Here is a 72089-nt window from a genome sequence, read left to right on the forward strand (position 1 = left end):
AAATTAGGGCTGTTGATTAATCGCAGTTAACTCACACGATTAACTAAAAAAATTAATGCAATTAAAAAAATTAATTGCGGTTTTAATCACAAATTCCAGTTGAAATTTATTAAATATTTTTGGATGTTTTTCTACATTTTCAAATATATTGATTTCAATTACAACACAGAATACAAAGTGTACACTTTATATTATTTTTATTACAAATATTTGCACTGTAAAAATGATAAAAGAAATAGTATTTTTCAATTAACCGCATACAAGTACTGTAGTGCAATCTCTTTATCGTGAAAGTGCAACTTAAAAATGTAGATTTTTTGTTGTTACATAACTGCACTCAAAAACAAAACAATGTCAAACTTTAGCACCTACAAGCCCACACAGTCCTACTTTTTGTTCAGCCAATGACTAAGACAAACAAGTTTGTTTACATTTAGTGGGAGGTAATGCTGCCCACTTCTTATTTACAATGTCACCTGAAAGTGAGAACAGACTTTTGCATGGCACTTTTGTAGCCGGCATTGCAAGGTATTTATGTGCCAGATATGCTAAACATTCGTATGCCTCTTCATGCTTCGGCCACCATTCCAGAGGACATGCTTCCATACTGATGACGCTTGTTAAAAAAATAATGCATTAATTAAATTTGTGACTAAACTCCTTGGGGGAGAACTGTATGTCTCCTGCTTGGTTTTACCTGTATTCTACCATATATTTCATGTAATAGCAGTCTTGGATGATGACCCAGCATATGTTGTTTGTTTTAAGAAAAAACAGTTACTCACCTTCTCGTAACTGTTGTTCTTTGAGATGTGTTGTTCATGTCCATTCCAATCAGGTGTGTGCGCGATGGCTGGAAGATTTTTCCCTTAGCAGCATCCATCGGGTCGGCCTGGGTACTCCTGGAGTCGCGCCTTCATGGCACCTAATATATAGCCCTGCCAACCCACCACCCCTTCAGTTCCTTCTTGCCGGCTACTCTGACAGAGGGGAGGAGGGTGGGTATTGGAATGGACATGAACAACACATCTTGAAGAACAACAGTTACGAGAAGATGAGTAACCGTTTTTTCTTCTTCGAGTGCTTGTTCATGTCGATTCCAATCAGATGATTCCCAAGCAAAATTAGGAGGTGAGGTCGGAGCTGTCCACTGACTGGAGTACTGCTCTACCAAAGGCCGCATCATCTCTGGCCTGCCTAGTAATTGCATAGTGTGTGGCCAAAGTGTGTATTGAAGACCACGTCGCCGCCCTGCAGATTTCCTGTGTGGGGACTTGAGCCAGGAAAGCTGTTAATGAAGCTTGCGCCCTTGTAGAGTGCACCGTTATTGGGGGCACTGGTATTCCTGCTAGATCGTAGCACTCGGTAATGCAGGCCACAATCCATGATGAAATGCGCTATGTCGAAACAGGCTAGCCCTTCATCCTGTCCGCTACTGCGACAAAGAGCTGTACCGACTTCCTAAATAGTTTAGTCCTTTCAATGTAAAAGGCCAGTTGAGAGTGTGGAGCTTCTGCTCCCTGCTACTCGCATGAGGCTTGGGGTAGAAAACCGTGAGGAAAAGTCTTTGATCAGCCAGTTGTTGAGGTATGAGAACACCTGTACCTGACGTCTCTGCAGAAAGGCGGCGATGACTGCCATGCACTTGGTGAAGACTCAAGGTGCTGCTGACAGGCCAAAAGGGAGGACAGTAAATTGGTAATGGGAACCATTGACCACAAACCTGAGGAACTTTTTGTGGTTGTGCGCAATTGCTATGTGAAAATACGTGACCTTCAAGTTGAGGGCAGCATACCAGTCTGCTGGATCCCGTGAAGGGATAATGGAAGTCAGGGAAACCATGCAGAACCTGAGTTTCCTCATAAACTTGTTGAGGTCACACAGGTCCAGGATAAGCCTGAGGCCGCCTTTGGAGTATCCCTCTACCGTGTGAAGCATCCAGCAGTCTGAAGTTATATGGGGTCATGCATGGTAGAAAGGGGATAGTCGGGAGGAAAAGGTAAGGAGGGGTGAATCCAGTCTCTGGTTTGGTGCGCCGTCCTTGACCACACCTTCAAAAGGCCGGTTTAGGGCCAGAGGGTGGTTTGGGCTGGCATTGATTAGCAGAGGGATGTTGCCTTCTCCTACTGCTCTGGTTCCTCCTCCTAGAATTGTCGCGGCGGTTCTGCTACTGGAATCTTTGATGAGGTTGGGGGGAAGTGTCTCCGCTGTGTGGCGGGGATATGCAAGCCCAACGATCTCAGGGTGGCTTGGGAATTTTTTAGTCCATAGAGCCATTTGTCCATCTTCTCTGAAAACAGAGTCTCACCCTCAAACAGGAGGTCCTGAATTGTTTGTTGGACCTCATAGGGTAACCCTGAGACTTGCAATCAGGCCCCCTGCTGCATAGTCACTCCTGTCACCATGACTCTTGTAGCAGCGTCTGCAGGGTCTAAAGCTGCCTGCAATGAAGCGCAGGAGACCAATTTCCCTCCTTCTACCAAGGGGGTGAATTCTGACTGAGACGGGACGAGCTCCGTGAACTTTGCCATTGAAGCACAAGAGTACCTGCTCACAATGGCCTGCTGGTTAGCAATACGGAGTTGCAAACCGCCAGTGGAGTAGACCTTTCTACGCACGAGGTCCAGCCATTTAGCATTCCTATTCTTTGGGGAAGGACCTTGGAAACCTTGTCTCTCCCACTGGTTAGCTGCATCGACCACTAGCGAGTCTGGAGGCGGATGGGAGTAGAGATGCTCAAAGCCTCTGGAGGGGACGAAATACCGGTGCTCATTGCATTTGGCAGTGGGTGGCAGGGATGCCAGTGTCTGCCACAGGGTCTTAGTGGTGTCCACCACCATTTTTATGAAAGCCCCGAGGGTGCTAGGATGTCCACCATGGGATCTGTGTTCTCTACCACCTCCTCGGCCTTGATGCCCAGACCTTGGGCAGCCCTGCAGAGCAACTGCTGTAGGACTCTGTTATCCTCTAATGCAGGAGTATAGTCATCCCTGCCAATGCTTTGTCCAGCTACAAGGAGGAGGAAGCGTGTGCTGATAGTGGAAACTCCTTACTGTCTGCCCCAGAGAGGTCACGTGACTCCTGGGGCAGCGTTGGAGGAGGTTTGTTAGCGCATCTGGTGCTGGGCCCGTAGGTGTCGTAGCAAACGTCGGGCGTCAGCATCAGTCACACCAGAGGCAGCTGCATCAGTACGCTCACAGGAGCCGCCAGAGTTGGGGGGCCCTGTGCTGACATTGGCACCGGGGCCATAGGTGCCTGTATCAAGGTCGACATTGACAATCGTGCAGGCATGGGAGACGAGTGCATCGACGTCGTGAAGGCTGGTGCTGAAGTTGGAACCAAGCACAGTGCCGGAGTCGATGATGGGGGCCGGAGGCAAAGGCATTGGAACTGTAGGCGCCGGGGGCAGATTCACAGCAGAAGGTTGCATGGAAGTGGCAGAAGCGATTGAAGACGTGACTGAGCGTGGGTCCTGGGTTCCTCCCTGGCCCTGGTGATAAGCCCAGGGAGTCCAGAAGGGTCACTGAGGCGGATTCTGCCACTGCGGATGCCATGCCTGATGCTCCCTTCTGTCTCTGCCTGACCTTGCTCTACGGCTTCTGCTCCTACTCAAGTGATAGGAGTCGGGCTCTGACTCAGAGGTCTCAGACACTGAAGACCACGGAGGAGCCGATCCTTGGTGCCTTGAATGTCGAGAGCTCGGGGAGCGGGAAGGCTCTCTGTTGGAGCGCGTAGGTGCCAATGGACAAGGCGAAGGGGAGCGCCTCGACTTCATAGCCAGCTTTCCCTTAGAGTGCACTGGAGGACGGGGCTCTGTTGGCGCTGAGGGTTCCTCCCTGGCAGGCAAGAATGGTGCTGTCAGGTGGAGGAGATCTCTGGCAGCCTAGTACGCTTCCGGCGTGGACGGGAGCTGGAGCTGTGGTGTAGGCACCAGTGATTGAGGTGGGGCCAGACTCGACTGCCTCATCTGGACAGGAGTCGACACAGCTCTGGCAGGAGACACCGAGGAGTGGTCCACCTGGGGTCACATGTCTCGAGGCTTAGCCAGAGGAGAACGGTCATCTGGCTTTTTCTTCTTTTGAGGCACCGGCGAGTGGGAGCCGTGCCTACTATCAGATGGACCCCGTGAGGAGCCGTGGTGGTGCCGAGTGTCTCTCGAGGAGTCCTTCCTTGGCGCCGGGTGCTCCGCGTCGAGGACGCCACCATAGGTGTCAGGTCTCTCGAGCCCGGGTTGGAGTGGGGGTGTAAGGCTGCCTCCATGAGGATCACCTTCAGCTGCTGTTCCCTTTCTTTAAGTGTTCTTGGGTGGAACTTGTGGCAGATCTTACAACAATCTTTCTGATGGGTTTCCCCCAGGCACCAAAGACACGACGAGTGTGGGTCATTCTTTGGCATGCGCTTGGCGCAAGCCACGCAGTTCTTAAAGCCCAGGAACCAAGGCATGCCATGGCGCCGGGGCCAGAGTGTGGGGGAAAACCTCCCAACTACTAAACTATTAACTGGAGTACTACTAGGAACTAACTAACTATATACATGGAATAGAAAACTTGCTGAGCAGGAGCCAAGGGAAGTTCCAGCCACCGTCACTGGTGGTAAGAAGGAACTGAAGGGGTGGCGGGTCGGCAGGGCTATATATTAGGCGCCATGAGGGTGCGACTCCAGGGGGCGCCCAGGCCGACCCAACGGATGCTGCTAGGGGAAAAATCTTCCAGCCATCGTGCACGTGCGCACGCTCACACCTGATTGGAATCAACATGAACAAACACTCAAAGAAGAACACTTTCACTGCAGATTTGACAGAACACAAAGAAGGTACCAATGTGAGATTTTTAAAGATAGCCACAGCACTGGACCCAAGGCTTAAGAATCTGAAGTGCCTTCCAAAATCTGAGAGGGACAAGGTGTGGAGCATGCTTTCAGAAGTCTTAAAAAAGCAACACTCCGATGTGGAAACTACAGAACCCGAACCACCAAAAAAGAAAATCAACCTTCTGCTGGTGGCATCTGACTCAGATAATGAAAATTAACGTGTCAGTGGTCCGCACTGCTTTGGATTGTTATCGAGCAGAACCTGTCATCAGCATGGACGCATGTCCTCTGGAATTGTGGTTGAAGGATGAAGGGATATATGAATCTTTAGCGCATCTGGCACACAAATACCTTGTGACACTGGCTACAACAGTGCCATTTGAACGCCTGTTCTCACTTTCAGGTGACATTGTAAATAACAAGCTGGGAGCATTATCTCCTTGGCTTGAGGTAGCATGGTCTAGTGGCTAAAGCACTGCACCACAGTTTGGAAACCTTGGTTCTATTCCTGGCTCTGCTATTGTTTTGGGGGGAGGGATAGCTCAGTGGCTTGAGCATTGGCCTGCTAAACCCAGGGTTATGAGTTCAATCCTTGAGGGGGCCATTTAGGGATCTGAGGTAAAAATCTGTCTGGGGATTGGTCCTGCTTTGAGCAGGGGGTTGGACTAGATGACCTCCTGAGGTCCCTTCCAATTCTATGAAATTTGTTTGTCTGAGCAATTGGCTGAAGAAGAAGTAGGACTGATTGGACTTGTAGGCTCTAAAATTTTACATTGTTTTATTTTTGAATGCAGGTTTTTTTTGTACATAATTCTACATTTGTAAGTTCAACTTTCATAATAAAGAGATTGCACTACAGTACTTGTATTAGGTGAATTGAAAAATACTATTTCTTTTGTTTTTTACAACACAAATATTTCTAATAAAAATAAATATAAAGTGAGCAGTGTATTCTGTTGTAGTTGAAATAAATATTTGAAAATGTAGAAAACATCAAAAATATTTAAATGAATGGTATTATATTATTTACAGTGTGATTAATCATGATTTTTTTAATTGTGCAATTCATATCAATTATTTTTTGTAATTGCTTGACAGCCTAGTAAAATACAGGAGTCCTGTATTCATATTAAGCAGGAACAGGTTAAAAAAAAAAGGCAGGAAGAAATAGATTCCCTTCAGATGGTCACCACTCCCAAAGAAACTGTGATTGTGCTCATGTCCAAGAAGCAGCAGCACCATCAGAACGCAACAAAAAATAAGTTTGTCTCACATGGTGAAGTCCTCGCTCCATTGAAGTCAATGGACGTTTTACTTCCCCCGGTATTCTCAGGCAGGTCAGAAACAGTAGCTGAAATCTCACACTAAAGCCTGTTTTTATATGATGACCACTCTGACTTCAAAAAGCTGAATGGCTTGTATCAGAACAGTCAGAGGTGTATCAAAAAAAAATTATTTTAACAAATAATTAATGTACAGTCCCTGCAATCATTTTATTTCAGCAAATACGTAACACACGTGTGCCAGTTGTTCCTATTTTTCCCCAAGCAAAACAGATACTATTTCTCATTCTAATAATCCTCATTAGCCCTGATTTAGCATTTCAAAGTAATTTACATTGCAAACATTAATTAGTCCTCAGATAACCCAGTGTTGCTATGGTCTTTTTACAGCTAGGGCAACTAAGGCCATGTCTACACTAGCACTTATGTCGGCAAAACTTTTGTCACTAAGGAGTGTGAAAAAAAACACCCCTGAGTGACATAAATGTTGCCAGCATAAGTGCTGGTATGAAGAGCGCTATGTCAGCGGGAGATACTCTCCCATCGCCATTGCTATCGCTGCTCATGGAGCTGGTTTTATTATGCTGACAGGGGAGCTCTCTTCTGACAGCATAGAGCGGCTACATGAGCACTCTTACAGCAGCACAGGTGTATCGGTACAGCTGTGCAGTTGTAAGCTTGTAAGTGTGGACATGGCCTAAGACAGAGAGGTTAAATGACTTACCTCAGGCCGAACACCAAGCCAGAACTAGAATACACGAGTTAAAAGGCCCAGTCTTATTTTCCCTCCTTAAATATTCCCCCTCAATACTAACTCCCCTATGTAGCTTCTTAAGTGTCCCTATTTGCCCTCTTGCTATGAAGCCCTGTTAGATGCAAGTGCACTTTGGGTGCAGAAGAGTGACAGTTGCTCACTTTACTATAGTCAGATACATCTACATCCTGATCAGTTTACAGAAGAGACATTCTGTTTGTTTCTGATGACAAACAACAGCTTAGTATACAGAAGGGCAGATTTTCTTTCAAACTAAGCTATAGATTTAGGAACAAACCTGATTCTTAATTCCTGTTGACTAGAGCACCTAGAAAAGTTTCAGATTTTCTCAATTTAAAAAAAAAGGGGGGGGGGCTTTTCTGAAATATTTGCTCAAAAAGTTTTCCTGTTTTTCAACGAACTGCTTGTAGCAGCTGCCAGAGTCTGGGCATACTCACCCACATCAGATAATAAGGGGATTAACTTATTGTGACCCTCACCCATGGCAGAGGACTGGAACAAAGACAGTCTCTTTTCAGTACTCCCTAGTGTGTCAAGTTATTACACACTAAGGCCATGGGGTTTTGTTTTATTTTAAATTCTGAACATTTTTCAAATCAGGTTCGTTGGTACAGGTTCCATCTGGTGTGTCTTTAATAAATACAAATATCACCTACCTCTTACATCATAATTCCTTTCATCCATAGATTTCTATGCACTTCAGAGAGGTGGTATGTTTCATTATCCCTGTTTTAGAGAGAAAAACTGAGGCACTGAGAGGGAAAGCAACTTGCCCAAGGTCACCTGACAGGCCAGTGGCAGGGCCAAAATATGGCTTCACCAGGTTCTATAGAATTACATTGACAGTAACTAAAGTATCTGTTTTTACAAGGAAAAGATGACAGAAAAAGACCATTTAAAAAAAGAGGCTAAAATATTCCTAAAATAAACTTTTCTTCATTCATATTCATTTGCAATATAGAATCTGTGTAGGACAATGTAATTTGATATAAAAGATTTTATTGGACTCCTTTTAGGATGGCTCATACAACTCATTTATCACTTTGCCACTCATGAGCTGTTTAACCATTTCAACTCATGGTAATAAAACTTTTATATCTAGCATGTATTCTCATGTAAACATTTACTAACTACAAATGTGTAACTATCTAAAGTATTCCATAGTGGTCACCTTTAAAACGTCAACTTCTACCAAGAATTGACAGCTGAATATTTAAGATATTGACATTTAAGACAATATTACAGCATGTCAGATATACTCTTTAATGGAAGCTATTGTAACTAAGCAGGTTTCCTTCTTAAAAGCAATCCTGCTATTAACAGTAGAGTACAATTTCATGACACACTGATGAAGACTTGATCTGGCAGATTTACCGTGCTGCCAAGATTCACATATTCATCTGTTGTATTTACCAAACAGTAGCAATATACCAGATTCACCTATTGTGTCTGCCACTGTCGCAGACTTAGGGCCTGATTCAAAGCCCATAGAAGTCAGTGGAATGGCCCCCATTGACTTGAATGGGCATTGGATCAGGCCCTCAAATGGAAGAATCTCAGGCCGTAGCTGGAGTTACACTGGGCTAAATTTATCCCCAGCACAATTCCAGTGATGTCAGTGGAGTTACACCAGGATGAATTTGCCCATCTGTTGCATCTGCCCTGAACTTTAAGATAGCTGAAACCTGAACTGAGTGAAAGGCAGCATCAGTGCCTGGTGAGCCAAAAAAGGAGTCACTCCTTGAACAAACATTTGGGAACTGTGCAAAGCTGGGCAGTTGCTCGTTGCTTAATAAAACCATTCCAATGGTGGAAATAGGGTGGGCATTCAATAGAGATTTGCATTGCTTCTACTAGGACTGCACCTGACTTCTGGACAAATATGTCCAGATGTTTTCTGCACCATGGCCCCTTAAAGCTAAATCTGGGGTGCAAACATTTCATTAAAACGGAGAGCTTGTTGACATTTTGGAGAGCGTTTTGCTTATTCATTTACCACTTGGACAGCAGCCTCTTGTTCCAAGAATTGCTCAAGAGCCTCTTCAGTCACTATTTCAGGTGGAGGAACTGCTGCCACCCCAGAGGGTGGAGCCTTTTTGCAACTCAGGCCTGAAAAAGGATTGAACCAGCTCAGGGAGAAATCGCCACCAAAAGCCAGTTTCATCCCTTCCCAGCTTGTGACTTTTTCCCAAGTAGGTGTCTGATTCTTAAGGCGCTCGATACCCTGTAGACAAAAAAGAAGAGATTTTTATAATTTATTACTGGCAATTATGCAGCTCATGCATATCTATACATCTATATCCATACTACTGATTGTGTTGCAATCTCCATTTAAGGCAGGGCAAAATGTTTTATTTTTTATATTTTACTGATTGAATTCAGTTTCCAAGTTTGGCGCGCGCACACAAATTTTCAGAGAACAATAATTTTCTATGCAATGCTTTCAGTAAAAGATTCTTAATTTTTTGAGCACTCTCCCATCAGCATGGAGCGGCTACACAGGCGACTTTAGAGTGGCGCAGCTGCAGCAGTACAGCTGTACCGCTGCAAGCTCTCTAGTGTAGACATAGCCTTAAACTGTGAGTTCTTTAGGCCACAAACTGTCTTTTTGTTGTGTGTTTGTTTAGTGCCTATCACAACAGGGCTCTGGTCCATAAATGGGCAGCCTAGGCTTACTGAAACAAATAATAAATCTAGAGTAAGAACTTCCCCCATCCTTAATTAAAGATATTGGGTCTTTATTAAAGATCTTTTCTCAGAACTCTGCTAAAGTTAAATAGGAACAGAGTCTGACTAAGGCCTGGTCTACACTACAATTTTAGGTCGAATTTAGCAGCGTTACCTCAATTTAACCCTGCACTCGTCCACACGACGAAGCCCTTTTTTTCCAACTTAAAGGGCTCTTAAAATCAATTTCTTTACTCCACCTCCGACGAGGGGATTAGCGCTGAAATCAGCCTTGCCAGGTCGAATTTGGGGCAGTGTGGATGCAATTCAATGGTATTGGCCTCTGGGAGCTATCCCAGGGTGCTCCATTGTGACCGCTCTGGACTGCGCTGTCAACTCAGATGCACTCGCCAGGTAGACAGGAAAAGTCCCGCGAACTTTTGAATTTCATTTCCTGTTTGGCCAGTGTGGCGAGCTGATCAGCATAGGTGACCATGCAGAGCTCATCAGCAGAGGTGACCATGGAGTCCCAGAATTGCAAAAGAGCTCCAGCATGGACTGAACAGGAGGTATGGGATCTGATTGCTGTATGGGGAGACGAATCTGTGCTAGCTGAACTCCGTTCCAGTAAACAAAATGCCAAAACATTTGAAAAAATCTCCAAGGGCATGAAGGACAGAGGCTATAACAGGGACTCGCAGCAGTTCCGCGTGAAAATTAAGGAGCTCAAGCAAGCCTACCAAAAAACCAGAGAGGCAAACAGCCCCAAACATGCCGCTTCTATGATGAGTTGCATGCCATTCTAGGGGGTGCAGCCACCAGTACCCCAGCCCTGTGCTTTGACTCTGTCAATGGAGTAGGACGCAACACGGAAGCGGGTTTTGGGCACGAGGAAGATGAGGAGGAGGAGGTTGAAGATAGCTCACAGCAAGGAAGCGGAGAAACCAGTTTCCCCAACAGTCAGGATCTGTTTCTCACCCTGGACCTGGAGCCAGTAACCCCCGAACACACCCAAGCCATGGTCCCGGACCCTGCAGGCGGAGAAGGGACTTCTGGTGAGTGTGCCTTTGTAAATATTATATATGGTTTAAAAGCAAGCGTGTTTAATGATTAATTTGCCCTGGCATTCGCGTCCAGTACAGCTACCGGAAAAGTCAGTTGACGTGTCTGGGGATGGAGCGGAAATCCTCCAGTGACATCTCCATAAAGCTCTCCTGGATGTACTCCTAAAGCCTTTGCAAAAGGTTTCTGGGGAGGGCAGCCATATTCTGTCCTCCATGGTAGGACAATTTACCACGCCAGGCCAGTAGCACATAGTCGGGAATCATTGCAGAACAAAGCATTGCAGAGTATGGTCCCGGTGTTTGCTGGCATTCAAACAACATCTGTTCTTTATCGCGCTGTGTTATCCTCAGGAGAGTGATATCATTCATGGTCACCTGGTTGAAATAGGGTGGTTTTATTAAGCGGACATTCAAAGGTGCCCGTTCCTGCTGGGCTGTTTGCCTGTGGCTAAACAGAAATGTTCTCCGCTGTTAGCCACGCGGTGGCGGGAGGGGTGAAGCCATCAAAATGCGACCTTGTAATGAAAGCACGAGCTATGTAATGTTAACAGCAAGGTTTACTGTGAAAGAGTATATCCATTGTTCTATAAAATGTATCTTTTTACCTACCATTCTCCCTTTTTTTTCCTCCAATAGTTGCATATGTTTCTCCTTCCCAGAGGCTAGCGAAGATTAGAAGGCGAAAAAAACACACTCAGGATGAAATGTTCTCTGAGCTCATGCTGTCCTCCCACACTGACAGGGCACAGCAGAATGCGTGGAGGCAGACAATGTCAGAGTGCAGGAAAGCACAATATGAACGTGAGGAGAGGTGGCGGGCTGAAGAGAGTAAGTGGCGGGCTGAAGATGATAGGTGGCGTCAGCTTGCTGACAGAAGGCAGGAGTCAATGCTCAGGCTGCTGGAGCATCAAACTCATATGCTCCAGCGTATGGTTGAGCTGCAGGAAAGGCAGCAGGAGCACAGACCCCCGCTACAGCCCCTGTGTAACCAACCGCCCTCCTCCCCAAGTTCCATAGCCTTCTCACCCAGATGCCCAAGTACGCAGTGGTGGGGCCTCTGGCCCCCCAGCCACTCTACCCCAGATGAAGCAACAGAAGGCTGGCATTCAATAAGTTATAAAGTTTAAGTTTTCAAGTGCAGTGTGGCCTTGTCCTTCCCTCCCCCCCCCACCCCATCCAATGCTTCCCTCCTCCCCAACCCTCCCAGGCTACCTTGGCAGTTATCCCCCTAATTGTGTGATGAATTAATAAAGAATGCATGAATGTGAAGCAAAAATGACTTTATTGCCTCTGCAAGCGGTGACTGAAGTTGGGAGGGGAGGGTGGTTAGCTTACAGGGAAGTAGAGTGAACCAAGGGAGAAGGGGGTTCATTAAGGAGAAACAAACAGAACTTTCACACTGTAGCCTGGCCAGTCATGAAACTGGTTTTCAAAACTTCTCTGATATGCACCGCACCCTCCTGTACTCTTCTAATCGCCCTGGTGTCTGGCTGCGTGTATTCAGCAGCCAGGCAATTTGCCTCAACCTCCCATCCCACCATAAACGTCTCCCCCTTACTCTCACAGATATTGTGGAACGCACAGCAAGCAGTAATAACAATGGAAATATTGGTTTTGCTGAGGTCTATCCGAGTCAGTAAACTGCGCCAGCACACTTTTAAATGTCCAAAGGCACCTTCTACCACCATTCTGCACTTGCTCAGCCTATAGTTGAACAGCTCCTGACTACTGTCCAGGCTGCCTGTGTATGGCTTCATAAGCCATGGCATTAAGGGGTAGGCTGGGTCCCCAAGGATAACTGTGTGCATTTCAACATCCCCAACGGTTATTTTCTGGTCTGGGAAGAAAGTCCCTTTGTGCAGCATTTGAAACAGACCGGAGTTCCTGAAGATGTGAGCATCATGTATCTTTCCCGGCCATCCCATGTTGATGTTGGTGAAACATCCCTTGTGATCCACCAGTGCTTGCAGCACCATTGAAAAGTACCCCTTTCGGGGTTTGGTGTTCCAGTGCCAAGATAGAGATATGGGTACCGTCTATTGACCCACCACAGTTAAGGAATCCCATTGCAGCAAAGCCATCCACTATGACCTGCACATTTCCCAAAGTCACTACCCTTGATAGCAGCAGCTCAGTGATTGCGTTGGCTACTTGGATCACAGCAGCCCCCACAGTAGATTTGCCCACTCCAAATTGATGCCCGACTGACCGGTAGCTGTCTGGCGTTGCAAGCTTCCACAGGGCTATCGCCACTTGCTTCTCAACTGTGAGGGCTGCTCTCATCTTGGTATTCTGGCGCTTCAGGGCAGGGGAAAGCAAGTCACAAAGTTCCATGAAAGTGCCCTTACACATGTGAACGTTTTGCAGCCACTGGAAATTGTCCCAGACCTGCAACACTATGCGGTCCCACCAGTCTGTGCTTGTTTCCCGGGCCCAGAATCAGCATTCCACGGCATGAGCCTGCCCCATTAACACCATGATGTGCACATTGCCGGGGCCCGTACTTTGTGAGAAGTCTATGTCCATGTCTATGTCCTCATCACTCTCGTCACCACACTGCCGTCGGCTCCTTGCCTGGTTTCACTTTTGCAGGTTCTGGTTCTGCATATACTGCAGGATAATGCTTGTGCATGGTGTTTACAGTGCTCATAATTGCCACCATGATCTGAGTGGGCTCCATGTTTCCAGTGCTATGGCGTCTGGGCTGAAAAAAGGCACAAAATGATTGTCTGCCATTGCTCTGACGGAGGGAGGGGCGACTGATGACATGGCTTACAGGGAATTAAAATCAACAAAGGAGGTGGCTTTGCATCAAGGAGAAACACAAACAACTGTCACACAGAATAGCCCCCTCAAGGATTGAACTCAAAACCCTGGGTTTAGCAGGCCGTTGATTTCACAGAGGGGAGCAAATGAATACAAAACAAATCTGGTCTATTTCTTGTTTTGATCCACTCCATCTATCTTATACATCTTAGGCTAGCAGCAGCTGGTGCAGTATGACTACTAGCCATCGTCATCTCCTGGGTGCTCGCCAGAAGACGGTGCAGTATGACTGGGGAATGATCTGGCTGAGTCACTCCCATGTCTGCCCAGGAGCCCCTGACCAACCTCACCGAGGTCGGCTAAAAGAGCACTCAGGAGTACGACGTCCTCTTGCTTAACGTTATTTTGATCTTATGTCCCTGCTCAATTACAGAACATGCTCCATTTAAAGTTGTGCAATGCTTCGCTATAATGTCGTTTGGCTGCCTTTGTCCACAGCTGGCAGCCCCCATCAGCTCCCCTACGCCGCCCCACAGCACCTCCCGCCTGCTGGCAGACCCCACAGATCAGCGCCTTCCCCCTCCTCCCCCCGCCTCCTGCCCATGGCAATGAGCTGGCTTGCGGCGTTCAGGAGGGACGGGGAAGGAGCGAGAACTCGGTGTACAGGCTCCCCCTCTCTCACGAACTCCACAAACCACCTGATTGCGGCCGGCAGGAGGCAGGGGAGAGGTGCGCCATGTCCTTGCTCCTCCTGCCCCCTGAATGTTGCAAGCCAGCTGATTGCCAAGGGCAGGAGGGATGGGGGAGGAGCGAGGACGCAGCACACCTCCCCCCCTCCCTTCGGCAATCAGCTGGCTTGTGGTGTGCGGGAGGGAGGGAGAGTCTGCACCCCAAGTCCTCGCTCCTGCCTCCTGCACACTGCAAGCCAGCTGATTGCCATGGGCAGGAGGCAGGGGAGAGAGGAGGGAGGAGCGAGGATGCAGCATGCGGAGTAAAGGGGGGGAAGAAGAGGTGGGTTAAGGGTGGGGGCTTGGGGGAAAGGGTGGCCCCTGGGTTGAGCCCCCCGCCCCTGGTGCTTCAGAGTAGGGGAAGCTGCTGCTACTGCTGCACAGTGTGCTTCTCCTAGCCTACAGCACCTTCAGCCTCCTCGCCTGCCTCATTGTCTCCAGTGCCAGTGGGCTGTGCCGTTGTGGGGTAAGGCTGGGGCACCTCCCAATCATAGTACTGTACTGTGTGGCAAAAAAAAATTCCCCAGAACTTAACCCCCCCCAATTTACTTTCATTCTTATGGGGAAATTGGATTAGCTTAACATCGTTTCACTTAAAAGTCAGATTTTTTAGGAACATAACTACAATGTTAAGTGAGGAGTTACTGTATAGGTTTTCAGATAGTAGCAGTTGTAGTTTCAAAATAGAGATTTGGTATAGGCAGGCAGAAGAGAAAGAGCACCATGCAATTCTGTGCATTAAACTGGAACCTTTTGCAGAGTTCATTTAGAGTTTTCCATTGGTTGACACAAGTCCATAAACCAGAATTTTAAAAGAGACTTTTAAGAATGCCCATGGCCTAAACAGCTTGCAGAAGGGATGAGGAAATATACGGCTTTGACAACATATTATACATTCTAACAGGAAGCCCTTGCAAACATAGGCACCATTACTATTATTGCTGCTTGGTGAGTATGGTGCTCAGCTTCTGTTCTTCTGTCAAGCAATACTGGAGGAGACAGGCAATATTAACACAGAATAGCAATGCCTTTCTAGCCCAATTTAAAACTATTGTTCATGTCCCTGTGAGAAACTAAGCAAGTCTGCTTCAGAGTTCTGCAATTGCACTCTTGGGGTGGTGAGTTGAAGCACTTTTCAGTTTAAAGCACAGAAGCAGGTTTAGGTTCTCTGCAGTTTGCTAACAAACCCAGAAGCTATCTGCAGAGTTAGAACCAAACCATTCCTATCCTCACTGCTGTTTATAGCATTTATTTTTAAGAACTAGTGCAAGTGTGTGTAACAGGAAGGGAAGAGATGGGAAACCAAGCTCTTTTTCTACTGCTTAAACTGATTCCCAAACAGCAGAGCCTATAGGCCTGATTCACCATTGTGTTAATTCCTTTTTCACAGTTTCTATGGTGAACTGGAGTAACAGCCCTATAACTTTTCGGTAGCATTTTTCATTTTAGATCCCATGCATTATCTAGTAATTTAGGCTGTCGTACAGTACACAAGGTCAACATGGGGTTGTGCTAATTAGAGTGCAGTTAATCAGATGATCATATTGTGCAGTGCCCAGCAATCCACTTAACATGTGCATTCAAGACATGGAGATCACTGACTATTAAAACTCTGTGTCCCGGTCTAATATGGTGTCACCTGTGCTGCTGTCAGGATGTCTAAAGCAATGGTTCCCAAACTTGTTCCGCCACTTGTGCGGAGAAAGCCCCGACAGGCCGCGTCGCTTCCAGCAACTCCCATTGGCCTGGAGTAGTGAACCGCGGCCACTGGGAGCCGCGATCGGCTGAACCTGTGGACTTGGCAGATACACAAACCGGCCCGGCCTGCCAGGGGCTTTTCCTGCACAAGTGACAGAACAAGTTTGGGAACCACTGGTCTAAAGAGATGGTCTAGAGAGGGGATGGTTGAAGAAGGAAATGTGCCTAGGATGCATTAAAAAAAGACTCTAGAAAGAAGAGAAATAGTGATACAAAACTAGGAAAAAACAGCACCTTACACAAAGCTTAGTTAAGTATCAGAGGGGTAGCCGTGTTAGTCTGGTTCTGTAGAAGCAGCAAAGAGTCCTGTGGCACCTTATAGACTAACAGACGTTTTGCAGCATGAGCTTCATCTGAAGAAGTGGGTATTCACCCACGAAAGCTCATGCTGCAAAACGTCTGTTAGTCTATAAGGTGCCACAGGACTCTTTGCTGCTTCTACAAAGCTTAGTTAGTAATATTCCAAATTAATTGATTCATGAGTACTCATTTAAAGTTAGTTCTCAAATGAAAACTCAGGAAATGCTGCTTACAATTTGAATGCATGAGAAAGGAAGGAGAATTTCAAAAATAAAGTCAAGTAACGAATCACTTCTGGGAATTAAAAAAAAAGACTTACTTTGAAACAACTTGGTATGTCTGCCTCTCACACATTCAAATACTGGGCTGCATCTCCTATCGGGTAAACTGCATTAAACTGTACCTCCTGCTAGGAAGTATCAGTAAAATGACAGACCACTAGTCACTGTCAGATGTACACAGTTCTGGAAATAGAGAAAACCATGGGTATTCCTCAAAGCTGTTTTGAAATTTCACTTAAAAGAAAAGTGTACTATATTAGAAAAAATATACAATTATTATATGTAATTACAACAGTTATCCTCAAAATAACCATTGTCTGACAACATTTGGATTTGTGAGAAAAAAAGTTTACCAAATTTAAGACCAATAAAATGTTCTGGCATTTTAGCTGCTCATGTAAACAACCCTGTGGCATGTAAATATTTCTATAAATGCATGAGAAAGGCAGAAATGAATTCAAACTGGAACTTGCCAGTCAGAGAAATGTTAAAAGAAACTAATATAGCAAAAATAAGTTTTTTAATTTTCAGTTTTAATAATCTGGATTAACATAGTTGATTGTGTTTTTAAAATGTTACAGGGCCAGAGTCTTAGCAGGTGTAAATCAGCTTAGCTCCATGCTCCCACTGGCGAAGCCAATTTATACCAGCTGAGGATCTGGCCCATTATTTTTAACCTGACAGCATCACTAATTAAATCTCCTATCATACCACAAATTAGAATTAAAGTAAACATATTCTGGGGTTTTCAAACACACATAGGACAATGGCTTTCCCAGTAGAGATGGATCATAAAGAAAAATTAAAAAAAGTCTTTCTGCTCCTGCAACTGTCCCTTACAAGAACTTTGTGCATGCTAAAGGCATCTTTCTTCCACCGATGTCTCCTATTGAAGCATACAATGAGATCATATAATCCTGTGTGCATTCCTATAGCAACTAACTGAGATGATATGAACACACTACTGTGGATTTACTCCTCAGCAAGCAAGAGGAAAATATGGGGACTGATTACCCTCTGGATGCAGTCAATGATAGCAATTTAACCACCTAAAAGTAGTTAAATAGCTAACAGTGCATTACTGATTAACTAATTTTTAAACTTTAAAACTGAGCACCAAAGTTACTTAACCTTCATGCTTCTCCCAGCTTGGCTGCAGATGAAAATTTAAAGAGGCATTACAAACTGTGCATACATTTAGAGTAAGAAAGGAGCAGAAACAGTTTTTGGAAAAGTTTTATTGCATTTGTTTTCCATATGGAAGCATTGACAGAATTGAAAAGATGCAGCATTCACATTACTTTCAAAGTGAGACAGATCCACTAGCCTTTTCCTCCCCGTATTTCCCTCCCTCCTCCCCCATGGCTTTGATTCAGTCTAATAGGTCATTTTCCAAAATAAAAGTGTTTTCAAAAAATGAAAAGGTTACACTGGAATCCATGGCTACAGCTTATTTACATTTTTTCCTTTGTTTATGATTGATTGATGAGTCCCACTGGCACTATGCTAACTGCCCCTTTTCAAAATGATTCAGAATATAATAAAATTCCTGCCCAGATACAAAAACATTAGTTTCAGTCACATAAGATTTAGTTTTACCTGAATTTGTTTTTGATGGAATGCCCTCTGTCCCTCCCTCTGTCCACCATTTACTGCACATAGTTTACTATCCACACAATCATGACAGTAGGCATGCATACTCCTTAACACTGACATTTCCCAATTTAAAATATTTATATGTATAAACATAAGAGATTTACAAAGTTATAAAGATGGGTAGTCCTAAGAACAGAAAATTAATCGATCCGGTAGACCCTACACAAACCATCAGTGCTAAGCTTTTATGGCAAGTTGTCATGTTCTACATGTTCACTTCAACAGCTTATTTATCGAAGACAGACATACACAAACAAGATGATCCTAAGAGTTTTAAAATGAAATTTCTTTTTTCCTCTAAGTGTAAGGCATTTAATTGAGAAAGTCTTCCACCAAAACTGCCGTATTTTCCCTAGAGGGGCAACATTTCCTGCTTACAAGGGAGGGAGCAGTCAAAAACATGCCAGAAAGATGGAATCAATTTTGTCTCTGGAAACAAAAAAGGTGGTATTGGCAACATTTGTTTTAAATACTTTAACTGCATGTGACCACATTATTAATTGGCTCTTGCACAGCATCACAACCTCATCTTCCACCTTTCAGTGTTCAGTAAGCAAAGTGTCTATTTCCCAGCTAACATCCTCTTTTATGAGAGAAACTCACTGCCCAGTCAGAGCCATTAGGAGGTCCAAAGATGTCTGTGTAGGAAGATAGCACTGCTGGCACTTACACAGATACCCTCACAGTCTAGAGACAGCATTACAGTCGGTTAGCAGAGACAGGCACAACAGAGAAAGAGGGTCTCCCTCACATTAACTATGCCATACAGAAAGCAGATAGAAACAAAGGCCAGTAAAGTTAACAAGTTAAAAAAAAAATAGAAAAAAGAAGACACTTCAGCCACCAGAGACATAGTATTATCTAAAATTGCAGAATACAGGGCTTTTTTTTTTTCTCTGCAACGAACAGCCTTTAATAGACATAAAAAGAGTTTCTGTTTTGCGTTTTGTTTTAAACATTCATATAAAAATTATATAACAGTAGTGCTGAAATGTGGTTTTATTTTAGTGGAAATTCTGGTCAAGAATTCTTCAGACCACATACTGGTATGGGTCTGCCTTTCCTTGGTCTGGAGTAGCGAATGGGCTAAGCCATGCTATAGAGAACGGATGGCCAAATACTGCTTTCATGTTCATCCATTTTGTTTTTTTAGCCCATCTTCTCTCTTCCTTTTTCAATTGTTCTATTCCCTGAAAACAGAAATATCACACTTTCAGTCAAGCACTTAATTGCTGTGGTTCTGCTTTCAGGAAAAGGATCTCTCAATTACCCCTAATCACAGGGATGGAGTAAGAATACACCAATTTACCTATAGAGAGCCTTTCCTTTAAAAAAAGGATAGGAAATATTCCTTGGAAAACAAAATTATTGCAATTTTTTAAATCACATTTCAAAATATGCTCAAACCTTTAAAAAAATACCCTGCAATTGTTACATACGTCAATTTTAAAACAGAAATACAATATGTACTTTTATAGGATGAAAGCATTACATATGCCTAAGTTGGATAAGGGAAAGTTTTATATGAACCCATTTATATGTTTGCAGACAAAAAAAAACCAAGATAATCCCTATAATGCTCCCAGAGTCACCATGCAAGTTCAGGAAATGGCCTATGTTCAGCATGGCTGAACGTACCCAGTGCCTCTTAAAACTGCTGCCAAAACATGCATGGGCAGGCAGCAGGGCGAAAGAGTTAAATAAGTATACTGAATGGAGAGAAAAAATGGATATTGGTTTAGTAAAGATTAGAGGGAGAGCAAAAATAGGCTTTCAGGCAATCAGTTGAAACAGTCCTTAATCAATCAGGTAAAAAAAATCCTTATAATATTTGCAATCCATAAAATAAATTAGGTCTTAAACATACAGCTCTTGTTGCTATAAATACATTGTTTGGTTTTGATTTCAGTAGAGAATGATAATCCTTGATTCTGGCTATCTGTAATGGGCAGACGGTTCCAGTCTTTAATTTAGGGCCTTTTCACAAAATCATCTTCTTCCTGTCTATTGTCAATACATGCATCCCCTGCACTGCAACTCAGTGCATTGTAGAACAAGTGTGTATCTTGAACTCCAAGTCCTGGAAGTTATGTGCAAGCAGGAGTGTGGGCAGCTCCAAAGAGGGAATAAGCACTTTGCACTGCTCACTTGTGATGCCATCTCCATAGGTAACACAAGGAGCAAAATTTCAGGCTCTGTCAGAAACTGATCTCGTCCTTTTCTAGCAGAGGAGAATCACCACTGAGGGTATATATGAGAGGGTGGGGGTGAGGAGAGGAGATTCTCAGAGCTCGAGTCTGCATTGGAGGAAACCTGCTCCACCCCAACAAGATGCAAGATGAAAGAAGTAAAAAAGACCACATTTAATAGCATTTCATTTCTAAGTGTTCGTCAACATAAGAATCACATGCCAGATAGACGCAGCCTTGATGCTAACAAATTGACAATGATGTGTAACACGGAAGGAAGTTGTAAAAGAATAAAAGCCCTCCAGCTACCTTTAAAAACTCAGGACCCTATATTCAGGAACCTATATCCATATGTGCAAAAACGATATAAGTGACTATTTCTAAAGATGCCCAGCATGTATGAAAATCCGGGCACTTCTTTAAGTGCCTAGCTTTAGGGACCCAAGTTTGAAAATTTCTGCCTGTATTTGTTGAAAATTCAGTAATGACTTCACAGACACCACCATTAATTTATATAAGCTGATAAATTTTAATCTTGGTAGGAGCTAGTTGTTCAGCAATATACTCTCCTGGGACCCCACTCAGCAGAAAATATCTGCAACTTTCCCTGGAACAAAGTAGACCTGAATGCAAGTGTCATGAAGCTAACTGAGGAATGAAGAGCTGAGAGAAGCAGACTGCTCTCGCATGGTCCTGAATGCCAGATTCTAACTTTGTTTAAACTCTCCTTAGACTTGCCCACTAAACACAGGGGTTCCTGTGGCCCACCAACAGTCCTGGGGGGTCTGCCATGGGCGGAGTTTGGGAGGGCATTGCCCTGCAAACTGTATACGTTGGTGGAAGAGCCCAGTGCTGCTGGCGGGTGGCAGAGGGCGAAGCAGAGCCACCAGGCGATGGGCAGAGGGTGAGCAGAAGGAGCCAGCTCTGAAAAGCAACCGGCTCCCCAGGCGGCTGGATGGCTCCGTCACTGTCGGGCCCTTGAAGAATCTTGGCAGTGCTGCTCTGTTCCCACTTGGACAATGCTATGATTGGGACCATCAGGTAATGGCTGGGCCCAGCCTGAGCTTTTGCCTCTGCCCGACACAGGCAGCCCCCGAGCCCTTCCCTTGTTCCCGGGCAGGGGGTGCCTGTGAGGCACGCCAGGGTGTTGGGTGGGTGATGGGGCGGGGCTGCCAGGTGATGAGCTCAAGGCACTCAGCAGGCTGCTGAGGCAGAGGGCATCGGCAGGAGCTGGCAGTGGCCCCTTCGCCCTCTTGCTGGTCCTGGTCCCTGCTGAGGCGAGGGACCCTGCGGTACCCCTCTCTCTGACAGACATGTGTTAACAGAGGGCCGCAGTGCCCATTGCAGCTGCCCAGGTGGACCTCAGGGAAAAAAGGTTGGGAAACCCCTGCACTAAGACACTCAGCTGTGGCCCCTTTAAGGTCGTCACTTCCCCCAACCTACCCAATTAGGGAAGAGCTAGGACTTCTGTTAAGCTATGACAGATACCCTGAGCAGGACTGGTGAAGTCTGATACCATTCTCAAGGGTAAAAGTACTATTACAAGTCAGGGACTTCACCTTTGAAGAAGGCGGCAGGATGCAGTGCTGAACAAGGGACTCCAGTGTCTCTGTGTAAGCGCCACCTTGTTCCCTTAGCATCCTGGATAGCTTTCATGGCTGCGGAGCACAGCAAGGGTGCTGGATTTCTGTGTAGCTGCAGAGAGCTCCCGATTAAGTAAATTATAGAAAAGTCTAAACTGGAAATTTACTGAACAAAATTCTTTTTTCCACCTCACTGGTTTCATCTTTGCTTTTCAGCACTTGAAGCTGTAAATAGTAACATTAGGTACTACTCACTGGAATCTTTAATGATTCCTTAGCAGCAAACACTCCACAGGGAGTCTGTTGTCTAAGACTCTCCATTCCACTGGGATGAAACTCAGTGCAGAGTAATCCCAGTTACTTGTGCTTGTTAAGATAAAAATATCACTCGTTGTTGCTGTAGTTGCAACATCCCCACACTACCCAACTTCTTATGCTAGCCCTCCAGGAGTGACCTCAGCCACTGTACAGCCTTAGTTTGTTTTATATCAGCCTCAAACGATCCAACGCATGCTAGAGCACTGAAGCAGAACCACATGACATTTCACAGATCTTACAACTGTGAGCAGCAGGGAAACGCAAGACCACGGAGAACTCACCGTTTCATCAGTGCAGATGGAGTGTACCTGGGTCCCAAACATTACAGATGTGAAGATGAGAAACAAGAGAGCCTCAAAACACAAGAGGATAAGAAGGATCACTGTCGTTGGTGGAGAGAAGGAGCTGCATTCTGTGAAAACATATGACAAAACAGTGAATACTCAAAAATAAGGGACTAAGGAACAAAGCCCACACGTAAAACTACAAACAGGTGTTACTAAGCAGTAAATTCTGCCACTGATATTACGTATCAGATTATCTCAAGTTCTCAACAGTTCGTCAAACAAAATTCTCCTATCAAAATAAGAAATTAACATGACCGCCATAATCACAGGCCTACAGAAAGGAAGTGGGATACTGAGATAATTAGTACTGTTAATTTGAAGAAAAAGCAACTTGTGCTGTGATATGTATGGCATGCAATTTTCTTTTCCAACTAAGCCCTGCTCCAGTTCTCTCACCTGGACCCTACCACATTCTATCTGGAGTTTTTACTAAATTTTCTCTACGATGAAGTCCATTAGGAAGGGGCACCTCAAGTTAATGGTAAGGACACAGAGGAAACCAGAGAAGATTACTTCTGTAGCACCAATCGTCCATTATAAAAAGTATAGCATGTTCCTTTCATAACTGACTTTTGAAGACAGAGATGGGTTATATATTCTTGGTTCTCTCAAACCCATCCCTTTTTTCCCCCATGAGGTTTATCTATACTGCAATGTCCCTGCAAGGTTAAGCAGGGTTTAAAAGGGTCTCTGTGAAAGTCTTATGACTGGAATATTGGTATAGAGGGATATAGCTTGTTCATGAAGAACCGGCAAGAGAAACAGGGAGGTGGTGTTGCATTATATATCAAGACTATATAAACCTGTTCTGAGGACCACAAGGAGGTGAGCAGCAGAAAGTCTCTGGGTAAAGATAAAAGGGGTAAAAAAGTAAGAGTGATGTCATAGTAAGGGTCTACTACAGACTTCCAAATCAGGAAGACAAATATCGATGAGGCATTTCCTGAACAAACAACAGAAATATCCAAAACACGGGACCTTGTAGTAATGGGGGACTTTAACTACCCAGACACCTGTTGGAAAACTAATACAGCAAAACACAAAATGTCCTGTAAAGTTTTGGAGTGTACTGGGGACAACTTTTTGTTTCAGATAGAGGAGGAAGTAACCGGGGGGCGGCAGGGGGAGAGGGGAGAGAAGGGGGCATTTTTGATTGATTCTGACTAACAGGAAGGAATTGGTAACAAATCTGAAGGTGGAAGGCAATTTGGGTGAAAGTGATCATGAAATGAAAAGTTTTATGATACTAAGGAAAGGAAGGAGTCAGAGGAGCAAAATAAGGAAAATGGACTTCAAAAATGCAGATGTTGTTAAACTCAGAGTAGTAGTATATAAGGTCCCATGGGGGAAAAAAAATCTAAGGAGAAAAAGGAGTTCAGGAGAGCTGGCAGTTTCTCAAGGAGACATTATTAAAGATACAACTGCAAACTATCCTGATCCAAAGGAAAGACAGGATGAATAGTAAGAGGCCAATATGGCTCCATCAGGAGTTCTTTAATGACCTGGAAATCAAAAAGGAATCCTACAAAAAGAGGAAACATGAACCAATTGCTAAGGAGAAGTACAAAAGAGCAGCATAAGAATGTAGGGACAAAATCAGAAAGTCTAAGGCACAAAATGAGTTACGCCTAGTGAGGGACATAAAAGGCAAAGAAGGGGTTCTTTAAATACATTAAGGAGCAAGAGAAAAAATGAAGGAAAGTGCAGGTCCTCTACTTAGTAGGGAAGGAGAGCTAATAACTGATGACACCAAGAAGGCGGAGGTGTTTAATGCCTATTTTGCTTCAGTCTCCACTAAAAAGGGTAATGATGAGCAGATACCGAACACAAGTAATACTAACAACAATGGGAAGGCATGCAAGCCGAGTAGGGAAAGAAAAGGTTAAAGAAGATTTAGTTAAGCTGGTTGTATTCAAGTCAGCAGGGCCTGGTGAAATTAATCCTAGCATACTTAAGGAACTAGCTGAAGCAATCTTGGAACTATTGGAATTATCTTTGAGAACTCATGGGGGTTAGGTGAGGTCTCAGACAACTGCGAAGGGCAAACATAGCACCTATCTTTAAAAGAGGAACAATGAGGACCAGGGGGAATTATAGACCAGTCATCCTAACTTCAATACCTGCAAAGATACTTATACAAACTATTAAACAATCAATATGTGAACACCTGGAGAATAACAGGGTTATAAGGAATAGCCAGCCTGGATTTGTCAAGAACAAGTCATGCCAAAACCTAATTTCCTTCTTCGACAAGGTTACTAGCCTAATGGATATGGGGAAGTAGTAGACATGATATCCTGATTTTAGTAAGTCTTTGACATAGTCCCACATGACATTCTCATAAGCAAACTAGGGAAATGCAGTCTAGATTAAATTACTATGAAGGTGGGTGAGACACCGTACTCAAAGAATAGTTATCAGTGCTTTGATATCAAACTGGGAAGACATATCTAGGGGGTCGTGCAGGGTCAGTCCCGGATCTGGAATTATTCAGTATTTTGATAACGGAGGAATGTACGCTTAGAACATTTGCGGAAGATACCACGCTGGGAGGGGTTGCAAACACTTTGTAGGGTTGGATTAGAATTCAAAACAACCTTCACAAATTGGAGAATTGCTCTGAATTGAACAAGATTAAATATAATAAAGATAAGTGCAAAGTACTTAAAGAGGAAAAATCAAATGCTCAATTACAAAATGGGGAATAACTGGCTAGGTGGTAGCACTGCTGAAAAGGCTCTGAGCGTGACAGTAGATCACAAACTGAATGAGTCAATAATGTAATACAGTTGCAAAAAAGACTAATAGCATTGTCCTGCTCTACTTGGCACTGGCGAGCCCTCAGCTGGAGTAGTGCATCCAATCCTGGGCATTACAGTGTAGGAAAGATATTGATAAACTGGAGAGAATCAAGAGAAAAGCAACAAAATTGGTAAAAGGTTTAGAAAACCTGATCTATGAGGAAAGATTTAAAATACTGGGCATGTTTAGTCTTGAGAAAAGAAGACAAAGAGGGGACCAGATAATCTTCAAATATGCTAGGGCCACTATAAAGAGGAACGTGATCAATTGTTCTCCATGTCCACTGAAGGTAGAACAAGAAGAAATGGGCTTAATCTTCAGCAAAAGAGATTTAGATTAGATATTAGGAAAAACCTTCTAATTATAAGTGTAATTAAGCTCTGGAACAGGTTGGACAAACACCTGTCAGGGATGGTCTAGATTTATTTGGTCCTGCCTCAGTGCAGGGGGCTGGACCTGATGACCTTCTGAGGTCTCATCCAGCCCTGCATTTCTATGAGTGAGTGAGGGGGAAATAAGAAAAATTATACAACCAACAAAATTTAATTACTAGCTTATGAATTAATTCTAATATATTCTCAAAGTTCTGTGAAATCCAATAATGAGAACTGCTTAAAAACAGTTCTCTACCCACAAGTAAGCCACTTGCAGATATTGCCCTGACCAAGGATTCTAAATTTTACCAGACACCTAATACCCAGAGGCCAATACAAAAGATGAGGACCCCATCAATAGGGTCCAGAGGCAGCAGTAACAACAGATTCCTAACAGGATAGGTGGAATTTTAAAACCCCAGGAATGGTCACAAAAATAAAAAGTAGCTCATAACATTAACAGCATTCTCTGGCAACTAGCAGTAAAAAAAAAGCTGCCCTTCCCCTAAACTACATCACAATGCTTTCTCTACAGGTTAATTTGGTATTTGAAAGGAATACTTCGTCAATACTCACTTGTCCAGTCTTCTTCAAAGCAATACAGGAAGTGAAATCCCACCATGATTAGGGCATGCATGGAAATTAGTGCTATATACATCTGAAACACAATGTATTTAAAATATTTAAGCATAGCTGTAAAAGCTGCTTATACACATATGTCCAAATAAACTACATTAAAAGTGTTAAGGCTGCAAAGTCGAGCACTCAAAAATTAGGAAGTGCCAAAACTCAGGTAGACAGCCTTAATTTGGCCCCCTTGTGCATATGCATTCTGATGCAATCTTGTTATATGATGATAACACCTAGCCCTTATATAGCACTTTTCATCAATTAAAGGATGGTCATACAAAGGAGGTCAGTATCATTATTCCTATTTCACAGATAGGGAAACTGAGGCAGAGAGATGCAGTGAGTTGCCCAAGGTCACCCAGCAGGACAACAGCACAGCTGAGAACAGAACCCAGGTTTCCTTAATTCCAGTTCAGCTATCTATCCACAAGGCCATGTTGCCTATCATATACTATTTGTAGTCTCTACTGCACAATATAGTCTCTACTGATAATGTGCAAAATGAGATTTTTAGAGGCTCATAACTTGGCCAAATTTGGGTGGATTTTCAGGGAGACAGCAAATGGCACACCCCTGATACCAGGACAACACTGCCAAATTTCAAGTCACTGTTCCAAAGCATGGAGGCGCTAGGGCTTTTCAGTGTAACAGCTGTAAGTTTTCATTGAGTTTTTGGTTTTATTTTTACTATTGGCAAAATGTGTTTTTCCTTGATCTCATTCTGAAAAACAGCTAAACCATTTTCACTTAAATTTAATAAATAAATAAATAAAATTTAAACATGAGGCAGACATTTAGCACGGAAAATTTTATATTGTTACCTATAGGCATTGCTACCCCCACCACTTGCACCATACACACATATACGTAGGAAGGTTTTCATTGTAGTGGTACAGAATGAGACAAATACTAACAAATATGGGAACATAATATCTTCCAAATGAGGTGCAAGTGAAAGACAATGGAAAAATATTTTTCTTTTGATGCTTTTATGTGCTACCATCCTTCCTCCTCCTGAACCCTTAAAAAGAGATTAATAGAAAAACTTGTTGCATCTTTTCCTCAGATTAGGTTTAAAATACGGTCCATTTTGAAATAGAGACTTGTCAATTTTAGCTGAACCTGAAATCCAACATCCCACATTCAGAATGAGCCAGCTAGGAATAGTATTCCAATCTGTATATTGAAAGGAGAGATATAAATATATTTCCCATTCCTCCCTCTTAAGCTAGTACAGGCTTAATCAGACAGAGGAGAGAGTAGTCCGGTGGAAAAGTACCCGGTGTAAATATTTTCCTGTTTTCCCAACTAAACTAGGTATTGTGCCGCAAAAAGAAAGATGACAAGGTGTACCTCTGGCAATAGCACAATACACCATACAGTGAGAAGCAAATTAAAGGGTTCATACATTTATTTTCAATTCTTACTTCAAGCCTGACTGAAGACTTGCACCTATTTCCTAATATTGTAACAGACCATCTTCCACCTAGAGACTTACCATAAAAGATTACTGATAAAATGGAACAACACTGAAAGTCAATTGTGCAGCTGTAATATTCTCTTGACATGAATTTTTTGGGTGAAATCCTAGGATTTTTGTCATGGACTTCAATGGAGCCCAGATTTCACTGTTTACATGGAAAATATTGTAATTAAGTTTGCACTCCCATACTTCTGCTCTATATACAGTAGATACAGCACACAGTCAGAAAATCAGAAGCATTTCTGCCTGATTTTTGAGTGCCAACATTGACTACTTACAAGTAGAACACTTGTAATCCTTGCCAAAAATATGAGGTTTCTCTCCACTCTTGCAGCAAAGAGGTAACAGCAGATGCAATAATGAGGCACAATCATTATTATTATTTGTATTATTGTAGCATCTTGGAACCCTAGTCATGGACCTGAACTCCATTGTGCAAAGTACTGTATAAATAAAATATTAATACAGAATAAAAAGTCAGCCCCTACCCCAAAAAGCTGATTGAGACTTCACTATTATTACTGTGGAGTATTTTGTGAGGTATATTTACTGCTACGCTATGTATTATACCAATCAACGCTACACAATTGACAAAATAAATGGCAAAGTACCTTTTGTGATGACTTATTCCTGTTCTTTTATTACATTTGCTCCCTAATTATTTAATTTTGCTAATTTGTAATATATTTCCCAGTTCTACTTAAAAAAAATAAATTAAAAAAAATAAAAAAAATATCTTCACAGCCGTTTAACAGTCATGCTTGGAATTTCATTGTCTCTGGTTGGACAGAAAAATTTACTCAAACAACTTACTGTAAACAGTACAAAGTACTTCTGGTTATTCTCTCCCACACAGTTATTAACCCATGGACAGTGATGATCCATCTTCCGAATACACCTCTTGCAAACACTGAAATAAAGAACAAACCTTTATAGTGTGTGGTTTTCAGAAAATACAGCAAGAGTACAAAGAAAATATCGGGCATCTGGAAAGATAAAAGGAGAGAATCCTGAAATACAATTTGAACCTGAAAATAAATAAATAAATTGTGTGTGTATATATATACATATACACACACACACACACGGCTTCTTCTGTTCAAAGTTGTCAACCTAAATTGTCCCTAATTGCAGTTGTGCAAAATGTAAATGTCAAATCACAACAAAGTAACATTATGATTAATGGTTCCACTAATATGCAGAGATTGAACATTAAATTTAACCAAATGAAATTAAATATATTTAATCTAGTCTGGGTTTGACCTCCAGGCTCTGAGAGAGTTTCAAAGTAGTAGAATAAAAAATAGAATCACAGGATACAGCAATGGATAAACTTCTCAGAATAACCTTTGTAACAAATTACTGAAATTGTTCCTATTTATTAAATTTACTCTGACAGGAGATTTACTTTAAAAAAATAATAATGGAAAATTCTAATTATTTTTTCAGAAAAATATCTGACAATGAAGTCAATCAGGCACTGGATTAATTTACCAGTGGGAGTCACTGAGACACCACCACCACAATTACAAAATTAGATTTTAAGCACTCAGCAAAAGTGGGCAGAAGCACTAAAGTGTAACAATTCTAATTACAAATTTTAATAAACAAAAGTCCTGCAAACGCATACTGTGCTTAGGAGTCAAACAATCAAAGATGATTAATTCATTGTCATGTTAGTTTCTCTTAGTTTATTAGTCACTGCTGCTTCACTGGCATTTTAAATCTCCAACTATCATCATAAAAGCCTTTTTGCTCTTCTATCATATGATATATCAGTGAAGGAAGCCAGTCTCCTGGCACTAAAATGCACACACACAAAAATAGTGGTTTCACAACAACCCTCACAGGATTTAAACAGAAATGGAGGGTTCTGCTTATTATATTTTTCTTATTATAAAGTTAAACTGTTTTGACCTTAAAGAAAAAACTCAAACACTTAAGAAACTAATTACAAGAACGTACTGATCATAAAACAAAAAAAAGTAAGTTAATAAATATTAACATCCCTATTTTGAAATAGTCGAGTATTTATTACAGATCCTGGAAGGAAGTAGTCCCCAAAAGCAAGAAATAAAATTCCCATGATGCAAATAAGCAACTAAGATCTTGATTTTGGATGTCAGACTGTGCAGGCTCAGGACCAGCACGCTTTGCATGACTGGGTCCTAAGATTTTTTCTCCTCAAGCAAACAAAGTTACTCAGGTCAATATTTGCCCCCAGATTCAATAGTCATAACCCCCCCAGACTGAAAGTAACTGCAGTCCCTTCATGCAAATCCTCTAGGAATATACTGGGGGGAAGGGGAATGATGAAGCTCATACAGATCCTTTAACTACTTACTGAAACAAACAGTTTTTCTATTTTATACTATAAAAAAAAAATAAAAAAAAAAATCAGAAATTAATGACCTAAATAACGGTTTTAACACTAAAAGCTTATTGTGAATAACTCCCCCAAGGATGTTTGTCTCATCAAAAAGAGAGAGGGAAAGTGGGGAGAGGGGAGGGAAGCCCCCAACTCCCCACCACAGGTATAATTTAGGTCCCATAATTTTGGTTTGTCCTTTGTAAATCAAAATATGGAAATCTGAAATTAAACTACCTGTATTTAAAGCAAGTTTTAAATTAATTTAGTAGTAATAAAAAAGGCTAATTAAAGCCAAAGTCACAAATGCCATCAGGTCCGTGAATGAAGACACTAGTATTTTGAGACATGCCACTTTTTATGGACTTACACACATTTTGATTTCTGACTTCTATGACTTTCTATTTATATATCCTCTCTGGGTCTTCTTCCTCTCAGTTCACCCTTTCACCCATTTCTCTTCCTGTTTCATTCCCACTTACCCATATTGTATATCACTGATTATCTTGACAGAGGACCCAGTGACAGACTAGTAAAGTAAGATTTAATACAATCAGAGCTATATCAACCTTATGCAGTCTTGCTGCTTATAACTGCAACTATAACTTTCATGTACTCTCCACTGAGCTGTGTGCAACAGCCTTCCCTGTATTTATACACCATTTTCCCAGAAAAAAATACTTTATTTTAAATAATATTATATTTCATAACTGTGAAAAAGTGATTTAAAAATCATTAAGAATTTTTTATGCCTTTTAAAACTTCACACTTGTCATGGACAAGTGACTGACATGCTTGAAGAAATTTGGTCCACAAATAAACCATGACAAAGAAAGTACTATTCATGACTCACATGTCATTTTCAATTGCTTTTAACCACTGGTGAATAATTCTGGTTCAAATGTGTCTGTGACCCAGAGATCTCTTTGTACCAGACAGGGGTATATACGGGTTAGAGGGATCCCCTTGCCGTCACAAAATCCCCTGGCAATGATTTCCACAGGTTGACTGCGCACTGTGTGAAGAAATACTTCCTTTTGTTTGTTTTAAACCTGCTGCCTATTAATTTCATTTGGCGACCCCTAGTTCTTGTGTTCTGAGAAGGAGAAAACAACACTTCCTTATTTACTTTCTTCACACCAGTCATGATTTTATAGACCTCTATCATATCCCCCCTTAGTCATCTCTTTTCCAAGCTGAAAAGTCCCAGTCTTATTAATCTCTCCTCATACGGAAGCTGTTCCATACCCCTAATAATTTTTGTTGCCCTTTTCTGAACCTTTTCCAATTCCAATCTACCTTTTTTTGAGATGGGGCAACCACATCTGCATGCAGTTTTCAAGATGTGGGCGTACCATGGATTTATAAAGAGGCAATATGATATTTTCTGTCTTATTATCTATCCCTTCTTAATGATTCCCAACATTCTGTTTGCTTTTTTGACTGCCGATGCACATTGAGTGGATGTTTTCAGAGAACTAGCCACAATGACTCCAAGATCTCTTGCTTGAGTGGTAACAGCTAATTTAGACCCCATCTCTTTATATGTATAGTTGGGATTACGTTTTCCAATGTGCATTACTTTGCATTTATTAACACTGAATTTCATCTGCCATTTTGTTGCCCAAGCACCCAGTTTTGAGAAATCCCTTTGTAGCTCTTTGCAGTCTGCCTGGGACTTAACTACCTTGAGTAGTTTTGTATCATCTGCAAATTTTGCCACCTCACTGTTTACCCCTTTATCCAGATTATTTATGAATATGTTGAATAGGACTAGTCCCAGTACAGACCCCTGGGGGCGGGGCACCACCTTTTACCTCCATTCTGAGAGCTGACCATTTATTCCTATCCTTTGTTTCCTATCTTTTAACCAGTTACCAATCCATGAGAGGACCTTTCCTCTTCTCCCATGACAGCTTAAAATCTGACTATTACCAGATGTTTCAGAAGAAGTTAACAGAACAGGGCAATTTATCGAGGGACCCATCCCATCATCAGTCCGAGCTTCTGGCCACCAGAGTTTTAGGGACACCCAGAGCATAGGGTTGCATCCATGACCATATTAGCTAATAGCCACTGATGGACCTATCCTCCATGAAGTTATCTAACTCCTCTATGAACTTACTTGAGCTGTGTAAGGGGAGGGGAGGAGAGGAGAGTATCAGCTTCGCCTCACAGCACAGTCCAAGTGGGGAAAGTGACCTGGATGCAGGGAGTCCTGCTGTTGCTCCTCACTCCCCCGATCATAGCCTCCTAAGGTGGCGCGGAGGAACGTTGGGGGGAGGGGACGAGTAGTATCTGTGCATCACCGCTCACACCCCCGCCGGCACCCCCCCATGCATTACCTCTGCGAGTTTGCAGCGCTCCGCTGCCAGCTGGCAGCACACACCTCTGCACTGCCTCACACCACCCCTCGTTCCCCCCCACACCATGGCACTCTGGGCAGTTGCCCTCGTGGCCCATCCCTGACTCTGGCTGTGTGTGAAGTGGAGCTGTGTTCTAAGTCTAAGTAAGAATTAGTAAGCTGTGGTGAACTGTTCCTTTGGGAACAGCAGGCCTGGTAATTCTGTGAGTGTCCAGTGAAACAGGGGCTGGACACTAAAGGGGATTCTCGCAGGACTCAGGGGTTGGTGTGTCCCTATTGCTAACCTGTAAATATAGCACAAGACTTGGAGGGGAGTGCTTGTGTTGCCAGGAGGGTCAAGGAGCTGACCCCAAGCAAGCCACAGACAAAGGCAGGTAGCAAAGTGCTTCACAATCAGAAAGCGTCATAATGTCAAAAGGTACAATATTGAAGCATTCTGGGACATGCTACATTTTATGGTTTTCGTTAAGCACTGGGATTTTCAGAGGAACTTAAGAGAGTTAGGCACCCAACTCACATTAGGGTTCAATGGGAGTTAGGTGGATAAATCCTTTAAGCCCCCTTGGAAATTCCATCCTACAACAGTACACTGGTCCACCACATAAGTACTTTCTTTTAATCCTGAACCACAGCATCACATCATTAAATCACACCACACAAGTGACTATACCTGCAGTGATGTGCTCTGTCTGGTTTGATGCTACAGCATTTTGGACACTTATAAACGACCTGTCCTGGCTTCAGCTGTAAACTCTCAATGAATTCTTTTGTGGCATTACCTTTGGGCACAGCACCCTGGAAATGAAAACAAAGATTTCAGTACCCACAGCGTTCGTCAATAACATCAAGAGACCCAGTTCAAGCTCTTGGAAGGGAAGAGAGATACAAGTTTCCCTAACATGAACCACAATATTTCACAATTCGATTGAACAAGAGAAAGATACAGAAAGGACACTATTGTAAGGCCATACTATAGTACATAAATAATAAGCAGGGTGTAATCCTTATCTGTTTACTTGGACGTATCATCTGACCTTGTGTCACAGCAACTTGGACAGATGCATGTGTGCTCATAAAAGTTACACAACTGAAATGTTTTTGCTTACATTAAAACATATTTTGTGTGTGTTCATAAACGTCCAATTTGTTTTGGGTTTTTTAAATGAGAACTTTTAGAGAGATGTTAAGTATACAAATACCACTTAAAAAAAAAAAAGGCCCAGAAAAAAATCAGATTAGGTAACATTCTTGCATTCACTATGATGGTGCAGTTTTTTAAGTCTCCCCTTAAATATGCATCTTTACTATTGCTGAGTTAATGTTGCTGAAGGAATCTTAACTCTCAAAAGACAAGAAATTAAAGATCTCTAACCTTAATATTAACAATTTCACTGCTAGGTCAGTTTCCTGCTGACGTGCCTGAATAAGATGCAAGCTAAGCAATAAATACAGGCATTCGAGTTTTCATGGTGGGGGGTTTACCCACAAAGTGGAGCTTGGGGGAGGGATCAGAGTGGCAGAGACCCTTTCAACATTCCCAACACCAGCGACTAGACTCTGAAGGCAGAAGAGACAAAACTTACTCTCCTTTCCGTCAGCTAGAAGAACAAGAATTTTAAATTTAATATACTAGACAGATATCAAAGAAGATTTAGGGATAGCACTCTGATAAAAATCCCCTTCCCAACCGTTCAGAGATGTGAGGAGAAAGGAGGGTAGGACTGTGTTTCTGATCAGGGCAAAGTCCCTGGATATTGCACTATCCATCTTGTGTTTCAAATGTAACCTTAGAATGTTTAGCCTTCCAGTTACAAAGAGTCTGATACATTTTTGAAGCCACAGAGATATGGGCTGATATTATTAGGGGGATTTAATGCTAAAACAGACAACCAAATTAGTAGGTATAATCCAATAATTTCAGCTAAATCGTTAATGTGAAAAAGAATCCTAACTTTTTTATTAGAGAAGTCCTCGTAATTTTTTTCCTACCCCAGTCTGCTGTAGTGACATTTGATGAGACATACAATAGAAACAAGTTTTTCTAGCTTTCCGGCTTGTCAGGTCATGACAAGCCACAAACATTATATCTAGTACTAGTGAGTAAAAGGGTGGTAGTCTCTCTCTCTCTCTTCCCCTTTTCACATCAATAGAAAGCTGTTCATACCAGGCACAAGAGAATCTGAGATTTGGTCCTTTGCATTTGGCGAGTCAATCTGACACAACAGAATGATATATTAGCATACCACAATACCAAGCTTACTCATCATGATGACACAGACAAGTTATTTAAATTTGCTATGCACCAAGGGCCCAAGTTACCCTATATCTGGCAGGCAAGAAAAACGGAACAGTATACTTACCGGATCTGATAGCATAGCTCGAAAATGTGAAGCCAAAGCCAGGAAAGCCAACATGTTGAACAATATCCCATTGATCACGCTATAAATATAGTCTCTTGATGGAACTAACATAACAAGAAGGACTACAAAGTCTGCATAGAAGACAAGCATCCAGGTAACAACAGCACATGCAATACCACAGCCGTCTCGAATAAACCACATTGTTCCCAAGGAACTATGGCTAGGAGGTGGAACACACTTGTCTGGCTGGAGGTATTCAGGTTTCCTCTCAATATCTCTGAAGCGGTGGATTGGAGTAATCATCATAGATTATAATGTCCATACTTGCATGTGAAAAAATCAAAAATAGTCGTCTTCTGCTTTACAAATGAAACTCAGAAAGCTCCTTCTACATAACGGTATGAGAAGCATGTAGAAGATTCCAGGCTGCAGAATGGGAGCTGAAATACAAAAAGAAAGTCAATAAATATAAAACTGTGTTTTAGAGATAATCTAACGTTTATACAGAACTTCTTGTCCAGAAGGAGCCCAAGTGCTTTTCAAACTTTATCAGAAGACTTATAAATTATACATAGGAATCCCTTAACCCACCACTGCAACGCATCCACTGCTTCAACTATTTAACAAAACACAACACAGCAGTTAGGTAGGAGCTGGTAGGAGCAGCTGCAGAAGCAGCCAAACCAGGGTCTGCAGCACTGGGAGAGAAGCGGGTAAAATGGGTCCAGCCAGGGCCGCTCCTCCCCCTGGCATCCCCTCAGATGCACAAGTGCGAGATTCCCCCACACTCTGAGGAAACTACTGCCCAGGTGGTTCCTTCCCTCCACACCTGGTCTTGGGGAAAACCTGCAGAGAAAAAGCAGCCAGAGACTCCAGCTGGAGCAGCAGCCAAATGTTTGGGCATTCAGAGAACTTTGCATAGTTCTGACTGGACTTTCTCTGCCCTGTGCTGATTGAATGTTTGCTCCAGCCCTCTCCTTCACTGTCTCTTCACCCTTTACACCGCCACCTGCCCCTCTTATCCACTTCACCCCTTTGATGTCCCCTCTCCCCTTTTTCCTTTCCATTTACGTTATCCCCTCCTAACTAAACCCACCCAAAAAAAAAATTAAAAAACATTTCCCCAAAGATGTTAGCTACCATCATATTGTTCACTCTGCTTTCATGTTAACACCCATTTCCTTCACGTGGTGCCTGTCTTGTTTATTTAGATTGTAAGCTCTTCAGGGCAGGGGCTGTCTACTACAGTACTCCATGTCTGTACAGCACCTAGCACAATGGGGCCCAATGCAGTTGGTCTTTATGCACTACCATAATTAATAATAATAATACCATGATTAATAATAATAAAATAGGAAGTGAGGATCATATCCAACTGAAACAGCAGGTGAATTTAACACTGTAGAACCTTCTTACTCAAACTGAAATCTGACCATGTTCCAATGTTAACAGCTTTAACAACACTTGCATAAAAATGCCATTAGATTTTTAATTACCACGGGAGAACAGCTCCCCAGTTTCACATCTCATCCAAAAGGCTGATGATCATATACGTTGCCCTATAAATTGTGTGTAACTGAACACATGGTATTAACAACCAAACTACATTCAGCCATAGCAACACAAATACATCCTATGTCGTAGGCAATTTTTTCCCTAAACCGTTGGTTGCAATTTCCTAATCTTTTATTTTCTGTATTTATACCTTCTTCTTCAATATCAAACTGGAAAAATCTTCCTACAGAAAGCTACATTGGGAGATTTCTAACATTCAGAAGAAAATGATTTTTCTCACTTGGTTGAAATGGGTCACTTTTGCCAAAATTTAGCAAGGTCCGTTGTATATATGATTGCTATGTTTGATGCATATTGACAACATGGACCATCTGGTGAGGATGACTGTCACTAACAAACCCTTGAGTAGGAATGAATTCCTCAATGGAAAGGATTCCTTTTTTTTCATAAAGAACATGTATTCTAGTGCAGATAAAACAGTATCAAAACAACTGCTAAGGTATCTGGTAGATTCTGAACTATAGCACGTTTACCTGGCTTCCATTATAAACCACTATTTCTAGGATTTTATCTCCCTTTTAAAAAGGATCTATATTACTGTTTCCCATTAGAAGCCAATATCTTAGTCTGGAAATATATATTTAAGTAGGATTGTCGATTAATTGCAGTTAATTAAAAAAATTAATCACAATTAATCGCAATTTTAATTGCACTGTTAAACAATAGAATACCAATTGAAATTTATTAAATATTTTGGATGCTTTTCTACATTTTCATATACACTGTATTCTGTGTTGTAATTGAAATCTGTGTATATTATTTTTTATTACAAATATTTGCACTGTAAAAATGATAAACAATAGAAATAGTATTTTTTAATTCACCTCATACAAGTACTGTAGTGCAATCTCTTTGTTGTGAAAGTGCAATTTACAAAGGTGGATTTTTTTATTTTGTTACATAACTGTACTCAAAACCAAAACAATGTAAAACTTCAGAGCCTACAAGTTCACCCAGTCCTACTTCTTGTTTGGCCAATCGCTAAGACAAACAAGTTTGTTTACATTTATAGGAGATAATGCTGCTCTCTTCTTATTTACAATGTCAACACAAACTGAGAACAGGCATTTTTGCATGGCATTTTTGTAGCTGGATTTGTAAGGTATTTATGTGCTAGATATGCTAAACATTCGTATGCCCCTTCATGCTTCAGCAACCACTCCAGAGGACATGCTTCCATGCTGATGACGCTCATTAAAAAAATAATGCGTTAATTAAATTTGTGACTGAACTCCTTGGGGGAGAACTGTATGTCCCCTGCTCTGTTTTACCTACATTCTGCCATATATTTCATGTTATAGCAGTCTCGGATGATGACCCAGCACACGTTCATTTTAAGAACACACACACTGCAGATTTCACAAAACGCAAAGAAGGTACCAATGTGAGATTTCTAAAGATAGCCACAGCACTGGACCCAACGCTTAAGAATCTGAAGTGCCTTCCAAAAACTGAGAGGGACAAGGTGTGGAGTATGCTTTCAAAAGTCTTAAAAGAGCAACACTCCGATGCGAAAACTGCAGAACCTGAACCACCAAAAAAGAAAAATCAACCTTCTGCTGGTAGCATCTGACTCAGATAATGAAAATGAACACGTATCGGTCCGCATTGCTGTGGATTGTTATCGAGCAAAACCAGTTATCAGCTTGGACACATGTCCCCTGGAATGGTGGTTGAAGCATGAAGGGATATATGAATCTTTAGCACATCTGGCACTTAAATATCTTGTGACGGCTATAACAGTGCCATGAGAATGCCTGTTCTCACTTTCAGGTGACATTGTAAGCAAGAAGCATGCAGCATTATCTCCTGCATATGTAAACAAACTTGTTTGTCTGAGCGATTGGCTAAACAAGAATTAGGACTGGGTGCACTTGCAGACTCTAAAATTTTACACTGTTTTATTTTTGAATGCAGTTTTTTGTACATAATTCTACATTTGTAAGTTCAACTTTCATGATAAAGAGATTGCACTACAGTACTTGTATTAGGTGAATTGAAAATATTTTGGGTTTTTTTTACAGTGCAAATACTTGCAATCAAAAATAAAGTGAGCACTGTACACTTTATATTCTGTATTGTAATTGAAATCAATATATTTGAAAATGTAGAAAACATCAAAAAATATTTAAATAAATGGTATTCTATTACTGGTTAACAGTGTGATTAATCTGATAGCCCTAATTTTAAGATTTTAAACTCACTAATTTAAAAAAAAAATACAAGAGAATAGCTTTATTGACTCAAGGTGGTTTTTTTTTTTTTTTTTAATATTAGCTAAAAATTGAGATAAGAAAATCTTGGCAAGGGAGCAATCAATTTGGTTTAATGACTTAATATTTTCAAAAAGTTATTGCATGTGTACAGTGGCTGCTTTTCAAAGCCTAACATGCCAGGTGTGTTTTTAAATCCAGAGACATGTCAAAAAATTTTTACATTATGCCAAAATACATATGTACCATAAGTGTTCCTAAAGAACCATTGCCATCCTTCAATATAAAAATCCACCTTTCAGCAAAGAGATTTTAACAGTTCCTTCTACTTTGCATTTAATAGTCCTCTACAAGTGGTTAACTTTCTGCATCTATTTCTAAATATTAGGATTACTTGTCTATTTGGAAAGTACTGCAAAAAAAAATTAATGGAAAAGTGCATTTTTCCATCCTGATACAGAGGAGAGAGGGACTGTGTGTTCATCAAAAGTCAAATTGCTGAGTTTCTAGAGACAGAATGTATGATGTGCCTAGTTTTCAGTTTAATTGTTAAAACCTGTCCAGCATCTCAGATACTGGAGATGGGTGCTAAAGAAAAAGTAGTCAGAAATACAGAAATATTTAGGACTTAACAAATTGTGTTGTCAGAGAAACTTCATTTATTGTCTAACTGAGAAATTAATGCATCTGCTGATCTGAAATCTCAATGCTGGATCCCATCATCAACCTGCATTACACAGGATGTGCATTTTAACTGAAAAGGTCCTCATTGACTTGGTCTGATCCTATGAATAGCTGTGAACTCCCTTAGACTCTGATTGGGCAAAATAGGTCCATGCTTAACTTTACTATCAAGTATTAATCCCATTGATTTCAGTGGTAATAATGTTAAGCACGTGAGTAAGTTCTGAAAGGTCAGGGCCTTAATTGCTAGATAATATTACCACTGCCACTATTTGAAATCTGCCAACATTTAACTTTCTGAAGTACATATACACTTTCTGAAATTAGAGAATCATAACGTTCACATCTTGCCTTGGAATTTATGGTCACCTAATCTGACTTCATGCATAACATAACCCAGAGTATCTCACAGAGAGAGAGAGAGAGAGAGAGACAGAAAAAGAATCTGACTTCTTGAAAGATTTGCAAATCTAGGTTATACTTAAAAATATAAATATGATCTCAGGTATAACTGTATCATTTCCTTTCACTTCAGTGTTTTTTTTAATTACAAATATTTAAGAGACACTGGTTGTGCGTGTTTCATAGAAGCTATACCAATTCATTGACACTATTTAAAGAACTGGCAGATGTGGTACTGAAATAATACTTTTTCAGTAACCAAAGGGATTAAATGCATTATCATTTATCTCACATCCCCAGCAGCTAAGAAAGGTGTTCTAGACAGGAAGTATACAGCTTTAAATAACTTAGTCTCAATAAAAATGTCACAAAAGAGCAAAAATATATGTTTTTAAATATACTGCAAACAATAACTATTTAGGAATCTGAATTTACCACTTCAACTGAAAGCTTTAGTGATTATACCTATGAAAACTAAATGAATCTTTTCAAATAAGGGTATCTACTGTGACAGAAATTGGTAAGGAGGTTGTAACTGTAACTGTGAAAGGATGATCTTGCTGCACCAATTTTATGCAACATAAATCTTCTCTGTATCTAAGATGTGCCTGCCAAAATTTGCCCAAATGAATTCTACCAAAGGATCTGTGGGATAATTATAAAGAGACAGAAAACTTTAATGTTTTCTAGTTGCTTCTGTTAAGACTAAAGCGCTCTAGTTGATCAACAGGAGGGGAACTCATTGCCCTAGTTTACACTGAGAATTTTTAGCAGTTCAGCCACGTTTGGTCTAGCCCAGGGGTGGGCAAACTTTTTGGGGCGAGGGCCACATCTGGGTGAGGAAATTGTATGCAGGGCCGGGGCAGGGGGGGTGGAGTGCGGGATGTGGAGGAAGGGGCTCTGGACAAGGGATTGGGGCAGAGAAGGGGTGCAGAGTGTAAGAGGGGGCTCAGGGAAGGGGGTTGGGGTACAGGAGGGGTACGGAGTGCAGGATGGGGCTCAGGGCAGGGAGTTGGGGTGCACGGGGTGTAGGGTGCAGCAGGGAGCTCAGGGCAGGTGGTTGGAATGCACAGGAGTGCAGAAAGGGGCTCAGGGCAGGGAGTTGGGTGCAGGAGGGGTGCGAGGTACAGGCAGAGAGCTTAGGGCAGGAAGTTGGGGGGCGGGGGGCAGGAGGGGTTTGAGCTCCAGCCCGGTGCCGCTTACCTAAAGTGGCTCCGGGGTGGCAGTGGCGCACACCAGGGCCAGGGCAGGCTCCCTGCATGCCTGCCCTGTCCCCACGCCACTCCAGGAAGTGCTGCGGCCCCTGGGGGGGGGGGGGGGCAGAAGGCTCTGCGTGGGCACATGGAGCCCTTTGCCTCCCGGCCCGGGGGCTGCTTCTGAGAGCAGCGCCGGGCCTGCAGCACCACCAGGGGTAATCCTGCGGGCCGGATCCAAAGCCCTGAAGGGCCAGATCCGGCCCACGGGCCATAGTTTGCCCATCCCTGGTCTAGCCCCTAGGTGCTTCTCTAGTGCCAGCAACATGGAAGCAGTGGTATAGACTGGACATAGGTATTTTTAACACTTTGATTTCAACTTGCTGGAAGCAAGATCAGATGACACATAGGAAAAAGTTGTTCTGGCTACACTAGCATTCCCATCATTGCTAGCACTAGCGGAGCTGCACCGCTTGGTGGTAGGACAACTGTTTGAAGTTTTCTTTAAAAGTCTAGCATAAAAACAATTTTTCTGGGAAGAAAAACATTATAACCATGTTAAGGAACACTAGTTTAGCTTAGATACCTATCAAGGTTCAAACAACCGTGCTGCAAACTCCCATGATTTTATCATGAGTCACATGATATTCTTCTTACAGGTACAGCTCTTGAAGTCAATATAACATCACTGGGTCTTACCCATGGTTCACAAAACAGTGTTCATGTGGTTATTTTTGCAGTTTATATGGGGCTATAGCTAACAGCTTTATGAAAAATCAACTCTTCTTAGCCAATGCATCAGAGGCCAGAATTGTATTTCTTTGATTTGAAGCCTCTGGTTTTGGGTGGAGGTTTAATTGGAGTTGTATATTTCTGAAGGAAGCAGTTGAGCAAGGATATGAATATGTAAAGGGAACTTTTCCCTGAGGAGTAGGGGGAGGTAGAAATCAGCCAGCTTCAAAGGCAGGCCTGGTTTGTCTGTGAGGCTGAAAATCAGGTCTGGAGACTCTGTTCTGACAGCAGCAGGCAGGTCTGTATCTAATAGGCAATGAGGAGATATGGTTGTTTAAGAGACACAGAGCCCGATTCTCCTCTCATTTACACAGTGTAAATAAGCAGTATCTCCAATAGTCAATGGAGTTACATCAATATAAGTGAAAGGAGAATGAGGCCCATGGTTTCTCAAATGAAGAGATATGAATATTTTCTGTCCTAAGTAGCAAAGAGCTTTGTTTGTGGTACACTATTTTTCAGAGCAGATGGTGGTAGTTTTTGTTTGAAATCTATATAATTTCTGTATGAGTTTACCTTGCATTAGAAGTTATTTTGCAGAAAGAATCAATGTATGGCATTTGGCACTGTTTAAAGCACTAACCACATCACCATCTGTTAAGGGCATTTCCACCTTGCTTTGTTCGGTAAGAAGCTAACAAAGAAAGATGAAGTCAGTGCTGGGCTACCTGTCTAATGTAAGGATGCATTGGATCAGGATGAGCAAGAGACTGGACATAAAAAAAGACTAAGGGCCTGATCCAAAGCTCTTTGATGTCAACAGGCATTTGATTAAGCACCTGAACGGATCTACGGCAGTTTCAGAACATGCAGTAGCATTTAAGAAAACGGAATCCTACACACACCACATTTTAACTGCCACCAGAACAAGGAAGGCAGAAGTTTTCTTGTTTCTTAAGATTTTGTGGGCTTAGAAAGGGCTAAAGAAACATCAGCTACTCAAGCTGCATAAAGAGAGAGGTATAAATCCTGGAAATATAAACACAAAGGAGCTGATGACCAAAACAGTGAACGGGGACATCATGCTTTCAGCTACTAACTATAAAGCTTTACAAGATGTTGTACAGGATAAATATCACTGGTCTTTTAGGCCAGCTTTGCTATTTTGATGCTAGCCCAGGACTTAAAATAGTAAATTCCAGACCTCACACCAGTGTAATTCACAATATTCCTCCAGTCCGCCGCAGTCGCCAAAGGTACAGTCATCATGAAAAAGCCTGCTTATGTGATGACGAAGGTTTTCAGTCTCCATTTTGCGAAACATATTGCTGTAAGGAGCGTGTTACCCGGAGAACCACAGTAGTAAATGTTTAGTGTTGATCGTAAATAAGAAGCTGGAATTTACAACTATAATTTCCAATAATGTCCAAGACAAGGAGTGTTAAGGCAGAAAGGGCACTCTGAGTTAAAAGACTGGAACAGAGAGAAAATTATACAGCAGCTAGGGCTCTAACCTGGGACTTGGAAGACCTGGGCCCAATTCCCTAGTCTGCCATAAACTTCCTGTGTGACGTTGGAAAAGTCACTTAGTGTCTCCAGGCCTCAATTTCCCCATCTGTAAAATGGGAATAAAATTTACCTCACAGGGATGTTGTGAGGATAAATATATTAAAGACACTCATATACTAAAGTTATGGGAGCCATATAAGTACCTAAAATAGATACAGCATGCACATTTAAAAAAAATATCCGTAAACAGCTTTTAGAAATACCCTTTCATTACTTCATTTCTAGTCAAAGAATGAAGCTGCTGTAACAATTATTATTTTGCAGCGGGGGGCCTGTTTGATTATATCAAGTTTGACTGTGAGAATCTACTTTCCCACTAGAAAGCATAGAAAAATCTGATATCCTTGAAGCTGTAAGGTAAATTCTACAGATTAACCCCCAAATTAATTTTAAAACATCATCTCTAACCTAGAATTTCTTTACTGCAGTTTAAGCTTAGTATTTCTGTTTGCTGAAACTAACTCCCAAGAATAATTAATCCCGTGCTTTTTAATGTTCCTTTACATATCTGTATAGCTTAATAATTTTTGTTGCTATCCTTTGAACATCATCCTCTAAAGTATAGTGCCCAAACGTGAACACGGTACTCCAACTGAGGTTTAACCAATATGGAGTACACCAGGATAGTTACTCTGCATGTTATATTGCGCTTTAGCAACATGACTATCACAGCTGGGGTGGGGTTTTTGCAAAAGTGTCACATTGCTAGCTCTCTTGATTTATTACCCATTATAACACCTTGATCTTCTCTCTGGCACTGTGCTACTACCTTCCCACTATTTCTTCATTCTGTATCTGTGCATTTGAATATCCCTTCTTTATGCGCACTTCTTTATCTGACCTTTGCAGAATCTCAGTGTACTGATTTCAGCCCATTTGTTTTATTTCTGAAGACTGTACTGCATTTAAACCTCATCCCCTCAGTTTAGCACTATCTGCAAGACTATCATACTCTGCATACCATCATCACCCCAGTCACTGATGAAAATACTGACAAGTGCCCCACAGCACCCCATTCAACACTCCTCCATTCATCTGAATGGAGCATTAACACAATCTTTTGTGTCTCTAGTCTACTCCTCGATACAGCTATATGCTAAGGATTTTCTAGAGACTTCGGCTATCCCAAAGCCTGTAGTAGCAAGTATTCTGACTAGTTATCTACTGCAGTGGTTCTCAACCTTTTAGGAGTCCAATTTGTCTTGTGTAGCCCCAACTTTCACCTCACTTAAAAACTACTTACTTACAAAAATACAAAAGTGACACAGCACACTAGTACTGAAAAATTGCTTATTCTCATTTTTACCATATAATTATACCATAAACCAACTGGAATATAAATATTTTACTTACGTTTCAGTGTATAGTATATGAACAGTATAAACAAGTCATTGTATGAAATTTTAGTTTGTACTGACTTTGCTAGTGATTTTTATGTAGCATGTTGTAAAACTAGGCAAATATCTAGATGAGTTGAGTACCCCCTGGAAGACCTCTGCGTACCCCTAGTTGAAAACCACAGACTTAGTGGACGATATATAAGGGGTCGCTGATAAAACTTACTGCTCTGCAATATCAATGAGACTGCAAGCAACCTTCTGTTCCTTGAGTTCATGCACCCTGGAGTATATTCAACTACAATTAGGATAGTTTCAATTTCTAATCGTCTCTGAAATTACCTTAAATTTGAGATTAGCCTGATCTAGTGCATAGAACAAAGAGGATCCACTAGCTACTGTTAGTCACATCTGGATTACTTTACCTGGTCAGCTTGTAGAGAAAAAATTTTCAAGTAAGATGTGATATAGTATTACTATACCTCTTTCACAACTAAGGGCAGGAAAGTAGCATTCCGAGATATTATACTAAGATTCTTGTTACGCTAAGGCCAAGTGTACACTACAGACCTATGTCGGTATAACTATGTCGTATAACCCAATGAGCATGTAGTTATACCGCTCTTAACCTCCTGTGTAGGCAGCACTACATCAACGGGAGAGCTTCTCCCATCGACATAGCTATTGCCTCTCGGAGAGGTGGATCAACTACGCTGATTGGCACAGGAGTGTCTTCACTTAAGCGCTACAGTGGCACAGCTACACCAACGCAACATTTTAAGTGTAGACCTGCCCTAAGATAAGAAAAACTAGTCATTAAAAATGCAAACAAGGGAACAAAAATGTCATCACAAGACAAGTTCCCACATCTCTCGTACAGAAACCTATTAAGATTTGTAGTCACAGTTTCTTCTCTTAACCTAATCAGAGTAAAGACAACAGTCCATAGGAAAGGGGAGAAAGCTGGATTAATCAAACAAATATTGTCATGAAAACCTCTCTGTGAGGGACTTATCTTATTGAGCAAGTTTTTAAATAGGTATGTGTAGTTTATCTATAACTGCAGCATTTAAATAAAAACTAAGAATTGAAATAGAACCTTTATTATGAAAAATGATGCAAAATATTTCTAGTAAGAATTAATATGCTGAAAACCTTTGATTTATTTGGAAAAATCAAGTTTCTTTTATGACAAAAAAGATCTGCAATTGCATCAAATTTCTGGGGTCCTTGTCTCTAAATTTCTATGAACGTTTTGTCCAAAAGCAATGCTTCTTATTATGATCAGTCCCATAGATGAAATAAGAACTACTCATGGTAGTACATTCTACAGTCAAACAGCAGTAGTGTTTGTATGACTGGCTCTTTAATGCACTTTTAAAGGCAATGACAGAAACAAACATGTAGCTTCACTTTTACATAAAAGTTTCTACATTGACAGTCATTACCTTATTTTAAATAAGCCTTTTTTGTTGCTTTCATTAAACACTGAAAAACATAATTTTCACTGAAACTGCCTCAAGATCCTATTGTTTTGTTGTAGAGTCTACAACAATGTACAATGTAGACGGCAGTCATTTGCTGTAAAATATCAACACACTTTCTATGTTACCCTCATAATGGAATAATATGCCATCATAATTTGAGTGAAAGCCTCTCTCTCCCTGGCTTATTTGCATCTTCATCACCTTGAAAGTCCAGCACAGTAGTCTCATTTGTGTGTCTGAAAAAAGACTTGCCCTTATTTGGATTGGGAGCCAAGAAAAATCTAACAGAATTCTGATCTGCATTCTGGGAACAGATTCAAAGTGATTGCAGGTGAAAGATGAGTATTTGTGATTTCTATTCCTAGGTTTTCTCAAATGCTGAAGAGTTCTAGTGAACAATACTGAATTTATATATTTATGGAAAAATTATTCTATAATAATGTTGAAAGTACTAGAAATATTTAAAAGTATTACAAATAAATCAATAGGAATTACTTTTCATTAACATAGAAAAAAATCTGTTATCCTTTTTAATTTATCAGACCCCTTATAGCAGTGGCTCTCAACCAGGGGTACATATACTCCCAGGGGTATGCAGAGGTCTTCCAAAGGGTACATCAACTCACCTAAATATTTACCTAGTTTTACAACAGGCTACATAAAAAGCATTAGTGAAGTAAGTACAAACTAAAATTTCATACAATGGCTTGTTTATACTACTCTATATACGTTACACTGAAATGTAAGTACAATATTTATATTCCAATTGATTTATTTTATAATTATATTGTAAACATGAGAAAGTAAGCAATTTTTCAGTAATAGCCTGCTATGATACTTTTGTATTTTTATGTCTGATTTTGTAAGCAAGTAGTTTTTAAGTGAGGTGAAACTTGGGGTACGCAAGACAAATCCGATTCCTGAAAGGGGTTAGGGTGACGACAACAAATGTGAAAAATCAGGAGAGGGGTGGAGGGTAATAGGAGCCTATATAAGAAAAAAATCCAAAAATCGGGACGGTCCCTATAAAATCGAGACATCTGGTCACCCTAAAAGGGGTACAGTAATCTGGAAAGGTTGAGAGCCACTGTCTTATAGCATCATAGTTTTAGAACAGCTTATACATAAAACTGGAGATCATAGCTTTTATACAGTAATATGCTGTTATAAGCTCCAATTAAACATCAAATGATGTACAAAACACTTTTCAGATGAGTGTACATGTTTAACTGTTCAAATACTTGTTAAAGATCTCACCAGCATTCAAACTTCTTTATTTTAATTCAATCCTAGGTTGCCAGGACACTGTCCAACTGTGGAGGCTGCAGAATTTAAATCCCAAGGCACCTCATTAAAGGATGTGTTTATATACTGTTGTGAACAGCACTGTTCACTAACACAAACAGTGCTGGATGCTGAAGGCGTAAATGTAGTAAAATAAAAATTTAAAAAATAGTTAAAAGTCTATTTAAAAAGAGACATCTTCCAGGGCAGCTGCATGCAATTTACCTTTTAAACAGTGCCAATGTGAAAATATTTGACTGGTGCAGAACCCAAATACCAAATGTATGTTCCCTTGGCAGAAACAGCTCTAGTAAATGATATGTTGGGGCCTGAACCTGCGCTGTTTGAACACACCCCAACTTCCACACATTTCCAAGGACTTCAGTAGACGTTTGAGGACCCCAAAGACTGTGGAAATGGGCTCCTGGCCGGCTGGGGGAGTTCTTTATATGCTCTGAACATACGCCAAAAAGGGTGGAAAGGGACCCTCGATGGTTATGGAGCACTTGGGGGAGACCCTGTTTGTTTTGCATTCTTCTTAGCCACATGCTCCCCAAGATTTGTCTCTCCCCAACAGCCTATGCATTGAATCACTTCTTCCGCCCCACCCCCTTCCAGCTACATCTCCCAAGCCAAGCGGCCAGGGATCCCACCGGAGCTCAGGCGTTGCACGGCACGAGCCACACCTGCCCTTGGGGACACCGGCTTCACCTTGCAGGAACACACCGCTCACCCTTGCACGAGACAATACCAGGCTCCACCTCGAGTTTCCTGACCCGCTTGTCGCCCGCATCTCCCTGCAGAGGGGGGGCGGCTGCTGCCGGCCCCTGGCTAGGCGTGTGCGGCCGCTGCAGGTCCGCCCGCTGCCCCGCTACCCACCGCGAGCCGCGGGGCTCAACCTACCCGCATAAAGAGCCGCCGCCGCCGGTCCCCGCAGCGGCTGCTGGTCCAGCCCGTCCGCTGCCGCCGCCCCCGCTCAGCGAGCGCGAGCTCGGCACCTCGCAGCCACCCGGGTCAACGTTCCGTCGCCCAACGCAACGTTCCATTCGCCTCGCGAGCCAGGGACGCCAAGCGCGCGACGCCCCGGGGCTGCTACTGCAGCAGGAGGCGTCAGTGGCTATCCGTGCTGCCCCCTATTCCTACTGGGGGGGGGGGGGGGGGAGAGACCAGGAAGTGAGCAGCGCGGAGAACTGTCACGCCCTCTCCCTTCACTTCCTCGGCACAGCGTCATCTCCTCCTCGGGACCTGGTCCCTCCCACACTGACTGAGCGAAGTCCCGCGATTGAGGGAAGCCCGGGCACGCAAAGAACTGCAATGCATTGGCTTCGTACAACTGTTTCTGTTCACTCGCTAAGCACCCGCTGTATCCACACACAGGGCTTGTGGTACTGCCACTGACCTTACTGATGTAGGATGCATACGCGTCTATATGTGCACATATTACATTTATGGTATATATATAACCTGACATTTCCCACCCAATACCTGGATTGTTCTGCTTGTATGTTACAACCTCTTCCACCTTCTTCTGTTTTATTTAAACTGCAAGATGTTTGGGAAAGAGCCTATGGTGTTTCTTTGGTGCCAATCACAATGGGGCTCTGATCCCTGATTTGGGGTCTTTCAGTGATACTGGCAAACAATAACAAAAAGAATAGCATATGTGTATGTGAGCTCAAAAGCTTCTCTCTCTCACCAGCAGAAATTGGTCCAATAAAAGATATTACCTCACCTGGTCTATATGTTAAACACACATTTTCATAACATGCATATAAAGATGTGTGCTACATCCACCTTGTGTATTCACATACTGGAGATGAATGTGTATATACGTACACACTAGTCACTACAAATATATATGAGTAAGCAACGGGAGTTGCAGGTGCTCAGCACTTTTGTGTTTACAGCTTAAGCCAGGCCAAGTGGCTTGTGAGTGTCCAAAGTGCTCTAGTATAAAACATGACAGAATATAGCTGGAAATATAATCACTTCCACCGACTCACTCCTTATCGTTTGGGCAGATAGCACGGCCCATTATTAAGGCTGCTGGACACTTTCTATTATTTGACCGTTTTCAGTTGCTTGTAACTTTGTCAAACTTTAACTGTTTGGGGCAGAATTTTACATGCCGGAGAGAACAAAGTTAAAGAAATATATGTTGCTTTGCCCATCTTAAAAAATTCTGGCAAACTGTTATTTGAGCAGCTCGGCTCAGGTACCCCCTTGTTTTGGAGCAGGGACATAAAATTGACTGGCATGCATTAACTAAGGCATGGGGCCACACACTGAATTATAAGGAAAAAATGAAATATTAAAACACTCATTGAGGACTGTCCATCCTTTGGGGAAAATGGTATCTTGTGTAATTAAAGACTGTCATAACGCAGTTGCCAATTTTGGTTGTATTCCTAGAGGTTTCATCACATGGAAATCTTTAATTAAAGATTAATCTTTAATTCCTGGAGACTCTAGGACAATCCTGGAGGGCTGGCAACCCTAGTTGCACACGTAACCTTAGCTCTGACATTTCCTAACTTTTGACAGCCTGACTCTGCAATTTAACATTGTTTTTATGTGCACTATCTGTTGAAGATTTGCAATTTTCTGCATGACACTGTGTAACCATGGGAAAAACCAAAGCCAGACATACCACAGAACTCAGTGTCCTTTGCCAGTTAACATTTCAGTCCTTTCTTGAGAGTTTTCATCTATTTTCATTTTCATCTATTTTCTATTTTTATAACACAGAACAAATCCGTTCTGTGTTATAAAGACAAATCCGGTCCTCCGCAGAGAAGTGCCTTTGAGGTGACACCTTGCCCGCATATCCAGGCCCAATGCACGCAGGCGATGCCCGAGACATGCACAGCGCAGCACTCCGGCAGGCTCACAGACAAGAACCCACAGGCACACACGTAGCGCGTTCACTCAAGGGATCCGGGACTCCCCCCTGCACCGCTACTATTCGCACGTGGGAACATTTCTTCCCCTCCCCCGGCTCAAGCCCCTCCCTCCCCGGCTTGTCGCACGCTGGGAGCTGCCCAGCCGCTCTCTGTCCGTAACACGCGCCCCAACCAGGCCGCGACTCAGAGTCACCCGCGGAGGGCGGAGGGCAGGGGGCAGGGCAGGCGGTGCTCGCGCGCCCGCCGGGCCTCACGCAGGCCTCACCACCTGGATGACGTATGCGTGCGGGTGATGGCGAGAAAGGAAACGTCGCGAGAGGTAGTTTTCGTCGCGTTTTGGTGACGGCATCACCGGGCGGCGGCCGCGGTGGTGTTTGGAACCCGGCGCGCGGCATGGCGTCCGTGGTGCTGAGCGAGGCGGAGAAGGTCTACATCGTGCACGGTATCCAGGTAACGGGGGGAGGGGGGTGGGAGCAGACAGGGTTCCCGGTGGGGGGGGGCATGGGCGGCGCTGCCTGCAGCTGCCCCCCGGCCTCTCCCCCCGATCAGCCTCCCCCGCGCTGCTGGTAGCCGGCTGCCTGCAGAGCCTGTAATGCGGAGCACGGCGCGGCTGAGTCCTTCGTGTCCCGGGTCGCCGCTGCCGACACAGCTCGGGCGAGACAGCACGGGACGTGTTAGCTCGGGGGCGGGGCTATTGCCAGCTGTTTAAAATGAAATACAGTCGGTTGTTTTCAGGGGAAATAACTATTTTAGCCTTGAGAGGTTGTGTCCTCCAGGATTTCTCCATCCGTTGTTCCCCTGTGCACTTTTGGCCAAGGAAAGATTTGCAGCCGGCGCTGTGTGTAGATTGCACTTGATAGAACCAATGGTGCAGGAGAGCCAGTTATTTTGCCATTGTTTATAACTAGATACCTGTCCTCTGACCGGCTTAGACCCAGCATCCTTAAATAAACAGACTTAACAGCTCCATGTGAGGGAAGATTCTGATCTTGGGTTTTCTGCGAATACAGCTCCATTGACTGCAGTGGAGTTATTTGGGATTTATATCTATGTAACAGATAGTAAGATTTGATCTCCTGTCTACACTAAACATCCCACATAGAACAAAGCCATGAAAGATCCTAGATATAGCCTTTCTGCTACAGGATGTTTTCATTTTATACCAACTTTTTTTTCTTACTGGAATTGCTATCTTAGGCCTAGTCTGCACTTAAAAGTTTTGTCCCCATAGTTGTGTGGGTGGTTTTTTTTCCTTTTTTTTTCTTTGCCCAGCATATTTATGCTGATATAAACTGTGTCTACTCAAGCTTTTATCAAGAAAAAAAATGTCTTTTGCCTTAAAGCTTATTTATCCACAAAATAACTTTTTTGCTGGTATAAACTATGTCTACATTAGGAGGGTTTACCGGTAGACCTATACCAACAAACCTCTTAGGTGAAGACAAGGTGTATGGACAGTTTATTATTTTGCTTAAAGGCATCAGTAACTTTGGCTGGCAATTCAAACTACCCAATTCTTTCTTCATCATCAATTTATGTATGTATTCTCTGGAGGCCCCAACCAAGATCAGAGCCCCATTATGCTAGGTGCTACACAAACACACAGCTGTTGCCTCAAAGAGGTTAAGGCCCTGATCCTGAATGAGCTGTGGACACAGGTTTCCATCTATGCATAAGGAGCTGCACTGAAGCTGAAAGGTGTCTGCCCACATGGAGCATGTTGCAGGGTCAAGACTGAAATATTCATGTTATATGCTTAGTTTGTATTGTATAGTATTACCTTCTCTCTCCATTTTACAGTTCATGCAGGAAGTCAGTGACTGAACTGTGAGTTAAACCTAGATCTTTCAAGTCGTACTCCAGCACTTTAACTACAAGACCATCTGTTTTTCTCCATTTAGCTTTGATAACTTGCACATTTTTATCTGGGATTATTTTAAATTTATATTTGACTTATTATTAATATGGATCAGTTATATCACTTAAAACTCTGGTGGTGTCTATGCTTAGGAGGATCTTCGGGTAGATGGCCGTGGCTGTGAAGACTATAGATGTATTGAAGTGGAAACAGATGTAGTATCAAACACAAGTGGATCTGCAAGAGTGAAGCTTGTAAGTACAGATACAAGGAGTTTTTATATATTGCTAGTGGAAGCTCCTAAATTATCATGACTTTGAGGCTGTAGGTCAAGTCCAGACTTTATCACTTGACTATTTGTATTAAGTTTTTATTGGTTTTTTTTTTGCTTGTTAATAGAAACGTAAAAATACACACACAAAAAGTGAATACTGTTAATGTATAATTACTATCCGAAATATACACCGCAGTATTAACAGAAACTTGACTTTAATGATATGTGGCACAAACTGAAGCTCCTGTTTGTTCCCTTTCACCACCTCCTAACAATCAGTGACAGATATTCCAACCCTGTGCAGTGTCTTTGGGTTTCATTAATTGTTTATGTATAATTGTGTTCTGCTCCATGGGGGTGGGCTACCACTGCTCCTCCAGCAACTAAAAAACAAAGGGGAAATTAAGGGAAATTTCTCAGGGCTTACAACCTGGGGACACTCACGTATACTGGTTCAAACTGGACTCTCCAGAGACCAGCAGACAAAGAAGGGACTTTTGGATAAAGAGCCTGACTTGAGGCCTTCTTTCTGATCCAGCAAATGGACAGGACCTTCTGTCCTGAAGGGTGGGGAGTTGGGGGCAGCATGCCTTGCAGAAGGGTTTGAAGGACTTGTCCTACGAGGACCCCGTAAGACTAATAGGTAACCTCTGCTGAGCTTTTAGCATGCATATCAGGACTCATTGTTTTTTTAAGTGTTTTCTCTGTAATGCTTTTACCTTAAGAATAAATATGCTTGCTTAGAAGGAGCTGTGTGCTAACTTATAACTGCAGGCAATATACTGGTCATAGCCTTTGGAAAGAAAGCCAGGTACTGGCCTGGTTAGGCCATCTGGCTTGTTGGGGATAGTATAGTATAATCTGGGAAGCTGTGCAGCCTTAAAACTCCGGTCAGGAGAGCGTGCAACATAGTTCGCTGCCCACGAGAGATGTTGGCTGAGAGCCAAAAACTTTTAAGTGGGTGCCCTCAAGGGACTGTGTAGGACGGGGGAATACAGGTGGAGTGAGCCTGAAACTGTGACACTGTCCATAAGGAGTGGTTACTCAGTCCTGGTCTACTCTACAACCTTGTGTCAGTATAGCTTAATCGCTCAGGGATGTAGAAAATCCACACCACTGAGCAATGCATCATACCGATCTAACTCCCGGTGTAGAGAGCACTGTGTCAATGGGAGGGCTTCTTCTGTCAACATAGCTACCACCTCTTAGAGAGGTGGAGTACCTACAGCGACAGGAGAAACTCTCTTGTTGGTGTAGGTAATGTCTTCAGTAAGTGCTGCAGCTTCACCCCGGCAGTGCTGTAAGTGTAGACAAGCCCTCGCTGCGAGCGAGATCTATTGACAAAGTACATTGAGGCCAGGGGAAGCTGAAATAATCCACCATTTAAACTTGTGAAAGTAAAATCAGTAGTATGACTAATAAATAGAGAAATAATTCTTCATGGTGTTCATATCACTGTTGTATGTACAGACAGTGATATGAACACTGTACAGACAGTGGCTATCGCTCAAGATATTAGAATAGTTCTGCATATGTATTTTATTCCAGGACTGAATTTATAAAGTCATGGATATTTAGAATGTCCTATGAGCATAGAGAAATTTTGTACATACACAGGGTTTATTTGAGGAAACGTGCTCAAGCTTAACATTATCTCTTCGAAAGCTTTGATTTATTAAAATAAAATCCTGGGTCATGCTCAGAATGTTATTTGGCAGAATAGTTTGTGTAGATAACATAAAGATAAAAATTAATAACCGCTTGACCCCTATGTGGATAAATTGTGCAAGCTGTGGTGTGGAATATTTTTCTGGTTGAGTGATGCTGGTATTTTAACAGGGACATACGGACATTCTGGTAGGAGTCAAAGCTGAAATGGGAACACCGAAGTTGGAGAATCCAAATGAAGGATACCTTGAATTCTTTGTTGACTGGTAGGTACAATAAGGAAGAGTACTGAAAGCCCAATACTTTGAGTGACTAATGTGTTTAGAAAAGCTATTTATCTAAAGTATATTCCTTAATTCCGTTGGCCTGCTGTAGTGGTCTACATAATAGAAATAAGCTATTTTGTTGCTTTAGTTGATGGTAAAATTTGGGGAAATGCTCTGCTACTCCTTCAGAGTTGCTGTTTTGCTTGGTTCTAGAAATTACAAGCAGAAAATAAAGGAACAGTGTCAACTTGGTAAGCAGACTTTTGCTGAAATACCCAAGATTATTATAACTGGAAAAGATTAGAAGGGAAAAATATTTTTTTTCGGTTTGTTTACTCTTCGTGCATTTGACAGAACTTTATATGGTGTTTGTTAGTTCCCCCTGTTCTCTCTGGGACTTTTGACAAAAAGAAAATGAGAGAGAGAATATCCATTTAAAAAAATAATAGGTGCACTCAGGGATAGGTATGCTACCTGAAACTGTTTTCTTTTATTGAATTGCCTAGATTTCAAGTTGTTAAGGCTGAATCCCCACTCTGTCACTTAGAGTGTAGGAAGTGGGGGGGTCTGCAAGGATTTTAAAAAATATTTGCCACTCCAGGCTTGTATTATAGCGTCTCTCTGACCTTGGCTTGGTAAACACTGCCACCACCCAAATGCCAAAAAAAACCAACAACCCTTTTAACCCAGGAAGGAGCACTTGGCAATTCCTCCCTGTGGGGTAACCTCAAGCCCTTTCTCACACAGACACACCTGAGAAAGACACAAAGGAAATTGGCTGATAGCCACAGCTAATCAAACAACATGCACAAACCTCTTAGGAAATCAATAATCCAATCCTGTTCTTAAAAAAGGTAAATTTTATTAAAAACAAAAAGGAAAAAAATACATTTGGAACTTAGGCTTTTGCTATATTTTAAAAGAGCAATTCCAAAAATTAAGCACCCAAAATAGCTTTCTTGGGAGTTCAGCTTAAAGGTTACAAGCAAACAAAAGCATTTGGAGTTAGTACAGAGGAGATCTACAAGCCTTAAAAAATAAACAGAAATAAACCTGATCGTGTTTAGCTAAACATTCTGATCTACTTACACCTTTGGGTTGTTAAAAGTAGTTCTAGATATGATCTGATGATTTTCATATCTGGTTCAAGCTTTATACAGCATTCCTGCTGCCCTGTCTCATCAGCCCAGAGAGTAACAGACAAAGGGAAAGTTTCTTTCCCAATTTAAAAAAGTTCTACTTTTCCATTGGCTCTTTTGGTCAGGTGCCCACTCCTTCTCTTACCTGTGGGCCTCTTAACCCTTTACAGGTAAAGCAAGCAGAGAATAGACCAAGAGGGATTTTACAGCTAACTGGCTGGCTAGGTGTCCATCAAAGGGAGTTACATTGGGAGGTGGTGGGGGGGAGTATCACACAAGTGTATGGTAATTAGAAGTTGTCCTTTTTTTATTTGAACACAATAACCCTGTGAATTCGAGATACAACAGTTAATTGCCTTGAAAATAACATTCAGAATGGCATTTTTCAGTAAAGCCCTATTTCCTCCATGAGCTAGAAACCAGGGTTCATGTTTAAGCATGTTTCTGACTTTCTTGACCATGAATGAGACATTACTGCGGACAGCTTTCCAGTGAGCAGGATTATGGAAGGAGCTAGAGGGAGTCCAGGAGCCCCAGCTTGCAGGTTGCTTTAAGAGTTGTCACAGTTACCACGTAGTGTAATTAAGGGTTACACTTGCTGTCATTTAGGTGGGAGCACGGGGCATGTTAGATGGACTTTCTAAACCCTACTTCAATTACGGAACAGATACAAATGGTTTTTTACCCACGTAAGCTTATGCCCAAATAAATCTGTTAGTCTTTAAGGTGCCACCGGACTCCTCATTGTTTTTATGGCCTCATGGGCTGTGATTGGGGTGCAGGAGGGAAGCAGCAGCCCCTTTCCCTTTCTGGTCCTCCTGGATGCACTGCCTTGGTGTTGGTTTCTGGGGCTTCCAGCCAGGGTTGGGCCCTAACCCCCTCTGGAGACACTTGGGGCACAATGTTGAAGGAGCAGGCAGCTGGTGAATGCTATGCCTCTTCAGAGGTGGTGGGGCTCAGGCTTTGGGCTTCAGCCTGGGAGTGGCGGGGAGGCAGATTCCAGCCATGTGCCTTTGGGTTCTGTCCCCCGTGGGGCTTCAGGCTCCATTTCCCCCCCACTGCCTCCCCCAATCCTCCATCCAGGGCTTAATTTGTCCCCAGACTTGCAGGGCTGAGTAAGAATGCTGTGAAAAGTGCTACTTGTATGTATGTTAATATCACTTTTCATAGCAGACTTAGTAGCTAGTAATACATAAATTACAGTGCTTTGGGTGTGCATATTTATTTTTCCTGAAGCTAATTAAGTATTTTAGGAAAAAGTGTGAGTGGCCACGAGCAAGAGTTGGTGGCTGCACTCTGAGGCCACCAAATACACCTCTACCCTGATATGACACGAATTCAGATATAACGCTGTAAAGCAGCGCTCCGGGAGGGCAGGGCTGCGCACTCCGGCAGATCAAAGCAAGTTCGATATACTGCGGTTTCACCTATAACGCGGTAAGATTTTTTGGCTCCCGAGGACAGTGGTATTTTGGGGTAGAGATGTAATTTGTCCTAAGAACCCCTGCGTCAGAGGTTTGATAGAGTCATAGACTTTAAGGTCAGAAGGGACCAATATGATCGTCTAGTCTGACATCCTGCACAACGCAGGCGGCAGAATCTCACCCACCCACTCCCGTAACAAACCCCTAACCTGTGTCTGAGCCATTGAAGTCCTCAAATCATGGTTGAAAGGCTTCAAGGCGCAGAGAATCCTCCAGCAAGTGACCTGTGCCCCATGCTGCATAGGAAGGCGAAAAACCTCCAGGGTCTCTGCCAATCTGCCCTGGTAGAAAATTCCTTCCCGACCCCAGATATGGTGATGAGCTAAACCCTGAGCATGTGGGCAAGACTCACCAGCCAGACACCCAGGAAAGAATTCTCTGTGGTAACTCAAATCCCACCCCATCTAACATCCCATCACAGGCCATTGGGCATACTTGTAGTCAAAGATTAATTAATTGCCAAAATTAGGCTATCCCATCATACCATCCCCTCCATAAACTTATCAAGCTTAGTCTTGAAGCCAGATATGTCTTTTGCTCCCCTTGGAAGGCTGTTCTAGAACTTCACTCCTCTGATGGTTAGAAACCTTCATCTAATTTCAAGTCTAAACTTCCTGATGGCCAGTTTATATCCATTTGTTTTATGTCCACGTTGGTACTGAACCTAAATAATTCCTCTACCTCTCTGGTATTTATCCCTCTGATATATTTATAGAGAGCAATCTCCCCTCAGCCTTCTTTTGGATAGGCTAAACAAGCCAAGCTCTTTGAGTCTCCTTTCATAAGACAAGTTTTCCATTCCTCAAATCATCCTAGTAGCCCTTCTTTGTAGCTGTTCCAGTTTGAATTCATCCTTCTTAAACATGGGAGACCAGAACTGCACACAGATGAGGTCTCACCAGTGCCTTGTATAACAGTACTAACACCTCCTTATCTCTAGTGGAAATACCTTGCCTAATGCATCCCAAGACCACATTGATAATAGAAGTACTGATGCTGCTTGAGTTAACTGCTTGGCAATCTGTTTGTAATATAAATAAAAGAAGTGTTAGTGGGTTGCCTTGATAGATTTGTAAACATTTGGTAAACTTCTTAACTCCAAACTGGAAGCACCACTGTTCTTCCCAAAGTATAGGGCTCCTTGCTGGTCTTCTATAGTTTAGATTTTAGTACATAAAGGAAGTGCAAGAATTGCCTGGGGTGGGGAATTCCAGTTATTTTCAATCTCCGTTCTACTCCATTCCATTCCCCTCCTAAGAATATAGAAACTAACAGACTGGATAAGATACAAAGATACATCTAGTCCCGTATCTTTTCTCTGGTAGTGGCCAGCACCCAGCTGTTTCAGAGGAGGGAACACAAAACTTTCCAGTAGGCCGATATGGGTAATTTCTGCTCACCTCTGACCTAGGAAAGTCTTTCTTAGCTTTAATAATTAAATATTGTTTTTTGCCCTGAATAATTAGGTTTTATCACTTCCAAATTACGTTTGTGAGTATTTACTATTAAAACTCTGGATATTGCTATCCATATAAATGGCCAATCCCTCTTCGAATTTTGCTCAGTTGTTGGCCCCAATGATCGGGGGGGAGGGATAGCTCAGAGGTTTGAGCATTGGCCTGCTAAACCCAGGGTTGTGAGTTCAATCCTTGAGGGGGCCATTTGGGGATTGGTCCTGCTTTGAGCAGGGGGTTGGACTAGATGATCTCTTGAGGTCCCTTCCAACCCTAATATTCTATGATCCTCACCAGGATTTGGTCACTTACTCCTTCTCTCCATCACATGAGTCTCATGCTATTCCATATTTTTCTGTTTTAAAAAAGAAAAACTTAATTTATTGCACCACACCCAAAGCTTTTACTGCTGCGGGAGTACTACATTCACATATCTCACACGTCACAGAGCCTTTGGCTCTCCAACTTGCAAGATCTAAGTTAAGATCAGAGCCCAGTTTTTGGAGGGGAACATGAACATATGAGTTCATTTTTCTTCTGCAGTTGCTGGTAGAGGAATGTCTGGCAGGGAGCTTTTTCTTCCCCATCTGGTCCAGCTTCCAGAGAGAGGGAGAGGTCTGGTCTGTGAGTTGCAAAACTTGAAGAGGCCAAAACTGTTTTTTTGTTTGTTTTGGTTTTTTGCTTCAAGGCTGGTCCTGACCAATACTAAATGAAAAAAGCCTAAGGCTGAGAGCTGCTACCTCCTTCTCCCTCCTTCTGTCATTCAGTAGTGTTGAATGAAACCACCTGCCCACAAGAGTGTTTTGTGTGTGTGTTAACAAATGTCCAGTGCTGTTCATCAGTTAGTTTGGAGAGATGCCCAGTAACGAGTGCCCTAAGGGGCCACAGAAATTCATTGTAGCATTGTTTTCATCAGCGGCTAGTATTACAAATCCTCAAATGTTTCTTAAATTAGTTTAGTTTTAGGTTCTGTTTTATAATTGTCAAAGAGATAGAAGCAGATGTGAGGGCCAGGATGATTGGAGAACCTCTCCCTGAACTGTATCAGAGGGGTAGCCGTGTTAGTCTGGATCTGTAAAAAGCAGCAGAGTCCTGTGGCACCTTATAGTTGGGTGAATACCCACTTCGTCAGACGCATGTACTGAACTGACAGTCCTAGTTGACCTCCTGTATGTAAAGTGGTTTTCCCTCAAGGTAACAACATGAGGGTAAGAGCCTGGCTCTGGAGACCTGAATGTTGAGTTCCAAAATGCCCAAGTCATAAGAGGACATACATGTCTAGTTGCCAGAAAGATTTTTAAAATAAAATGTGGAGCTTTTGGCAGAAGACTTTTTTTCTGTAAAGTGTGGTATATCCAAATGTGCTGATACCAGTATTTTATGTGTAGTTGTAATGTATGACACTTTTTCAGGCTGCCACTAGATGGTGGTAATTGTGCACAATTTTACAATTGGGTCTCTGTTATTGTAGAAGTCTTATGGTGCAGTGGTTTTTATTTTTTCAAATTAAGATTTTTTTTCCTCAGTGCTGATTGTGTCATCCTTATAATGCTTACTATCTGAGATTCTTTCTTGGCTTCTTTGTAGATTTTAAAATTTACTAGTTTGCTAGAGCTGATTTAGCCATCCAGATATATGTGGTGATTATCTTCTGCTCAGAAAATACCATTTCCTTCTTCTACCACCCTTTTTTTCTATCTCCTTATTCTGTGTCTATCTTCTCCTGAACCGGGAGAGGAACATTTAAACTATGCACAGTGCCACTCCTTGGAATGGACGATTTGGGTGCACTGATGATGTTGGAACTTGTTCTGTTTTCCCCAAAAGCAATGGAGTTGCCTGTGCATCCTGCAATGTAGGGATTGGAAGTCCTAGATCTTTGTTACACACTGGAATGCTGCTGCATCAGCAGGATAGCTGCATTTAAAAAAAGTGTTTTCTTGCTTATAACTTTGTAAAATATTGACTTGTTAGTTTTCTGACTATAATAATCTGTCATTTTTTGTGGTATAAAATAGTAACCAAAAAAAGCCCATACCACAGTTGAATCTGTATACAATGACGCTTTCAGAGTACATGCTGGATATTGGGTTTAGAATGAAATTGACAACGAGGGAGGTGAGAATTTATACTTTTGTCCCCAGGTCTGGCCATTTGCTTCTCCAGATTGAAAGGAAGACTCACCTTAGCTCCTGGTAGACCTATTTCTCTAGTACATGCATGGAAATGTAGGTACCACATCCATTTCAGGTGTGTGTTAGCTATAACATCCTATAGCTGGTGGACTGTTCTGTTGATGTCCTCATGCAATATCATGATCATTTGTTGTTCAGCCATCAGTAAGGCTCTTAAATGTTGTTTTCAGATCTCATATGTCATGTACTATACCGATAACTCATGATAAATGAAACACAAGGAGTGGAGGCTAAAGTTCTCATAGCACTCTTGTTCCCAGGTCAATCAGTTGGGACATCTCAGTGCTTGAATTGTGTGCTGTGGTTTGTATGAAGAGAACTTATTTTTTCTCTTCATAAAGTCTATGAAGCTTGGTAGATAAACTGCAGTTCTCAACCTGAGGGACATGTCAAATCGTTCACATTTGGCCTGGCCACTCCTCCATCATGATGGTGGGGTGGCTGAGCCAAATTTCAGTGAATGGCATTGCAATCAGGTGTGTGTAGTCATTATCTCCACTAGCACTCTTTGATGCTGAAACTGAGACATACTGGCCAGAAAACATTGTAGAAATTAATGTGTTTTTAAAAGGTTCCTGGCCTATGCACAGTTAGATAACAGGATCAAAGGACTGATTTACTTAAAGCAGAATCCCATTTATTGGAATAATTATATTAATGGCCCTCGTTCCATTGGAATTACATTGGAAATTCCCATTTTGTAAATGGTGGGCGGTCGGGGAGGAGAGGTTGGAGGGATGTATTTTTAAAAATTTCGAGAACCCCTGATGTCATGGAAGTGGTCATAGCAGGAGGAAGGAAGGGGAGAGGAGGGGCGGGATAGATTACTAGATGACTGTTTTTAACTTGTTTTTAAGATCACATTTAGGTTTTGGGGTTTGTTTTTTTAAACTCTTTATGAATAGACATGCTTTCATTTGGAGGGATTCACTACATCAGTCTGGCAGAGACAAATGCCACATGTCTGGCAGTTTCAGTCAGTTTTGTTCATCAAAGTTCTAAATGTGCTGAGAGCACTTCTGGGTGCTGTCTGCACATTAGAGTTATGGGGAGGTCTGGGGCTCACTGCTGTTGGAAATAATGAGAGTGCCTCCTTAAAGGAGGGCAAGATGTTCTAACCAATTCTACCAGCCTGTGGATGTGGGGAGAGAAGCTTAAAGCAGGTGCCTATCTAGACCATTTACTTAAGGTACTTTATTTTGTAAAACTACAGACAGTACATCATATGTAGTGAGACCATTTAATGAGGCTCCATTGTAATACAAAAGTTCAGGGAATCAGATCTGAGGTTGCAGTGGGAACCCCAGCTCTGAATTTCTTGACATCCACACAACTAAAATCTCAACCTTAATGCATTGGGAAAGTAGGTTTATTTTGATGTGCATGCAATTAGCTGTTAAATTCCACCAAAATTTATAAACCCAGTTTGCTTTTAGTTTAAGACTAAATTGTACAGTGCAAATAAATGATGTACTCATTAATATCTCTGTATATGCAAATTATCCTTAGAGGCTTCCTATGTTCCTATTTAATCATATAATGAAAACTTAATTTTTTATTAACTACCTGAGGCCTGAAACAGGGAGGTGGATAGAAGTCTGTCAGAGATGAAATAAACTAAACTATTCAAGAGGAAACAGCTGGACAGATAACCTCAGGAGTGCTGACATGGAGAGGTACCTAGTCTGTGATGGAGGCTTCCTTACACTGGATTCTCTAGAAAGTCTTGATTCTCATAGAATGTGGCTGAGAGCTGTTTCTTAACTTTTTGGAGATTTTATTTTAAGTATTATTCGAGAATAAGAATGGCACCCTCCCTTTGGCCCCTGCTAGTTCTGTGTGTGTTCCACAATTACATTTTTCTGAACTCCACTTCTGAGATTTGTACAGTGGGAAAAGTATTTCAAATGAGTGAATATAAACATCTCTGCTACTACACTATTGTGATATCCAGTGACCTTAGGGTGGCAGTATTTACCATGTATTCAGAAGTGATGTGGCTAGGTGTAGATCAAAGCTTAGTCCCTTGCAATTAATAAAATGATTAAGGTTATGATAAAATTCAGCGACACAGTTATCCAGATCAAATACTCTAAGGCCTGGTTTACGCTTAAATGACCTAAATATGTTGCTCAAGGCTGTGAAAAATGTCTTGCCATGAGCATTGTGGTTAGGTCGACCGAACCCCCAGAGTAGGTGCAGCTAGGTTAATGAAGAATTTTTCCATCAGCCTAGCTACTACCTCTCACAAGGTGGATTAGCTACCTTGACAGAAGGGATTTTTCTGCCAGTATAGGGGAGTGTGTATGCTATGGCATTACAACAGCACAGCTGTATTGCTGTAGTGGTTATAGTGTAGGCATATTCCAAGTCTATCATTTATTACAGTTGTCCAAGTAAAAATTTCAGCATTTGACTCCTAGTTAATACAAGTAAAAACCAAAGTTTTCAAAAAATAGCTTTTATATCTGCTGTACTATGAGACCTGCAAAATTTTAATTGGGGTTCAATTTTGCAGTCATGTTTAGAGATGAATGGTTTCACTGACTTAAATGGGAGATACATTTGCTGAATTGAGCCCTTTATTGGTATGTAATTTAATAATTCTGTTGATAAGGCTCTTTTTAAATTTGATTATAGTTCTTCTGCGTGGGATTATAATTTTGGCTCATCATTAATTGTAATCTTATTACAATGTGGCATTTATACATCTGGAAATAACATCTTGCCTTTTATTAAGGACAGGGGGAGGAAAAGGAAAAACAGTTAAAGCATTTGAAATTTAAAGTATTAAGTAAGGCTTTCATTTTTAACAGCATCCCTTATTTCCTCTACCACCACCACCACCCCCCGAGAGAGATTTTTAAAAGGACCCCCACAGCATAACTGGCTTTCTTTTAGGTGGAAAAAAGAGAAATTTAGTTGAGATTGGCTGGAGCTGTTCTTGTTGAAGTCTGATCCTATTTCCTAGAAAACAAAACAAGACACACACACACAACAGTGGAGAGAAGAGAATAGCAAAGATAGAAAATGCAGCTTCTGTCTCTGGTGTTAACTTTTACTTGCAAACTCACTGCTGGAAACACACAGGCCCAGCACAGTCTTATCTATCACTCTGAGGCAAAGTTGTACAATGTTGCACTGTTCGATGCATTGCTTTTAACTGCCTTTTTCTGGTCACAGGCTCACAGTAATGTTGCAAAATACACAGTCTTAGCTGGTTAAGTCAGACTCTTACTAAACGGATGGCAAAGGAAGAGAGATAGGAAAAAGAAGATATAAGGTGGGGCAGGAGGAGAACACATGATGCACAAGTGTGTCTGTGACAAAGTCTCACGTCCCAGGTGCTATTCAAGATGTAACCAATGATGGTGGAGATAGCAATGTCATCTGGGTCCCTCAGGACATCTCTCAGGATTATGATGAAGGGAAAATGGTGTCATGTCAGATTTTGGGATCCCAGGAGATGGGGGATGACAGCCATGATGGGGAAGCTTGCTCATTCCCATTCTTTTAGTCAGCCAGCATTGCGATAGCAGCTGCTCCCCCATCCCCAAAGTCTCTTTCTGAGGACCCCAAAGGGAATGATTGGCAGAATAGCCCATTCTCTCATATTGTCCAGCAATTAGGCCTAATTTCCGACACAGCAACTTTAGCTCATTGACTTTATTATAGACCAGTTAGCTTAACTTCAGTACCCCGAAAGATAATGGAGCAAATAATTAAGCAATGTTTTTGCAAATATGTAGAACATGGGTGGGCAAACTTTTTGGCCGGAGGGCCATATCTGGTGAGGAAATGGTATGCAGGGCCATGAAAGTAGGGCAGGGGGTTGGGGTGTGGGAGGGGGTGCAGTGTGCAGGAAGGAGCTCAGGGCAAGGGGTTGGGGTGCGGGAGAGGGCTCAGGGCAGGGGGTTAGGGGGCACAGGGTTGGGGTGCAGGGTGCAAGAGGGGTTCAGGGTGTGGGCTTCTGCTTGGTGCCACTTACCTCAAGCTGCTCCAGAGTGGCAGCAGGGCTAAGGCAGGCTCCCTGCCTGCCCTGGCCCTGTGCCACTCCCGGAAGCAGCCAGCATGTCTGGCAGTGGCTCCTGGGGGTTGGGTGGGACAGGTGGCTCCGCCGCATGCTGCCCTCACCTGTAGGTACCACCCCCGAAGCTCCCATTGGCCGCGGTTCCCATTCCTGGCCAATAGGAGCTGTGGGGGGTGGTGCCTGCAGGCAAGGGCAGTGCACGGAGCCCTCTGCCCCATGCCCCCAGAGGATCTGGGGGTCATGGTAGATCACAAGCTAAATATGAGTCAATAGTGTAGCACTGTTGTGCCAAAAAAAAAAAAAAAAGCAAACCTTCTGGGATGTATTACCAGGAGTGTTGTAAGCAAGACATGAGAAGTAATACTTCTGCTCTACTCTGCACTGATTAGGGCTCAACTGGAGTATTGTGTCCAGTTCTGGGTGCCACATTTCAGGAAAGATGTGGACAAATTGGAGAAAGCAAAAATGATTAAAGGTCTAGAAAACATGACCTATGAGGGCAGATTGAAAACAATGGGTTTCTTTAGTCTGAGAAAAGAATGAGAGGGGACATAACCTTTTATGTACTTGAAAACCGTTGTTACAAGGAGGAGGGTGAAAAACATTTCTCCTTAACCTCTGAGGCTAGGACAAGACGCAATGGGCTTAGATTGCAGAAAGGGCTGTTTAGCTTGGACATTGGGAAAAACTTAACTGTCAGGGTAGTTAAGCACTGGAATAAATTGCCTTGGGAGCTGTGGAATCTCCATCGTTGCCTAACCTGATCTTAATCTCCAAACACCTGTCAGGAATGGTCTAGATAATACTTAGTCCTGCCATCAGTGCAGAGGACTGGACCTCTCGAGATCCCTTCTAGTCCTATGATTCTATAACTTCTGGCCCCAGGTGTCTCTTGTTTACCAGGCATGATCTTAACACAGTTCTTGAATTATACTGGTAGGCCACCTTATTTAGGCTAATTCAGTCTGCCTCCCTTTTGCACCTTTTCCCATCAACATTTATCATTATATGATTGAAACATTTTGTAAACTTTGCCACAATTGAGTTCACAATTAAGGTAAGCTTATAGGCCCAGTTATCACAGCACAACCATGTTTTTGCCTTCTGTAGAATCAGGACAAAATTCAGAATGTTTGTTGGTTTGGGGATTTTTTTTTTTTTTAAATAAACATGCTGCCTTTGTTAGCTAAAACCTTTTATTTTTAGCTGTGTGTAAGACCCAGGGCAGCTAGGGATCTTCTTGCATGGATGCCCATAAACTGACCTTTGTTTTGGAATTAGGAAAGTGAAGGCTTATGCTATTCTCCGATCTTTAAAAAATAGATACTCTTCAGTTGGTACTCACCAGAAACTGTGCTTGCTTAGATAATGAGACGCTGTCTGCAAGCAGCCCCATAACAGAGTATCCAGTAAAGACAATAATTAAAGTCATGCCATTCTAACAAGTCTCTCTTGCTTGTCTTTTTTTCACCCTTCTTCTCACTGGTGTCTTTTGTCCCTTTCATCTTTAACAGGCTGTATTGTTAACCATTTGGAACTTACTGTAATTTCCTTTTTTTTTTATCATGAAGGGCAGAGATAATTTAATATTAGTCTTAAACATTTCTGCAGAATGTCAAGGAACTGTACAGTGTGGTCTGGTGACTAAAACAGATACTGGACTTCTGTATTCTTTTGCCAGCTCTGATGCTAATTTTGTGTGTTACCTCAAGTAATCCGTTTCCCTTTTCTGTGCTTCATTTCTACCCTTGTAAAGCGCAAATAATACCTCCTTTGTGGTGATGTTATGGGCTTACTGTTTGTGAAATGTTTTGAGGTTCCTTGGATAAAGGCTGCTTTAGATATGAAAAGTATCTATTTTCTTTTACCCTCATCCAGTTCAGCAAATGCCACTCCTGAATTTGAAGGCCGGGGAGGAGAAGAGCTTGCCACAGAGATAGTAAATACTCTCTACAGAATATTTAGCAATGAGAGCACCATAGACGTGAAATCCCTTTGTATTAATCCCAGAGAGCACTGCTGGGTTCTCTATGTTGATGTTTTGGTAAGTGAAGCAAAGAAGAGGTAATTTAAGTTCAAGGGAGTCTTCAAGGTACTGAACTACAGAACATAAATATAATTTAGTAATATTTTTAAAATATGTGCACAGTTTAAATATCATTGCATGTCCATGCCTCACTGTAATGCTGGGGGGGAAGAGAGGAAAGAGGGGTGGCTAGCATAACTACTCACACCATCTATCTCTTGACAGTGTATTATTGCTGGTGGATCCTTGGAGCAGAACAAAAGCTTTATATAGAAGTGATGGGGCTTCCCCTTCCTCCCCCCTAGAAGGTTTAGATTTTATTATTGAAGTGTGTGTGTGTGTGTGTGTGTGTGTGTGTATAGAGAGAGTGAATACTTGATCTCTTTCTAGAATGGAAACTAAATTTTGTTCTAAAGCTAACCTAATGAGTTGCTAAATCACAATAATGTGCTTAAAGTTCTGAACGAGAGAGAGAGACAGCAAGACTTGAATACAGGTTTGGGAGCCAGGAACTCCTGAGCTCTGTCCTCAACTCTGACACTGACTGTGTGACTTGGACAAATCAATATTTCCCTATTTTGTAAAATGGGTAATAACTGGTAACTTCCTCCAACAGATGGATTAGTTCATGTTTGTAAAGTGCTTTGAAGATATAAAGCTCAGTGATAAGTACAGTTGCCAAAGCCAAATGTAGGTCTCTATTAACAAACAAGAACATTCAGAATGTAGAGACCTAAATTAATTATGTATAAAAATACAAATTCATTATGTTCTTTTTTTTAAAAAAGGCATTAGTCTAATTATATGGGGATGTGCCTACTGTGACTAACAGTAGTACAGAACGATCAGATTTGTTCTGATGCAGTTTGTTACAATCTCAGCAGCCATCTTAGCAGAACCTAAAATAATGTAATTGAAAATGAAGTGCTGTTTTTGAAGAGTAGCCCTGGGAATTCAAATTATTTGGTAAACGTGAACAAAGCTACAGATTATTAGATGATATGCATATTTGTATAAAGTCAGTAAATCACTTTTAAAATCTCATGTCTCTTTTACTGCACAATATTTCGAACTACTTGTTTGAATTGTTCATGATACTGCCAAGTTTACCTTAGCAGTAATTCTGTAAACCTCCATGTGTGAGCAGATAATGTTAAGTATTAGAGGGGTAGCCATGTTAGTCTGGATCTGTAAAAGCAGCAGAGTCCTGTGGCACCTTATAGACTAACGGACGTATTGGAGCATGAGCTTTCATAGGTAAATACCCACTTGTTCGGATGCAAGATAATGTTAATGATGGGCATTTTGAGTCTTCTTACTTAGTCAAATTTAAATTGATACACACACTTATTTCTATATAACTTTAGTCCTCTTAGATTGTTAAATATATCAGTATCTCAAAGCTCCTTATGTTATATACCTTCTTGATTCACATACTTCCTTACATGGTCAGCTTTATGCTTTTCGCCCAACCGAAAATTGTATTAGTAAGTCTAATGGAAATGTGTTCAGGACTAGGATTTGTGCTGAATAGAGTGTAAAGATAGAACTCAGATTGTAAGATTTATTCTATTTAACTCTCTTGTTTCTTTTGGGGGTGGGTGGTGTGTGCCATTGAAGAATTACTTACTCCTGGGGAGTTCTGCACCACTACGCACGTGCAGAGTTCATGTCCTCTGCAGATTTCTTTGCTTCCCTGTGGAAAAATGACTTTCTGACGGGGAAGCAAAGGGAAGCCACAAGAGGAGTCTTGCACCCCTGGGCATGTCTTTTCAGGCACCCGTAGCAGCCAGGAGAGGGGGGGGTGAGGCTGGGGATGCCTCAGATGGTGGTGGCTCCTATCCTGCACCAGGCTCAGCTGCTAATCCCAGGGGGCTGGGGCGGAGAGGACGAGACTTCTTCCCCTGCAAGGAGCAGCCAGGACTGGGTCAGACCCACCCCCAGAAACCTCCCCTGGCAGCAGGAAGCTCCACCCCCTCACACTTCCTGTCCTCATCACTCCTCAGCCATGGAGGAGGGGTTACTGTATGTGGAGCTGCTACCCTGTCTGCTCAACCCCACCAGGCATCCAGGCTCCCACCCCACCATACCCTCACCCACCCTGCACCCAGAGCCTCCCACCCCAAGCCCCCCAACCTGAACCCTAACCCCACCAAGCCTCACCTCCTGCACTTGGAGCCTCCCACACCCTAACCACAACCCCTCTGCATCCGGATCCGCCCTCACCCCCAGCTGAGCCCCACGCACCCAAACCCCCAGCCCAGCTAGTCCCACTCCCCTACACTTGGGCTACCACAACAAGCCCCTTCACCCAGACCCCCACCCCCCTGAGCCCCAGCCAGCTGTACCTGGACCCCCCTACAGAGTGCCATTGCCTCTGCCTATGGAACCCCCAACGGGTCCCTGTGCATCCGGATTCTTCCCCCCTCCTCCCACTGAGCCACCCATACCTAGATTGCCCCACACAGAACCCTCTCACCTTGCACCTGGATTCCCCCCCACACTACGCCCCTTCACACTTGGATCCTGCCAGGCTGAGCCTGTCTGCCTGCCCACACCTGGTGTACCTGCATGGAGGGGCAGGGCCCCCTCATGTTTCTGGGGCCGCCGCAGCCCTTGCACTGTGTCAGGGTCAGGTGCAGCCTCACCGCTGAGTCCATGTCTTGGTAGGGGCTGCAGGGTGTTCTCCCACCTCTGTGCAGCCAGTGGACTGTGCTCTCCACTGCCATTCTGGAGCCTCCACATTTATTTATGTGCACATTTGCAGAATTTTAAAATCTTGTGCGCAGAATTTTAAAATCTTGTGCGCAGAATTTTTATTTTCTTTAGTGCAGAATACCCTCAGGAGTTACTACTTGTATTGCTACAGCAAACATCATTAACGTATGGATCTTTTCAAATCTCAGTATTTAAATTTACCAAGATATTTGTGCTATTTCCTATTATAACTATAGGGACTACCATAAGGTAGAGTAACGATGTTACAATGCAGTAAGAGTCCAATATTTATAGGTATTTCTGCCATACTTGCTGTGTGAGTGCTCACGGTACTACATTTTAACGTTATAGTAATGACTCATTACAATGAAATTATCTGTAGTATCCACACTAATATCAAGTGGACTTTGCTATTTTTGAAAGTGTAACGATGAGCAGATTAATGAGAGAACACTTTTTACTGCATTTCCCTCTAGATGCATAAGAATAGCTCTTTTTCATGTTAGTGGGATTTGCACAGTAAATTGAGGGGAGAATAAACCTCATTAAGTTTCTGTCAGAAGTTTTAAAAAATACTGCATTCTTGGATATGCAATAGAGTGCATAGACTATATTTGTTACTAAAATAGCTTGTTCTGAAAGATATGGGGGGAGGGATAGCTCAGTGGTTTGAGCATTGGCCTGCTAAACCCAGGGTTCTGAGTTCAATCCTTGAGGGGGCCATTTAGGGAACTGGAGTGAAAATCTGTCTGGGGATTGGTCCTGCTTTGAGCAGGGTGTTGGACTAGATGACCTTCTGAGGTCCCTTTCAACCCTAATCTTCTATGATATCTGATTTTGATGGATTCTCGCTCCATTTCTTATTGCCATTCATATAACCATCCACAATTCCACAGAAGTATCTGAGTTTCAGCTCTTATTTGAGGGTAAGGTTTGACCAGTGTATGCAACTTCAGGAAGAAAAGGGAGAAGAGATTTCTTTAACAGATGGTGTTGATGCAAAGTCACTCATCTAAAAAGAGAGAGATTTTTTCTTTGTTAGTGGTCAGTATTTCGTCTCCAGTATAGTTGAGACTTGTCTTAGTTGGTTGCATGGTCACACTGTTAATGTTTAGTAGACTGAACCAAAAGGAGTTAAGACTACAAATTTGCATGCAGAAGCCACCCAGGGGCTCTTGGCTAATGCTCTGGTTGTATAATAGTGATCTCAAAAGAAATGATCATTCTATTTTTTTTAAATGTAAAAAATTCCATTATCCCTAGAGCAGCACAGTGAGTACAGAAACACCCTAAACCATGGATCTGCAATCTTTTCACACCTACAGTTTCCTTTTGTTGCTGATGTTAAAGACAGGCTTTTAGGAGGCTTTTGTCATGGTTGACACATTTACAGTCATCTTCACATAAATTGCTCCAGCAGTCTGTCATACTGGATGGTGAGCATGAGTGTGTGGTTTTTTCCACCTCCTTACAGCACAGTCTACACATGGGAAGGCTACATTAGGCTCTAGTAAAATCTTAGCTGTTTCCTGTTGAGCATCCATAGAAGGGGTTTTTCTGTCACTACTGACTTGGAGACTTTTCCTCAAGGAGGACTAGGGCCAGGCCAGGCTTAGAATTTTATTTAACCACTCTTGAGTTTATTGTGGTTTGCAGAGGAAGAGGTAGCTTTTTTTTTTTCTTCCCACAACTCAAACAGCTGAACAGATTGAACAAACAAACGTTCACCTTGTAGGAATGTTAATCTAAAATATATTGTTTTGAAAAAGTTGTTGTACCATGGGTAGCATGTTATTGTACCCTGGCCTGTAGGAGCTACTGTAATACAAATAATAAAAGTTTATATTGGAGGGCTGAACATAACCTTAACTACAGTACAGACACATCCTGTCTTTAAATAAAGATTGGTTTTATTGCATTTATCCAGTAAAATCCAATAACAACTGAAAATGACAGGCTAATTTCTCTGTATCAAGCAATTTTTGCATAGCACTAATTTGGTCACCCTCTGTCTTTTAGCTTCTGCTTTCACCTTTTGTCAGTTTCACCTTTCAGTTATCAATCTGTCTTGGTACAAGTAATCTGAAATAGTAGTCTGAAATATAACCCTTAGTTAATTTAGAGTTCATTTACTCATAGGCTTTTTAGTTTTCTATGTTGATTACATTAACCATACTTCAGAATTGTATACTGTGAAACTTAATCCACTATGTTCACATGAGCCGAGTAGATTGGTGCATCCACGCATCTCCTGTTAAGATAGGGCAAGTGATTTCATCGGGTAGGTTTTTAAAAGAAGAAGAATTACATGGATTAAGAATGAATGCCATAATGCTCTTATTTTGAGTTTATTTTTAAATATTGCCATAATTACAGCTGGCTGAAACTTCCTACATTTCACATTTGACAAAAAAGTATTTTCAACAACTATCCCCCCTTCAATTTTCAGTGAAAGTTTTAGAGTTTTTCAAGTAGCTGTTGTGGTAATGAATGCTCTTCTAAAAATAATCCTTACCACTGCATTTTTGTAATCACTATGCTGTGCACTGTGCTGTGTATATTTGATGGTTTTAAAATTGCATTTTAAAGCATTCACTTTAAAGTGCAATTTTGGAAAGAAACTGATACCGTATAGTTGGCTGTGACTTCATAGGTAATGTTGAGTATAATTAAATATAGAAAGTTTTTTAGT

The 72089-nt window shown here is 42.2% G+C and overlaps 2 protein-coding genes across 3 annotated transcripts in view; one reads left to right on the plus strand and one right to left on the minus strand.

The window, feature by feature from the left end:
* Positions 1-18982: 18982 nt before the first annotated feature.
* Positions 18983-48553, minus strand: ZDHHC3 (zinc finger DHHC-type palmitoyltransferase 3). 2 transcript variants are annotated; one of them, XM_045007951.1, is made up of 7 exons: positions 48286-48553; positions 34907-35346; positions 33217-33341; positions 28627-28723; positions 26277-26358; positions 22459-22589; positions 18983-19277 (listed from the first exon to the last, which is right to left on the minus strand). In XM_045007951.1, exons 2-7 carry the CDS (start codon positions 35210-35212, stop codon positions 19119-19121), a joined length of 900 nt encoding a protein of 299 aa, XP_044863886.1. In that variant the 5' UTR covers positions 35213-35346; positions 48286-48553; the 3' UTR covers positions 18983-19118. The 2 variants fall into 2 exon arrangements, with proteins under 2 accessions (XP_044863886.1, XP_044863887.1); XM_045007952.1 differs by lacking the exon at positions 48286-48553 and adding an exon at positions 48116-48253.
* A 2027-nt stretch (positions 48554-50580) lies between these two features.
* The window catches only part of EXOSC7 (exosome component 7), a 34378-nt gene continuing 12869 nt past the window's right edge, over positions 50581-72089 (plus strand). The window contains exons 1-4 of the mRNA XM_045007591.1: positions 50581-50735; positions 52296-52397; positions 54257-54351; positions 66532-66697. Coding sequence (XP_044863526.1) covers positions 50679-50735; positions 52296-52397; positions 54257-54351; positions 66532-66697 — 420 coding nt within the window. The 5' untranslated portion in view covers positions 50581-50678. The remainder of the gene's footprint in view (positions 50736-52295; positions 52398-54256; positions 54352-66531; positions 66698-72089) is intronic.

Source organism: Mauremys mutica, chromosome 2 (genome assembly GCF_020497125.1).
Source record: "Mauremys mutica isolate MM-2020 ecotype Southern chromosome 2, ASM2049712v1, whole genome shotgun sequence".
NCBI classification, from domain to species: Eukaryota; Metazoa; Chordata; order Testudines; family Geoemydidae; genus Mauremys; species Mauremys mutica.

Coding starts and splice junctions, on each gene's coding strand:
- ZDHHC3 (XM_045007951.1), bottom strand. CDS start 35,212: ATGATGATTACTCCAATCCACCGCTTCAGAGATATTGAGAGGAAACCT. Junction 28,724..33,216: donor GACAGAGCACATCACTGCAG/GTATAGTCACTT, acceptor TCTTTATTTCAG/TGTTTGCAAGAGGTGTATTC. Junction 19,278..22,458: donor CCATCTGCACTGATGAAACG/GTGAGTTCTCCG, acceptor TTCTGTTTTCAG/GGAATAGAACAATTGAAAAA.